A 72,089-nucleotide genomic window follows, 5' to 3' on the forward strand; every position below is an offset into this window, starting at 1 on the left:
AATTGCAATTAAATATAAAACTGATTAGTAAATATGAGGAATATTAATTCATACACAAGCTATAGGAACAAGCGAAACTGCAATATTCGTAAATAAACAAAGAATATTCTCTTTGCTTACAGCATTCTCTCTCTCTCTCTCTCTCTCTCTCTCTCTCTCTCTCTCTCTCTCTCGCTTCTAAACCGATATGTTACTCTTGGATTACATGATTGGGATCAGTTTAGTACAGTGCTGGTAAAATAATAGATGTGAGACAAGTTAGACTCTATGTAAACAAGTAAAACGTATGCCGAAGTTTCTTCGGCGCAATCGAGTTTTCTGTACAGCCGCTACGGCGTATAATCAAGTCCACCGAAAATAGATCTATCTTTCGATGGTCTCGGTATAATGATGCTCCATGACTCGTGACCCGTGAAACTTTACCACGTCCCGGTGGTGGCCTATTCTATATCGTTGCCTGAAGCACGATTATGGCTAATTTCAACCTCAAGTAAAATAAAAACTACTGAGGCTAGAGGGCTGCAATTTGGTATGTTTGATGACTGGAGGATGGATGATCAACACACCCATTTGCAGCCCTCTAGCCTCAGTAGTTTTTAAGATCTGAAGGCGGACAAAAAAAAAAGTGCGGACAGAATACAGTGCGGACGAACAGGCAAAGCCGGCACAATAGTTTTCTTTTACAGGAAACTAAAACTTTGCGTTTAAATAAAGTACTTTTTCTTGAATTCATAAGAAATAGATTAAAAACAAAAAATATCCAGTTTTCGATTACAAAACCGATTAGTAAAGGATTAAATATATTTCAGACTCCCACAGAACAAATGTCAGTCTACTTAGATAAAAAAAAATGTTGTACAAGTAGTCAGTATTTTTTTAACAAAAATATTTTTTCCTCGTTTAGAATTCAGGAAAACAGCTATTTTTCCTAAATCAAATTCAGAAAAAGAGCTACAGACCAATAAGCGCTGAACACAACATGTAAATAGTTCCAGGTAAATCATTTGATTTTAAATTAATGAAAAAAAAGATTAAGCTAAATCAGGATTTGAAATATTAATAAGGATGTCAAGTTACTTGCAGGAAATGTTATCTAATTCCCCTATAGGTTTATTTGTTATTTTTTGTTATTTGTAAGTAATTATATTCAAAGCGTTTTGTTAATGCTTTGTTACTCTCTTCAAGCAAACTTGTCATGATTAATACTTTGCTAACATTAACATCTGTAAATTATGATTTTTTCAATTAGCAAAATTATTGTATAACAAACTAAAAACACACGGCGCACTTCCTTTTAAATTCATAATTGACAGAAGCCTTACTTTAGAATTTTAACTAACTAATCTGTACAAAAATTACATTAAAGGTAGAATGCACTTAAGATTATTTATACAAATATAACAGGACTCTGTCACATTCACTTATCTAAAATGCTTTTGAATATGTCATACACTTTAAATATTAAACCATATTTCCATATTTTCGTCTGTAAAAACAATACAAATACTTTGAAACAGATGAGACTATTGCAACAATGGAAAGTGATATATATATATATATATATATATATATATATATATATATATATATATATATATATATATATATATAACAACATTAGTACACATCCATAATTAATACAAATACAGAATTACAAAGTGATATGGCATATATATATATATATATATATATATATATATATATATATATATATATATATATATATATATAGGTATATAACATACATACGCTCTTTCATGATAACGTTATATAGCCTACCGTACCTAATTGCGTAATTAAGTAACTTCACACACTTGAGCGAGAAGCTAAGCAAAATACAGGATTTAATCATTACCATTTGTTCCCCTCTGATGTATAGAATGAGTTTAAGTGACCTTGCCTACGATAACATATCGTTTTGATTTGCAGCAAGCATATTTATCATTATAGTACTATCAAGATACAATTTGTACTGTACATACCTTAATAATTACATATGTAACTCGTAATGCCTCTTTATATGATACAACATTGTTTTCATCCACACACAAATACGCAAGGGCATAAACAATGTAAGCATACAAGCGTTTAGTACCACTCACTGATGTAAACAAATTCCCTCCCTACTCTTCTTCTTCTTCTTGTTTTCAACTTCTCGCCTTTAGCCACCCATCACACAGGAAAACATAAGCCTACACTTCCCTCTGACGTACGTGTGACATCTCCTCCTGCAAGGGGCGATGATAACCACGGAGTGCGTCGTAGGGTCGTCCTCGTCACACCAGAAGCGCCTTCGGCAGATCCCAAGCCGATCCCGGCGGTAACACTTGCCCGAGCAGTCGCCAACGGTCCCCTGAAGACAGAATAACCCCGGTGACGCATAATGTTAGAGGACTTCACAAAAGGTTTATATAGGTCTATAGGAATATGGGCTTGGTTGGGACTGAGCAATGTTCATTTAGCTGCTAATTCTCTCGTTGGTCTACATCTGTTAAATCATGTTTTCAACATTTGCACCTCTTGATCAGTCTAGCATTCCAAGATGCAACATCGACAGAATTATCTCGAATCTAACTCAAACCCCCAAATCCCACCTCCCCCCCCAACCACCACAGCAATAAAACACAAACACACACACAACACACACCCCTGTCGCCCCCGACAATTAACATCACTTCATTGACTTCACAATCCTTGCATATCCCCAGTAAGAGAGATTCCAAGCAACGTTCTATGTCATTTGTTTTGGGTAGTGTTAAAGTGCAATTTTCAGTAGCGTCTGTTTCATAGCCCAGTCCTTGTAAAAAGTTTCAAGTGCTTTGTGGAATGGATATACCACAAACTGATTTGTTATATGAAAAAGTTCAATGTTTGTTCTAGGACTGGTTTATCTGGATTGATGATGTAATCACTTTGCCAAATTCCAAATTTAGTAACAGTACGGCTAAATAAAAAAATGGTATTTGATTTTTCATTTGCTTTTGCAGACGATTCAGTAGTGCAATACCGATACGATTAAGTGATATTGTTAATTTTACGGGCGCTTTCTTATCCATAAAGTTGTTTACCCTGTTAATTTGTTCAGATAAATATGAAATTTGGGTTTAAAGCATAAGGGCAGAAGTGGTGAAGAATTTTGTTTTTACAAAAGTTAAACCTGTTTCCTAACCTACTAATCTTGTTCGCTGAGTTAATAATCACCCTATTGTCGTGCTAATTCAAAACAATTATATATAAGGCCATTCTCCGGCTTTCGACCGCCAGACTTACACCAACAACCCCGGTAAAGCTTATTTGATTACAAATTCAAATTAAATACGATTGTGTGTGTTATCAAACGTGCGAACTACTTTGTAACGCGCCTGAAAACAGTCTGCAGTCTAGCAGTTCGTTGGCCCGAACCCGCCAGTTTCTATCGTCGAGATAAGAGCATGACTTTGTTTTTAACTTCCAGTTTTAGTATTTTAAGGATTCGTAACTATACTCCGACAACCCAAACACGAAGAAAATACCGGTGCGGTGGTGTGCTAAGGAAAAGAAAAACAATCATGGCTGAAACGGAAATAGAAAAAAAGTGATTGAAAAATGGCGATGGCTTATCGGTTACTGAACAAGTTTGAAGGAGGGAGAATGAACCTTCCGGTTGGCAAGACATTGATGGAACGAAGGTCAGTGTTAACCTGAAATCATTACTCTGATCTTATTTTTATGTGTGCATAATGATGTATTTTAATATTTAACTTGAAAAAGCTTATTTTAAATTTGAGTCTAAAATTTTTACACATGATTTAGTCAAAACCTGTCTCATGCACTTATGGTGAAAGTTTGATTTTATATAAACCATCACTACGAAGAGAGTGCTAGACGTAGTCGAATGATGAGATTTGAGTTTCAATAAAATGCGTTCATTGCCCATCACTACTTATTTATAACTTTTTCTGTTGTTGATTTTGAATTGCATATACAGTACGTTGTTATAGCCAGTCTTGGTATTTTTACATTAAATTACTGTTAAGTTTCAGCAGCTGACTTTATCGCTCCTCTGTGACCACCCACTACCTTACTATCCCTCGGACAATGTGCACAGCGTATTTATACATAAAAAGGCTTTGTGAAAAGGGTATTGCATAAAAAATACAAAAATATTTTACATGTAGTTTATTCAAAACACCTATCTTATACTGTATATTAAAAAGTATTTTTACACTGACAGTCACTTTGAAGAATGTGTGAGTCTAATGTTCTGATATTGTTTTTGAATGAATTACTAGGCCTAACGTATTTGTTGTTTATCAGTGCTTTTGTTTATATCTTTCTTGTACTGATTTTCAACATTACAAGTGCTTATAGAGGATGCTGTACACGGCCTGTCATATTACTGCCATTTGTGATGCTGAAACTCTATATTTAACAACTTTTATGCGCTTAGTACGTGTTACCTATATACCACAACAAACATTAGACTAATTGAGGCACTGTACACAACTGTCCAGACTACCATATAAGTTAGACTTAAAGGCATAGACCTACTAGAGAATGGATTTCGTTTGTAAACCAGGGGATATATATACATATATATATATATATATATATATATATATATATATATATATATATATATATATATATATATATATATAATATGGGTTAAAACGCTTGTCTCACTTGCTCGAGAAAGATTTCGATTCCTGACTGAAGATGAACAAAAGCTGTAATGCCTCCGCTGAAATGAATTAATTATTTGGTATCTATTCTACTATGTGGGGTCGCAACCATGACTATAGAGCAAGACTCCGTCCTCCCTCCCTTTTTCCAATTATCGCCAAAGCTATTCTCTCTATCATTCATACATATTTTTGTCTATATCAAATACAACCTTTTCTTGTGAGATATGAAACATGCACAAATAGACCTAGGGGTAGGCGCACGTAGCTTAAACTAGAATCATGTTCTCAGTTTCTCACTCTGGCTGAAAATTTTCATCACTTGTTTTTATTTTTCAGTTTTTCACTGATTTCTGGATAGCCATTCCTCAGGTTCTCAATAAAGCTTAAGTCACAATTATCAGTATATTATATACATGAGTTGTCAAAGAAAATAACCTTACGGTCATATGGTAAGGTTGTACATCTTTTAGCATACCGGTAATTCATTTGGGAATGTGACATATCTTTTGGTATACGGGCAATTTGACATTGTCAAGTCTTCACAGAGCCGTTACAGAGGCGAGAATATTTTAGACCGATATCAGTTTTGCGATTCCATTCAGGCACCTCCGATGAGGCAGGAGTAAACCAGCCTACATTTCCCGCGCACTCTCGAGTGGCAGCGTTCGTTGCAGCCTGAGAAAGAGTCGATGATGGCCGCCCCCAAGCTTGGAGCTTCCAAGCAACCGAATATCCGCCTGCAAATATTGGCAGGGTCCCTTCGCCAGCATCCTCCGTCGCAGCCTCTGTCAGTGGCGTCGTCGGGTAGCTGGGAAGAGAGGAAACAGCCGCTTTTAGTTGCTTGGTCTTAATGAGTACCTTACCCGGGGAATTATCGTTAAGCACTGGCTGTAACTTTCCATAAGGTACTGCCTTAGATTACTTTGTCTTTGCAATATATAAATATGATTATTGGTGTATCTGTGGCTTCGATTTGCAAAAAAAAAAAATCTATTTCTCGTAGTCCATTGTTTAATGTATGAATATATAAATAAACGCTGACTATACCCAAACGTAAAATCTTAACACTTAAATCCAAGCTATTAATATTGCTGGCCGTATTTCAGAATGTCTTTTTGATGAAAACTGAGTCATGGTAGGATTATCATCATTTACTAATATATATATATATATATATATATATATATATATATATATATATATATATATATATATATATATATTGCTAAATGTAAAGAACATTTTAGACACAATGAACTTCTTTAAATATTTGTTTTACTGAATGAACACTAAATGTCTGACGGATTATACAAATGAAATAGCAGAGTGTTCATACTCACGAATCACACAACAGATTTTACAGACGCACTAAATACTACAAATTTTCATTGCATTAGACTATATTAACAACTAAATGAGGTGCAAACTACGCCTTTTTAATACGCAGTTGTCTCGAAGTCCTTCCTAGTCGACCGAACGGTCCACGAAGAGCGCAGGTGTTTCAAAACTAACATGAGCTGTTCGACAAATATACGAAGGGGCTGATTCATCGAACTCTTAACTTGACTCTTGACTTGCTAAGTCTTTGATTGTTGGTGCAAGGGTATTGCAGAGTGACAGCTCCTTGGACAAATCAAATATGTCTTTATTTATTTGATTTGGGAAGCAATACGGTACTGTTATCATGAAATATTAGTGTTTATCTCGATCATTTTTACGACTATACACACATACAACACTATATATATATATATACACATATATATATATATATATATATATATATATATATATATATATATATATATATATATATATATATATATATATATATATATTGCCTAGATAGGAGGACAGCAATTTGAAGGAAAGTAGACCATTTGTGCCTGTTAGCTAAACGAAATGTAACACCACTAACGAAGGCCAAGTTCTTTCCCAAATTCATCAGATCATCGTAAACTGTATTTCTGACACTTCTCTCGGAAGAAAAATCTCGGTAAATGTAATTCATTTTTGTCTAAATTTATCTCTTATATCTTGCGAAAGAGTTTATTTTGATATTCGCTATATTTACATAACAAATCCTTCGGCGTCATTTCCTTTTCGCCTTATCCTCAAGGATTCTCCTGAAGATATGGGAGTATTGTAAGATAAACAAGAAACGTCTGTTGCCTTCAGATATTCCTTTAAGTATAAGCATATGTCTCTCTCTCTCTCTCTCTCTCTCTCTCTCTCTCTCTCTCTCTCTCTCTCTCTCTCTCTATATATATATATATATATATATATATATATATATATATCAAGCAGTTAGGAATATATAGCCTATCCTCTCTCCCAGTCATTGATAAAAATTGGTTTAATTGTGGAGTAAACATTTCATGGAATACAAAACTGGACATTTGGAAATAAATCGTAACTTACTTAGCACCACTTGAAACTAAACTAAATTACAATTAGTCTGTAACTCAGGCTTCCTGTAGTCTTAGTGAGGTTACATGGCGTAAAATAGAAGCCTAGTCGAGAACATCCTTTCATCCCAACTCAAAAAACATGCTTAAAATAAATGTAATATAGTCAAGTATTTTTACTTCTCACGCTATGCTATCATTACATGGTACTGCAAGGCAAAATAAGACACCATAATCCATATCTTTTTATAAGTTATTGTTTATGTAATAATTATTCATTTAAGTTTATTTAATGGTAGCCATTTATGCCCAATAACTCTACCTCTCAAAGTGGATTAGTTTATACTTCCCAGCTGATCTCATACCTCTGCATACTTACGGCAAGCAAAGATATTCTTTTGATATTCAAATATAAGCCTAGTATAGCAGTCATGAAAACTCGCCAGTAGTTTGAGCTATCAGTGAACTATAATAGGCAGAATAGAGTTATATGAATGACAGCTTTCCGTTCATAAATTTAGACGGATCTTTCCTAGATAATGACCCCCCTTTGCGGCGTGTTTAGTACAAGCTCGTTGGGGATTACCGTAAAAACACAAACTAAAGACTGTAAATATCTTAAAGATAATGACCCCCAGGAAATATTAGTTCTAGATAACGATCCCGACAACCCTTGGGGGTCACTATCTAGGAAAGATCCATTTAGACCTACCGGTAAATTGCGCGCCTCGACGCTGCATATGTAGACAAGAAGTGACGTAACCAGCATCAGTAAGAACAGTTTTCTGTCCATATTTGCGTCCTGTTGTCCTGTCCTTCTCTGAAGAAGTCTAACAACTCTTCAAGTTAGGCCCGATCCCAGCGATAGGATGTTTAGAATCTGCGGTGGAAAAGCAAATGGTTATAATATCTTACTGAATTCTACCAAGTCATCTAAAACATAGGCCTAGACCGAAGTGGATTCATTGACAATAATCATGTGTAAAAGTACGTTACAGCTTAATAATTTCAAAATAATGCAGCGCAATGTTTTAACACTTGAAAATATTCATAATTACTCATGTGAATTGTTGCTGAATCATGATTACATTCAAGGCAAGAGTTGATTAATCTTTATATGGTCTAGTGTCAAGCTCTGTTGTTTATCAAGAAAATCAAACTATACTCCTTCTCGGAATGCTCCGAAAAACGGCTGAATATGCGCCTTGGTTTTAATGTAGCGTAATTTATTTTTTCTCAAATACTTCTTCTGTGATATTAAAAGGTATCTTTCTGAATTGTCGTTACTTCTGCTGAGGGACATTTTTGAATAATCTTGCCTAAAGCAGCACTAAACACTAAGATGACTGAAAATTTCGCTGAATGAAATTGCCAAGCCATAATACACAAACACACATATGTATGTATGTTTGTGTGTACGTGTGTATGTGTTTGTTTGTTTATATCAGTGCATGATACATTAATAAATTTATGAAACTGATTTATGCATGCATTATGACTGAATGACACGGCAGTTTATAAAACTGATGTCACTGATCCGCTGTATGGCAGACAGTCAGGTAGGCAGTTTGAAATATTAATGAAATTAAAATGAAAAAACAAACCTGTTGGAGGTTTTCTGTAAATTCTTAACCTTTTTCATTAAGACTATCAGTTTTCACCCGGTATTTGATGAAACGGCGGTTAGCTAGCCCTAGGAGTTATAGGCGATTAAGTTTACGAACCAGGTTTCAATAGAGACAGTTACATAATAGCGCATTCTATTTAAAATCATCTCTCAGAACGGACTGTGACGGCCATATTGTCAGTTCAGCGTGAGGTTGACTGATGCAAAGAATTTTCTCGGTCGTTTTACTTCCGCGTCTAAAATGTCCTGTTTTGAATTTAGACCACTGCATGATAACAATGGCGACCCGGTTTATGAGAGGCGGAAACAAAGTCCGGAAAAAACATCCTGCAAATTCTTGCTTCTTTCCGCGGCACTTATTTGCGCAGTTACGAAACATTGCAGTTAGCGTGAACAACTTAATTTCCTGAGTTTGTTTTACTTTTCGATATAATTGTCTTTATCTGTAAACAAGCGAGATCCTTCATCCCCTGACACCAATTTAAAACGACTGACGAGCGCTTACTCACGTAGTACTAAGTGTTGTCTTCGGGCAGTGGAACTTCCCACTGGCACTGTTTCTGACTGAGTAAGTGGAGTTGTGCCACGGCTAGACGATCCTTCTATATATCTTACTGCCAGGCTGCCGCCACCCTGAAGGAGTTTGGGGCCTCTGGCAATGTCTTATACGTAGGATGCCCAGTTGCCAAGTGGGCCCGACAGCTGAATGTAGTTTTTGACTGCACATTTTCTAACTGTATCCTGCAAGGGATTTTCCCTCTGTAAATATTTATTATAAACCACCAGAAAACCCTTCAGGATACCAGCGTCCTTTCCGACAAAGATTCGTGAAGTGTCCGGGAGCAGAATGTCGAGATTGATAATAATCTACACAGAACTGGCCAAGAAGCGATGCAGTTGGGTGGGGGTTTGTGGGAATGGGTAACCATCTCATACCCCGTGGGCAAAGATGCCGTGTCACTATTCCCCTCAATGCGTTCATTGTTGACCTAAAGTAATTTCACGGTCACGCACGCGCGCATAAACGCTCTCAGCTGGAGAATTATGAATAAGTCAAATGGCGGAAGAGGAGAAAAAAAAAGTATAAACACAAGCCTCTTATTTTCATTATTACTCAACGATTTTCTCGGAACTCATTCATTGCAAGATAAACACTTGGATTTATGGATGTAACTGTGATAGCAATTTGGTTAATGATCGATGCCTTTGAAAGCCGAACCTCATATACTTGAAAATTGTCGTACCTTTAATTTATTAGTTAGGACTTCATTACCAGAAATTTATGAGGGGCTTTCAAGGATACACAAATTTTTTATTATAAAGACTACAAAACGCAAGCATATATATATATATATATATATATATATATATATATATATATATATATATATATAGACAGATAGATAATATAGAAATACAGTATATATATTTTATGCATGTGTAGCATTTTCACGATTAAAACTTCAGTCACTTGCGTCAGTAACCTACACCGCATATTTTTTTATGTTCCAGTTTAATGGCACGAGTCATTCTATCACGACTATTTAGGAGTCTGACTACTCTCCTCCGCAATAGGGAGAATTCCAAATCACGTGAGGGGGAAATGGGCCCTAAATATTCCGTTAAAATTATGTCGTCTAGCTTCTAGAACACTTTCTACTACATGATCTCTCTGCATGACATATCATATATCGTTCAAGTGAATGTGGTGCCGATAAACACTTTAAAGCTGATTACTTTTATATCAAATATTCCCAGAAGCGTGCATCATGCACTAATGCTTGTACCCTGCTTGAACGACTTTTGCTGTTACAAGGAGCTGATGATAATAAACAGACTGCGAGTTCAAATTTCACCTTTCGAGTTCTCACGGGTACTTGTTGTCCTTTCTAGGGAGATTTCTGCTTGACAGACTTTCTTCTCTCTTTCATTTTGATGGTGCAGTTGTCTGAAGGAACCAGATACCTCCTACGATCGCTTAAAAGAATCGTATAGAATATAATATAGAACTTAGGCCTAAGGCCAAGCGCTGGGACTTGTGTCATTCAGCGCTGAAACTGACATTGACAATAAAAAAGGTTTGAAAGGTGTAACAGGAGGAAAACGTCGCACTTGCACTATGATCAGTTGTTAGGAGGGGGGGAAGGTAAGATAGAAGAAAGAGATTATGAACGGGGGTACAGTAAAACGAATAAAAAATGCTTACAGCTAGCGGCCGAAAGGACGCTGCAAAGAACCTCAAGCAATGCCTACAGTGCACCGCCTGAGGTGCACCGACGGCACCACACCCCTATGGGGAAAGGATCGTATAGCATTGTGCGTTGCCCTAGACTTATTTATAGTTATTTTCTTTAGAGACATATAAAGAAAATAACTAAAAATTAGTTATTTTAGGAGTTATTTTCCTTAAGAGTGCCTCCCAGTATAATTAGATCAGCGAATGTTAAATGTTTTCAAAACCATTTACATTCCCATTTCCTTATTTTTGTTAAGTATTACATAATTTTTTTACGTGTATGCCCCTGTTTACTGTACTTTATGCATTTTAGAGGTTTTGGCACTTAGCCCTCGATTTTGACCCAGAAATTGTGATATTCAGAGGAAGATTCTTTCCTTTTAAATTCAATCTTTGTCTCTTATATTAATATTACTTTATTTTTCTTGCTATAGATGTCGTAATACTGTAAGTTATACCTTCTTTGGAGCCTAGTATGGTCTTTCAGTTTATTAATTTTTCATTCCTCTCTGGTAACGTTACAGCATCCTGCCCACTGTTTTTGTGTAGTGTTTAGCTAATTCAGCATTGTTAGTGTCTATGGCTTTAAACATTAGAAAATGACATCAGATCAACCATTTGGTTTTCTTTAATTTGTCTAAATAGCATTTCCTTTGTTGGAGGCCTATTTAACAAAAGAAATATCGTTGTACAGTACCTGTTTCAAATGACATAGTTAAAAACTTGAAAACCTACAGTACTTCAGAGGTTGGTATCTTGATTTTTAAATCCTTTTGTTTATCACAAAAACGAGACTTCAAGGAAATGTGCTCCTTTAGTCTTCAGTTCGACATCTGGGATATTGAGATTATCTTACAAAAGTTTTGGTAATATCTTCCTCTTTGAAGATCTGAAGTGTCGACTACTCAAGTAGCAAGGAAACACTTGAACTGCTTAATCACAGAAGGCCCTTTGTTTTGGGTGGATAAAACTTTGGACTCTTGCTTTGGTGGTTGGCCTTCATTTTTAGCAATTATTTCCAAATGATGTTTCATGCTTATTTTCTGTTTTTGAATCAATGACCTTGCATCCCCTTTCATCAGTTTTTGGGTTTCTTCTGGAGGCCTCGCGCTCTGTACATTTGTCGTTTAGTTAGCATTTTCCATTTTTTTTTTTTTGTCTTGCAACTACCATGTTGAGTTCCTTGATATTTGTTAATTTTTATTTTTTGTCTTTTAGGGCAAAAAGCTTTCTGGCTATTTTTCATGAGTATTTTCATATTGATAGAATAGAATAGAATATAGAAGTTGGGCCAAAAGCCAAGCGCTGGGGCCTTTAAGATCATTCAGCACTGAAATAGAAATTGACAGTAAAAAGGTTTGAAAGGTGTAACAGGAGGAAAGCATTGCATTTGCACTGTCAGAAAATTGTTGGGAGAAGGTGGAAATTAAGATGGAAGAAAAAGAATATGAAAGGAGGTACAGTAAAAGGAATAAAAGGGGTTGCAGCTAGGGGCCGAAGGGATGCTGCAAAGAACCTTAAGCAATGCCTACAGTGCACTGATGGTAATGCCCTCCTTCTGGGAGTATTTTCATTATTCCATTTTGGATTCAATTTGTCCTAGACGTCAACCTCTTAATGTCAATTAGTACAACCAAACCAGTGAGCTAAAATAGTCGACTCCTGCCGGGACGACCAGTTTTCACCAATGACATTTATATTTTAATGAATTGCATTCTTCGAAAATTTAATCTTTATATGTACCATAAATGAAGATTCTGACAAAACTTTCCTAATGTCTCCAAAACTTGACATTCATTGTCAGTTTTAGTACGGACACAAACTAGTTTACTTCTTACCTTGCATTCTCTGCATACAACAACAGGGTCATGTGGGCTACTCATAGAACATTCATGGGTGTTAAGGATGCCAAAGTCCATTGTTAGGTTTGATGTGTTTTCCTTTGTTATCAGTGTCATTATTCCGGTTTGCCAATCATTGAAGATTAATCACTGCCAGGAATGGCTACCTGTGATCTGGCCATATTAGTTGCAGCTTGGACTCCTTCAACAGCATCTTAATGACCCTGCACAGTATGAACACATAAGCAGGGATCTAAAATATTTCCCCCTACAATTCAAAGTAGTACATCCAGCATTTTCGACCAAATTACTTCTTTTCTGTAATGTACCACACACACTAGTAGCAAAAGCACAGCATAAGGCTCCATAACAAAACATTTCAAAAAGAACAGCTTTATTATTCAAAAGACCAGATTACCAAATTGACAGTATAATAAGACATATACATTCAACATGGTACAATAAAACTGAATAATGCCATGAATAATCTTTTAATATATATAAAAAGTAAAGCTTTAGTATGTTTAAACGAGCATTCAACGAATTTGTCAGTACGATAAACATAAAACACAAAGAAGCCTTGGAGAGATAAGCTGGTCCCTCAGTTGATAACTCAGTCTTTTATTGTAATCCCAGATTTTTAAAAAATAATACCACTGTGAATCTTCTCCAGTGTCTATGTAAACACCTCAAGCTCTGCTGCCTCATTCATCAGCTCCTAAACTTCCAAAGTCCTCGCTATCCATTCCTACTTCCAAATCCAGAATGTGATTCCATTTTAAAAGCTCTACAACCATTTTACAGAGTTCAAGTAAAGTGTGGCTCGACTCAACTTCACTCTCATATCACTGAGGTTTACTGCCTTAGGAAATCTACCCTCTAAACTTAAAGCATCTTGTGTAGATGGATATATTTACGTGGCGAAGATGAGTAAGTGGGGAAGCGATCAATATGATCTATAACTCTGTTGCTCCCTTCATGCTTTTAAACAATGCGAAACCAGAATTACTAACCATAACAGTAAGTCACGGAAGCTGTCACACAGACGAGATAACTCGGCAAGAATAAATTCACGCTACATGAGAATTCTACCAGAAAAACATACAAATACTGAAATATAAAAATTTTGGTGGCAAAAATTAAATCAACTTTTAAAAACAGAAAATGGAATATCAAAATTAAGTCATATACAGTGACATTTTCTGTAAGCCACAAGATCAAAGATAATGTAAAATATATCAGCATTTGTTTGGGAGCTTTCAGTTTGCACCGTAACTGTTATTGGCTGATGGCAGTTCCAGCAAGACACAAAAGGTATTTTATTCATTTCCTCATACTTTGTTTCTAATTAAACATAATCCTAAGTTGGTGCTGGGTGCTTAACAATATTTCCTTCCCTACGCAAGATTTATTAAGAAACACAACTTCATTTGAACACTTTCTACTTCAACACCTCCAGCACATCTGTTCCCGAGTATCAAAAGCAAGACAAAACAAACATAAACACGAATGGAAATGAAAAACAAAGCTGTTAGAAACTTAAAAGATGATGCTGAGTCTTTGTTCTGGATATTTAAGACTATAGGAATCATAGCGCAGAGCCATCACCAAAAGCAAACATCGTAAAGGAATGTTCCGATATCAACGAACGCAAATATTAGCTTGAGGGAAAATACACAAACAGAACCCAGACTGAATACATATGAGCTATAAATGATTTCTGCTTTCATTCTGCAATGAAAAGCTGTTAAACACCTAAAGAACTGTTCTTTAGTTTCTGGAAACTTATCCTGAATGCCAGCTATATAAGTTATTCAGCAATATAACACAACAAATACATAAAAGCATTTCAGTTTAACTAGGAAGCATGTAATATGTGGAAATACAATACTACTGAGTTTTTAACTGTATTTTGACTGCACATTCAAATTATAGCAATTAATTAATAAAAGAAAAGTAGGGCCATTCCAAATATGACTGGTGAAACAAATAAAGAAAAAAGTACATCATAAGTAGCATATGTATACGGACATTCATCAACGTTTGAAATATACACACAACGATTTCTTCAAATAACATTTACCAGAAATATCAGACTTCTACCCTTCTGCTTTACCAACTCATATCACTTAACCCATAGATTGCAATTAGCCACTCATGATGATTAGCAGTGCATTGTGACTTGCAGACTACGCTGCACTGACTTCATGCGTTGCATTTTTTTTTTGCATACCAGGCGATGGAATTGCAAAGGACTATTTAGCACTCCATGGGTTACGAGTTAATGTTCATCTTGCCTTAGACAAAATAAATCTAAACTTATCCCCTATCCTCTTTTTTTTTTTTATTTTTTACAATAATAGACTCTGACATCAATTCTTTTAAAACCTATGTAAATGAAAAGATTTTCTTTTAATATAAACTTTGCAATGAACAACTCTACCCACAAATCGTGTACAGTACTATCTTAATTTACAAGAATGGTCTGAGAGATAACAACTATTAAAAGGTGTAAGGCCCATTTGATGTTGTAGGTAATATCAATAACAATGGTAAAACGAATACAATATTGATGAAAACACTGCTATAAGCAAGAGAGTATCTCGTGTCACTGGTAGCTTTAGTAATGTACTTTCCACCAAACGATAAAATTATATCAAGTCCAAAGAGATACACTGAATTGAATGTCAATAAAATGGTGCTATCTTGTTGAGATTAAAGTATCTGCAAAGGCTATTTTCTTATTCAAGCAAAATTTGCAGAAGCCTTACTCAATGTTGCTTGTGTTTCAAAGTCACAAATACCGTTATTTCACATATGCCACCCTTTGCTTTTGCAGCTTGAAATTTAACAGAATTCTTAACTATAATGCAAGACAAAAGATGAACTCATTCCATATTAATGCTCTAGAAAGCTTCAAATAAAGTAAGCAGCAACATAAAGCACCTGTTAGTTGCCAACTACTAACATTAATAACAGCTGTCCATCAGTTACATACTAGTGTAGATCAACATACATTCACTGTTATACAATGTTGAGTTTCAATGAATAAATGCATTGCCCATTTATAAGTCTGTTCTCACATGTCAGAGTAGTTTCATTAGTAATAAGAAAAATAGTAAATTTCTATACTCTCAACTTTGGTAAAACATTGCTCTAATGCCTAAATGAAAGACAAGTGCCTCTTTTATATAGATATAGATATATATATAAATACTTTGGTTCCAGTATAATCTGTCATCACTGAAAAATGAGAGTTCCATGTCATGATATGTCAACGATCTTTCTCCTGATAACAAATTCCTTCTCTCATTGCTTATCACTAGAAACTATTATCACATACATCCTACAAGAGGATAAAAGCCTCTACCTTTTGCTCTTGTCTAAAAGGAATTGGATACAATCTCGCCTTCTTATGGCATTTGGTACATCGACAGGGGGTTTTCTAGATTAACTCTGGATGAGCAACAAGCTATACTGCAGATTCTAAATCCAATACGTCTACCCCCGGTGGAATTTAACTCAAGTGTGGTGCACATCCTTAGACATCTAACACGTACAAGTACGGCTGCTAGTAAAACTTAACGTACTCCGTCATTTTCATTCTGTCTGACTTGGCTAACAATACAAAACTTTGGACAGCCTAAAAGTAAAAGAAATACTTACAATACTTTACATTGTTAGAATGTAGCATGCTCATTTCAATACATAGAAATAAAGATGAAATGAAATAACATAAATCATTACAATACCAATAATGGGTTCATAACCCACAAAAAACCAGCATTCTGCTGTATAAACACAATCGCAGCATTTTGCTAATACACATACATCCACTTAAAAAAAATCTTATAAAACTGTGCAAGAGCCAATCTAATCAAATTAAAGCATTACCTCCTCCTCCAGTGAGGCTGGATGAAGGTTATCTTGTCACCAGAGTCTGTGTTACCAGGATGTCTGAAGTACAGATTTCAATGCTTGTGTGTGAAAAGACTCATTGAGTTTCCTGATACTCAACTCCCGATGGATACCTTTGTTGCAGAAACCATCTTGCCCATTACTGTTCAACTGGAGATCTGCTAGTCTTTAAAAATGGAGGAGTGCTGGAGAAAACAAATTTATTGTGGTGCAACACCTGTATATTATTTACTGATTTTTTTAACAAAGAGGCTTGGCAAAAGTATGTCCATGGGCAAGGACTCTTGTTTAATCTAGGTATTGAATATGTCAGCTCATTTTTCTGGCTGTGAACAATTCTGCAATGCTGATGAATTCTCAGGCACTGTATTTGAAAGGTTGGTGTTTTAAATCTGCTCAAAATTATAAATCCCCAGGTGTTTTGACCAGGTTGTTTACTGAAGCCAATCAGCTCCTCTAAAGTATTACAACTGTCCAGTATTTTCATTATTTACACTCCAGTTGAATGCACCTAAGTCTTCACTATTCTGATAGGATGTTTCAAATACTGCAGCGAATTATAGAGATTCAAGTACAATGAAGAAAGGAATGTCTTTTACAAAAGTAGAATTACCTAATCTGAAACAAAACAAAAGTCACAGAAGAAAGCGACTGTGATCAATCGCGCCAATATATCAGTGCTACCTGAAAGCAATCTACCATGCTGAATCTATCCCAAAGACATGTCAACTAGAACAGCAACATACAATTATGCACTTTAATAAAATTTTAAATAACTTCTGGAAGATTGTCACTGGAAGAATGTTGTGGCAATTACATAGAAAGAAACAATCTTTTAACCTAATACGTAATCATACCTTAAGAGCCTCATAAATCATTTGAGGATAGTCACGCATTTTTGAGGCTGAATAACCTTCACCGGGATTTGACAAAGAATAAAAAATCACTGCCAGAAGATACACCTAAACTACTTTCTGCAGATATGAAAAACTTAATAACATTAGAGCAAATTAGTGGATAACATTAAAATGAACTGCAACATCATTTCTATGTCGCACAATAATATACTGGAGACAACTGGAAGGATGAAATAAGCACAATTATCCAAAACTGCCATGTCAGCATGAGAACAAAATTTTCATACAAGAATAAAGGAAGGTACCAGTTTCATCCACTGACTCTTAATAGCTACCAAGCACCCATCTGCAAACGACGAAAAGATTTGAATGATAAAAGCTACCAATGTGCTGTACCCTGTTGTAACCAGGTGCAAATCATGATAAATCTTAATAATTCAGATTTTGTTATTCTTTATTCTAGTAACTGCCACATGCAGAAGCACTGAAAACATGCAAGAATATATCCAAATATCGCATTAAGCATGTGTTGGACAAATAAAATTAAGGTAAGTACAGTAATAGGCTTACATGCATACCTAATCCTATAATATCTACTCAAGTGAAATCTTAAAGAAACTGGGTTTTAGGGAGATCCAGGCACTCGCATACACCTACATCCCCCCAACGCAAAAAAAAAAAAAAAAAAAATCCCTAAAAGAAAACAAACTAAGAGATTATATGGTTTACTCTTTATCAAAAGAAAATAAACTGGAAGAGATTATATGGTTTATACTTTATCAAAAGATATGTATAAAAATAGAGTAACAACCTAAGAAGAAACCACTGCTAACTTTAAATAAAATGACCAAGACTCAAATTCTAATACTTCTACCAAAGCCTACGTGACCCAGAAGGCTATTGTGAAAACTAATCTGAACCTACTTCAATTCTGTTGATAAAGTTAAGAAAAGACTTGTCAAGGCACCCGATACCTGTTAATAATTTTCAAAAGCTTTCACAATAAAATCAAACTAATTATGCACTCAGAACCGACATAACGGAGCCTGTTTAAAATACGAATATATTAAGATGAAAGCATCATATGCATGCCCACAGGTACAACAACAGCTTTCTTTAACAAAAATAATTTTTAAAGAAAAACAAAGACAATCCAGTAAAAAAATGGAACCCTTCATTACCAAAATAATAAGACAACCATTTAAAATAAACTTAATGCCTGAATAACTAAGACAGTATATAAATCAACATCAAATGCACTGAGCAATTTATGCCCCCAAAACAAGAAACAAATAAAAGGTACAGATTATTATTTTTAGCCTCCCTATGCCAAAACACAACAGAGTAGTACAGTATTAGTAAAGGATATGGCAAAACTACTTATAAGACATATATCAGCATCTTATAATTAAAAGAATGCAAGGCATTATGCAAAGTAAAAGTTCTGAAGTTAACTTCCAATAAGAGTGTCTCAAAAATAAACAAATATTTCATTATGTTAACATTTCTAATCTGGCATTATATATTAACTTGAATTTACCAACTAATAATAACAATATCTGTATCAAAATTCAATGCCCTCCTTGTGGGCAATTGCAACTTCAGGCACAACTAATAACAGAGAAGTGTTCCTTAAATCCAATTAGTGTATCTAATGGATGACAAAAAATTTCAACAGCTACACCACAAACCCTGTCCGTCCCAAGAGACGAGTTACATTAAATGCAAAAAAAACAAAAAAAAAAAAACTTTAGACAACCAATTGTTTACTTGAGACTTAACTGAAAAGATCTGGAGAAACTGCTGAAATGTTACAAGACTGCCAAGGACATCAGTCGAAATGCAATAGAGTACCACTTCCTTAAGTCCATACCACACCAGCCGTAGGTCACAGGCACACATACATAAACTGAAGAAGCCTTAACCTTTCTTCTGGATTTATGGAAAGAAAATCATTTTGAACCAAAACAACTCCTAAGGCTAAATTATCACAATTGTCAGTGCTCATTCGATAAGCTTTGATTAAAACTGTAAGATTTCTGAATACACAATCTCTAATTAAATCAAGAAACATCTGTGTGAATGCAACATAAAATACTTTGCATATAGATCTTTGCATATTAATCAAATGTATACAGTACACTGTATTTGTCTTTTACACACACTGTACATATACAAAATTGTATACATACAATCAATGAATATTTTGATTAAATTTAACACCTAAAATTTTTATAATTTTCACTAGGCCAATAACAACACACAGACGCTGACATAACATTATATCACAATTGAAAGAAACAGCAACAAGGTGTCGCTGTTATAGGTAAGGAGGTACAAACCAGGATTTAGATCCTGTACGTGATTATTTGAACTACATCACTGCCAAGGGTCTATATATAAATATTTAATTTGCTATCTCAATATTCATTATCGATGTATTACTATGTAATCTATGGAAAACGTCGTAAGATTACTTGCATCGTTTATTAAGTACGTGATGTGGGCAAACGAATCCTTCCACCTCAATTCATGTGCTTCAGAAACTACAGTATACCAAGTAATCAGTGATGGGTATGTACAAGCAAAGTGTTTACAGTAATACAAGTAAGAATACTTTCTTAGAAAATATATATATATCACTTATAGTAAAAGGGAATAAACATATCAAATATGATCAGTGCACTCCAATGAATTTTACCTGCTACCCAACTTTTTATCAATTACTATGGAATGCAACAGAAGCCAATGACAACAACTCCCCTAATCTACAGCTAGATTTGGCTTATTAGTCCACAAACATCATTCTCATAAGAAGCTGTGTGAAAAATGGAAACGATAGAAACTATATAAAAAAAATTAAGCATTTGCTAAAGCCCTTCAACTGCTTTACATTGCCAAAAGCCAGAAGTAGAAAACATGCTCATGTGCAGGCTTAGGGAAATAAGCGACTGTGTGTATTTACAGACTCTCATTAAGCTTTGCATTTTAGCTCGTTAACTAGCATTTAACTTTCAATGGATATGCACAATTCCGATGTGTGTAATAAAACCAAAGTCCAATGAATAAACTTGGGTGACATTTACAACCTCAATATTATATTATATTTGGCTACTGTAGTCATTTTACGTTCCTGCTGTTATTTCATTGTTTGTTAACTTACACTGATTTTATTGGTCACATATGAACTTCATGAAGAGGAAGGTACACAAGCCTGTTTAAGAAGAGGACTGGCCCATCCTGTGGAATAAGTCGGAAGCCACAGGATGACTCAATCAAGTGGTACCACTCGCACAGTGGACTTCAGCTTGGTTCGTATGGCCCTTAGAGAGTGGTAGGTGGTCTGGGGGCTCTTTTCACAGATCATCTAAAACTGGTACTTTGAAGGTTGCAATGCTGTTCTTGAATTTTGATTACTCCAGGGCTTTCACTGCCTTTTCCAAGAACACATGACTACCACTCTCTTTACCCCCAACATAAAGAGCAAGGCACAAACTTTCACAGAGCTTCTGTCACATAGTCCTCTGCAGGAATGTCAAACCAACCAAAAAATGCTCCTCTTCACAACAACTACATCTTTTCCTTCAGAGCCGTAGCCAAGCTCTTTATTTGCTCATTCTCATGCTCTGAATACTTCTCCACGGCTTCCTTTAGTTGTTCTGTCTTCAGAAGTTCAAAAGTAGGTTCTGGAATGAAAAGCTCCATGTTAAATGACATTCTCTCAGTAATATAAAATAAAGTCTATGACAACTGGAATGAAAAGCTCCATGTTAAATGACATTCTCTCAGTAATATAAAATAAAGTCTACGACAACTGACTGATTGATTACTTGTAACAAAATAACCAGTCCTTCTTGGTTTGTTTAACCGAGAATGGATAGACTGTTGAAAGTTAATAATCTATTAATTGGTGTACTGCCAACACAATACTTAGTTTCCAAATAGCATGTCACATACTTTACAATATATAACAACTAAAGACTGAACATACCAGTTGGTATTTCTGCCTCCAGAAATAGAAATATAGGGATGCACTGTTGATGCAAAGGCCCCAAGGCAAATAACTTTAAAATATTATGTTCAAAACAAAGGGAAATTTAATTATCAAAAATTATTTGTGTACTATGTAGTTCAACATAACCACTGACAAAAATTCTACCCTAAAATTTGCACTTGAGAATAAAAATTAGATTTTATTTAATTGCTCATTAAAAATTAAATGATTAGTTATACAGAACATTACTCAAATGACGTGTCTCCCAAACTTGGCATTTACTAATATACTGGAATTTTACTGCTGACCTACATCCTTTGTATATGTGGGTCATACAAGAGTGAACATTTTAAAGGCGAGAGAAGATTATTTCAAGGTGGTACTCTTTTTGGTATAAAGAAGACCGCAGGCCAGCTAGATATGTTAATTGTTCCATCTGATTTTAAGATATTAATTATCCCATAAAGCCTGCCTTTTATTTAATAATGGGTTCAAGAAATGTTGAATAATCGCTAATGGGAATGCCTGTGGTAGATGCAACTTTAGGGGGCTAAACTGGAATCTTCCTTCTCTTTAACACCCACATTCACAAGAGCTGAAATTTAATAATCTGAACTGCTGATGTTATAGCATACAGTTCTACTTTTTCTACAGTTTTCCTTCAGCATTTTCTCTTTAACAAGGACTAAAGTACATGGGATCTTATTGCCATAAAATTGGGCTAATTGTCAGTACACTAATGGGTTTCTGGTAAAGAAAATATTCATAATTTAAAGGTCTTTTATACAGGTAATAAACTTCATATTGCTTTTATGCTGCCTGGAAAACACGAAAATAATAACAACAGTTGCTCTACTTACCATCTGCTGACAAGGCAGTCATCATTGACAAGATATTGACTACAATCTCCACTGGAAGATATGGACTGGGGTTACCCAGAACAAATGTAAGGACTTCAACTAATTTTGTATTTTCAACCATCTCTTTCTGGACATCTTTGGCAAACGCTAGCACAAGAGCCAAAGCAGCTTCGTTCACCATCACTGCATGCTCTGAGCCCAGCATCAGCACTAGAGGAGCAACGCATCCAGATGATACCAGACTCTTGATGACTTCTTCATCCCCCTCACAGTTTTTGATTGTCCAGGCCAGTAAACGACTCGACTCGCCCTGCACTCCTGGATGATCCTTAGTGTAACACCAATTGACAAGTCGGGTCACTACTTTGCTGTCCTTGCCAACCTAGACAAAAGGTATATCTTTTTATTATCCATTTTACATTCGCAATATGATGCAAATTAATAAAAAAAAACTGCTACTTAAAAATGTGTTTTCACAAATTAAAACAACTTTTTCATACAGTCCATGTAAAAGCTCTCCTAGCTGCACCAACTTGCTAAATCCTGAGAAGAAAAGCCTTATGTGTATACCAAGACCATGCCCTGCCATCTGAACCATGAATAGAGCAGGGAAGGGAGGAGAGCATTATGTTATGAATAATGAAACTAGCTAATACCAACAGTAATAATCTGGTTTGATTTGACTTATGTAATTCCAGCTGTCGAGCCAAGCACTGAGGCACATTCAGCACTGTATGTAATTCCAGCTGTCGAGCCAAGCACTGAGGCACATTCAGCACTCAGGACAGTGAAAAGAAAATGAATTATAAAATATACCATTTACATCACTTTACTCATCATTTTCAACATTCAGACAATTCCAGATGTTTAGTTTCTTCCTATGATGCTGACTATAAATAACTGCTGTCTGACATATAATGTATATTACTTCTGTACTCTATCTATGGTGAGCTCAAACATAAAAATTTCCAGCCACAGCAAGGAATACCACTAGCCGACAGGAAACACACTTGGTGGTAGCAACAAGTCTGTTGACAATGGCACTATCTGTCCATGAGAAATAACACGAGGCCACAGTGAAAAGACTGCTGCTTGTTCTACCTAGCAACACCTTTGTTGTTGACAGCTCCACGAATGGGTGACACAAACGCAGAAGCAGCCGGTGCAGCAAACATGTAGGTATGATGATGCCTACAAGGGAGACTCAGGAGAGGTAAACATTTGTAGAGGCAAGAAATACCATGGGAAAAAGAAAATCAGTGCTCAGAATGGAGTAGGCCAACTTCAAGGGAGTGTAGCCCTTAAGGTGGGGAGGTGGAACCTTCACTGAAGGAAACTTGATTAAGGTGCAACGAGACAAATCTGATGACTTGCCAGCAGGCATGCCACTGAGCAAACATGCACCACTGAATGAGGTGCCAATACTTGCACAAATCACTTTAATTCAAGCCAACAATGCTGCCTCTACACGAAGAGCACTGTAAAAAGGGATTCTCCTCTAATGATGACATAAACATACTACAGGACTTGCTGTCATTAACCACACGTGTACTGAGGCATAATGAACGCATAATGAATCACTTACCAGGAAGTGCAATAACTCTAAATTTTGAGTACAAAAACACATAATTAGCCAAAGGGAACCTTTACTGAGGTTGAGGCAAACAGGAAGTAAATGTAACTGAGCAAACATTAAACCCTTAGAACACCACACGGTTAAAAGTTACACTCGCAACCCATAACAATCGGTAAGAGCAAAACACTAAGCTAGAACTACGTAACATATGGCAAAGTGAGGAAAAACTGCAGAGCGCAAGGAACAGAGGGGGCAGCAGACTATTCATCACGAAAATGCCAGCTGCTAGCCATACAAAAACAAAAGGCAAATGACTCAAAATTCCAGGTCTCACATTAAATTACTGAGAAGTAAGAACAAAATGTACTAACAATGATAATCCATGAAGGGCATAGAACATTGCAGGTATGAACTGTACTTTGTTTCTTTAGGTCTGTAACCTTTGAATAAGTGTACTGGATTTATGAAATCAACAGGTTTGTACAGTAGTACCTCAGACTTCGAACTTAATCCATTCAAGAAGGCTGGTCAAAATGTACTGTTCAATATACGAAACAGATTTCCCCATAAGAAATAAAGGCACTCAGGATAATTCGTTCCAGCCCACCCAAAAAGTCCCCATTTTAAAATTTTTCTATTATTAATGTGTTTATTAAAAGCTAAATTAAGAGAGTATATGAAGTGAAATTTTAGAAAAATTTTGTTTCTGTGTACTAGCTAAAAATCTGATTTACAAACTGTTTGGTGAAAATGGCGCGCGGCTGGCCGGGATTGAGGGAGGAGAGACAGCAAAGGTTGGTAACAAAATAAATTTCATTCACATTTTGCAAGGTTAATCAAAGGAATCAATAGTGTGTGTGTGTGTGTGTCTGATTGTGTGTCTGTGTAAGTGTATGAGAGAGAGAGAGAGAGAGAGAGAGAGAGAGAGAGAGAGAGAGAGAGAGAGAGAGAGAGAGAGAGAGAGAGAGAGAGAGATAAGCATCCAGCAATGTGAAAACAATCCCTCACGTGTGTATGAAATCCAATACACATGAGGATTTTGCAAACAAGTAAGTAATAAGTAAAGAATGCAAGTAAGAAAAGGAAAGAGATCAAATAACTTTCACAAGGAAGTCATTTAGACAAACAATCCAAGGTGCACATAAGCACGTGTTTCATGATGCGGGGACGAGTTGTTATTAGTGCTAAAAAATCGTAAAATGCTAGTGTCACTCGATAGGTGTTTTACCGTAAGAAAGAAGTGATTCAGGCGAATCGAGTATAAATGAAAGCAAACGGGCAAAACATAGTACTAGAGCTGGGAAGTCTCCCACCCAATAACTCGCCACCGTTTCCTCCCTCTCCTTTCTACTGTCTCACTCAGCACAGTCACAAACACTCAAGTAAGAGCCTTTCGATTTTTTATTGTTATGTTATTGCATTTGATTGTTTTTATATTGTAAAGTTATGTTAAATTTATTGTGAAATTCCCTTCTTTCATTTTTTGATGTGAATTGCTAGTGCTTTTACGTACATACAGTAATATTTTTACTGTCTCTTCTCCTTCTCTCCTCAACAGTATAAACGCTCCCTCCTATCTCAAGTCAACTGTGTGTCATTGTGGTGACATGATTTTGTTCATGTTTTAGGTTAAAATTTATTGTGAAATGCTTTATTCTTTTATTTATTTTGTTGAATATGTTATCATTAAACTATAATACTGTATGTATTATACTTGTGCTTTATGTACATACCTGTAAAGGAAAAAACATGCGGGTTATTGCCTTTGTCTTGTAGGATGTCGAGTACAAGTATAACTAAGACAATCGGTCAGGTCGAAGTACAAGTATTTGTTTTACAAATGACAGAAAATTTCTTCGAAAATTTCGGTCGAAAAATGGAATGTTCGATGTAAGAAACGTTCAAAAAGTGAGGTACCACTGTATTCAATATGACCATGTCAGCATATATTTTTCAATCCTAGCAATATTTCTCTAGTTCCCCTTTGAAGCCAAATTCTTAGCTGAAATAAATTTTGAAAGCAAATATGATTCAGAGATGTACACATTACAGACGGATACCCTTAAAAGAAATATTTCCTTAAAATCTAATGATAAATCTATATGGTCCTCTAGCTTATATTGCCTCTTAAAACTTAAGGCTAAAAATAATCTCAAAATTGAACCACTTGGAGTTTCAAGGATTTGAAGTCTTACCTTGACTGCTGCTTCACTTTGCCCATCGATGATCATACGAAGAGTTGCCAGAAGCTTAAACACCACAGGGAAAGTCTCTATTGCAGTTGCCATGGGAAGCAGTACTTCCAGGACACCCTTTGAAGAAAAAATTTGCACTGAGCAAAAATGTAGTAAATGGATAAATGTAAACAAACATGCACGACTACAGAAACTACATTTATGATAGAAGTTGTAAAGGAACTAATAAACTGTTCCACGGAAAATATAAAAGTATGAAGCAAAGACTTTATAAACGTTTAATGGTGGTTCATAATTCAATAACAACAAAATGAAAATTCAAAAACTAGTATATTTACAAAGAATGCACTGAAGTACTAAGCCTTCCGTTACAGGGAGGATTGGTTGAATGTTTATAATTGTTTGGATTAGCTACACCAAAGAGAGAGAGAGAGTTCTATAAAAGCAAAGTCCTAACTGAAGCGACAGAGGATGCACCTCAGTCCACAGTTTTTAATACAAGATTCAGTGCATCTGTAAGAAATGCTAAATCATTTATATCCATCAATTACTCGCACCTACATCCATACACATTCAATAGCTTCACTAATGTAACCATCAACCAGTGATAAGCAACAAAGGTAAACTCACCTGCTTCACCAGTTCAGGTTTGTTCTGTCTGGCAATGCTGAGATTCCGAAGGGCAGACAGCAGAGCATGCTGTAGTCGAATGTCCCCTTCCCCAGAGTTATGGCTTGAAAGAACCTTGAGCAATTTTTCTGCGATTCCGCTTTCAACCATCTGAATACAGTGAGCATCTGAAATAGGTTATTACCGTTATAAGTATAAAAAGGCTGAACATTTAATATGGTAGATGAAACTAGACTTGTGGAGACAAGAATCCAGTGTGGACTGCCTGAATGATTAGAATTGATTTAGTACATGTAAAAATAGGATGAGAAAATATTGCTAATAAAATTATCATAATTTTTTTACATACCATGAAAACTTTTTTTACACCCCTAACTGCCCTGGATATATGAGGACCTGTGTTAATGTATATAAGGGGAGCTATTGTTCCCAACAGTATTCAAGCATAAACTACACTCACATGTTTACAGTAAACATTAGTGCAGACTCACCAACAACAATCTGTAATATACTATTTCTCAGTTCAGTACAGCAATACACAATGTATACTGTATGAACACAGGAAATAATAACAATGGAATATATGGATTCATAATAAAATGACTAAAGACAGTGATTTATCCAAAATCCATAATATACTGAGCTGATTGAATGGACGTAAATATATTTCTACTTACTAACTCATTACAGTATATTTATTTTATCATTATGTAATACAGTATAATGATTAATTACTTATATTCATGTACTGTACTTACATTAAATTAAGATTTTATAAAATGTAATATTAACCATGGTTACTGATTGTTTTGTTACTCCATATTGTCCCTGATTTTCCTTTACTCCTATCTGATGTTGTTACTATTAAAACCTGTCAAGGTTGAACATTCAGAAAAGCTTTTAGCCCAATTATTGGTCCCCAGCCCAGGTGCACATAATTCACATACTTCTTGTTATTTTGCTCTTTCGTATGTACATAAATACTTACTGTATGTCAGATAATTTTAAGAAATTTGACAATTATATTCTTGTTCCTTTCATTCTTTACTTTAAAAATACTGTCCTTTTTCTCTAAGTATTGTCTCGTTTTCCTCCAAACTGCAGCACATATGTCTACATTTAGAGCATGATAGCGAATGAAGCTTTGCTATCTGATAAGTGTTCAAAAATGTATATATGCTTCCTCATTTTTACCACTGGTGAATGAAGATAGCACCTTAGGAAACACTCCTTCCTTATTTTCACCAAAGTTGAATGAAAAATAAACACCTTTTGAAACTTAATTTCCAAGTCAACTTACCACTTCTAGCAAAGTTTCCCATAGCAAGAGCACCAGCTATCTGCAAGTCCTCTAAATCAGATGTGAGCCATTCCACTAACTCTTTGTACACGGGGCCATTGCCGCTGTCATAGATGATGTTCATACTCTCATCTGTTGAAAAAAAAGAAAGAATAATGATGAGAAGTCAATTATTATGAAAGTAACATCTAATCCCATATTCATAAACGTGTATAACATTTAGATTACTGTACTTGTTATATCTACAGCATTAGCTTGTGGAAGCATTTACATGACCATATATTTCTCATATTTATGCCACTTATGAAACAGTAGCTAAGGAACAGATCATTTCATTTGCTAGTTTACATCAATGAATAAATCTCATTAGTTATGAAGCTTCATCAGGTTTGACTGTGGCTCAAACCTTTAACTATGTTAATGCCACACATATGGGAATCTTCCCCTACCTGACAGAAACTATCAAACGTGTCGGTACTCACAGGCTAAAAAAAAAAAAAAAAAAAAAAAGTGGAAATGCTATTTAAACCAATAATCACAGCCAAAAATATCTGCATAAAAAAATACTTACCTCCAACAAGAATGAGGACAATAAGATCAGTGGCAGTCTTTATAATTGGTGGGGACAAGTCAGAGCTCGGACTGTTACGATGACGCCTCACTACGTCCACAACAGCCTCACAGATTCCTCCTTTAGCTACCTGAGTCTTGACACATTCTGAAAATAACAAACAGTTGGCTGTCTAATCCACTTTATAAAAATAACTGGTTGGATAAACCTCTGCTTACTAATACAGTATATTAGAATGTTGTCTAGTCAGAATAAGATGAAATCAACTGATAAGCAATCTTGCAAACCAACACAACTGTGTGTCAGAGTACAAATATCATTGACAAATGATGAAAAACTGAACACAAGTGCTCATAATCACCTGTTTCTGCAATATTAGTAATAAGCTCTAAAGCAGTCTCTGTAACCTCAGCAGACTCATTTATCTTCAGGACGCGTACCAACTGTGGTGTAATATCTCGTGACACCACTAATCCTCGCCCAACCTCTAAAATAAAAAAAAAAAAATGTATGAATTAAAGACATGAATTAGCTCTTATTAAACAACTATGACTATCATAACTGAGAATTGCTAAAATGTACTAATTAAGGACAGGAATTAGCTATTATTAAAGAACTATTACTATCACCATTGTGAATTGCTTTAAGCAATCCCATTTTGAAACTTTCCTGACTCATAAAAAAATGCATTCTTACGCATGGCAATAATTGGAAAATGTAAGGGTTAAGGCTGACCATGTAAGGAGAAAGTGAGTACAGGGATCAATTATAGTTAGGGGTTAATGGCACACTGCATAAAACCCCAGTACAGTACTCTCTATAGTGTAATATACAGACAATGCTACAGCCACAACCCTGTCCTGGGAAAGACACTGCTTACAAACAGCACAATGTGGCACACCTCAAAGCATTCTTTGCAGCAACCCTTCAACCAACAATGATGCTTCCTGAGATATGTCTCAGGTTCCTTTTCCTCTCATTTCAACTCAGCCATCCAAAGCTGTCTTAATTTTTTCCTTCTCCAACTTTTGCGGATCATTTACTACAAAATTCTTCAAATGAATGGAGTGATCAAAATACTTTATATAAAAGTAGTAATCTGCATATCAGCAGTAAACAAACCCACCATGTAAATCAAAACAAAATGATGATATCACTAAGCTCACAGAGACAAAAGATGTCTCAACTTATTGAAAAACCAAAGTAACAAGTCATTACTTTTAAGAAAGTATCATCTATTCATTCACATTTCATAAAAATGTAATGATGCCAAATGTGAATGGGTAATCAAAACATTTTGCTCTATGCATATGCAAATAAAACCAGGGCAGCACAAAGAAACATTATACATAAGCTATACACTATCATAAAATGTAACATATGAGACACTATATTCTGTAAACAGCTCCTTGCTTATTTATTTCCTAAAACCTGAAGACTGATTTATTGGTCTACCCAACTGGCTTCACAACATGCATCACTGCCAAACCGAAAATGGGTTAATCAATGCCCTAACTTGGATATCACTTTCACTGAACCGAAATTGGGTTAATCAATGTCCCAACTTAGATATCACTTTCACTACATCAAGAGACCCATGCCTCCTTCTCTGCCCTAAAGAAGGTTGTCTTATCAAGCAAATTGTAAAAGAGCATCGCCTACAGTGCCTTAAAAGTTGCTTTGTAGTCAATCCTTCAAGATCTTTGCAGCATCCCTTCAGGCCCTGGATGCAATACTCTCCAACTTTCACTTTCCATCAATTCCTTTTGATCTCTTCAACTTGTTCATCAAAGGATACTCAAGTTGTCTCTCCAATAAAACACTCACCTGTATCAGCCATGCAGGTGAGGGATAGAAGGACATGAGTTGGAATGTCTTCATCTTCAGCAAACTTGTCCAGATATTGGCACAAGACATCAACCAGTTCAGCTTCCATTGACTGATCCTGAAAAACAAAATGTGCCACTTAAAATACAAGATTCAGACAGGTTACGGAACAATTCTCCATAAGAAGGAAGTAATACATTATTCTGAGATTATTCTAGTAGTAAGTAAACTACTTACATTATGGTTTACAAGGTATCCTTTGAACAATCAAAGGCTATAAAAGGAAAAATGAAACAATCAAAATATCATAACTGCCTTTAAGACACCCAAGACTTCTGTTACACTTCTTACATACCTGGATAGTGTCATACGAGTTTAGGAGATTCAGTAGAAATCCTGTGGAGACAAGACGCAACTGGTGGTCGTCAGGTGAGTTTGGAAGATTTGCAGCCCTCTGCAGAAGACCAAGGAGCTGTGCAGCCCCACCAGACTCCATCACACTCACACGACCACCATCTGGAAGATAAACTGTAGTCAAGAAAACATTTAAAAATTTTAACAAAAGAAGGAGCACTGCCCAACAAAAGGCTATAAAAAATGCACAATCTTACTATGCTAATACAGCAACTAGAAATGCAAGGCTGAATGTTCAAAATACTAATGACAAATCAGAGAGCGAATGAGGGTATCCAGCATAGCTTGTGATAAGGTGCACTATACAATACCAACTACCTTGAGGCACTGTAACTCTCAGTAGTATAATGTCAACAATTTCAATTTTTCACTAGTACCTCCTCCATTCTTTTGAGGACCACTGGTGTCTCTCTCTCCAATTTACAATGTAACTGGCAAAACTGTGAAACTGAACCCCAACTAAAGTTTCATAACATTACATACTACAATATCAAAATACAACAGATACCTCCTTTCAAATATGCTACACCGCCTTATAATTTTGAAGGAATTTTGCACATAAATCAATGTTTTCCGTAAGCCTAAACAAACTGTTTGGTTGGGGTAGAGCAACTTGATTTCAACAGGTCATTCAGTGATTAAACACCTTACACTGAATGTTCAAAAGTATGACAACATGTTCAGTGAACAGATCATTCTCTACTGCTTGAAAAAAGGAAAAATAACTTGTTCAAAAGAACCACAAATCCAATGTATATTCAACGTCCCTTGATATGTCAAAAAACCAATTTTTCCCTGTTGCCTAGGAATTTTTAATGTCAACTGATAGAAGACAATGGTACTAACGATCACTATGATTTCTTATCAGTCACTGGAATTCTTGTTAATGCCTTTCATCTGCTACTGACATGAGCTATCCCAGCTGGACCTTAAAAGCAACCTCACGCGATGCATTTTCTCTATGATTATCTAGCTGCTGTTAACATTTCAATACTGAAAGCTGCATTTCCTATTTGTCCAAAACACACTGTAACAAAACAACCTTTTTTTTTCCCCTGTAACCAGAGACAACGACACAAGTCTGCATCTAAAAGTATGATTACTAGTGGACCAGACCTACATTGCCAATGTACAGAAACATCAACTCTATCTTACACAACATCATAAGAAAAGGGTTCCCACAGAACTGTTGTGCATGCAACTTGGTCACTTCAGCATGATCAAATGGTCATGAATGAATAAATGAAGCAGGGAATTTGGGCTACAAAGCTAAGCACTGGGGCACTTCCTGCCATTCGGGGCTTGAAAAAAAGGAATTAGCATGGCTGGACAGTATGATCAAGCAATCCAGAAAAGTAGAGATAAAGTACTTAGATGTAGAGGTGAAACTAGGACAAAATCCCACAATTGCACTAAGAATTAGTAGTTAAGAGAGGTTGGATAGCAAACTATGAAGCAAGAATGGCAGTAAAGTAAAAGGCTAAAGAGTGGGTGCAGCCAGGGGTCAAAGGGACACTGCAAACACCCTCAAATAATGTTGAGGATGCCCTAATGGCAATGTCCCTCTACTAAACCATCACACTGAGACCTACAGTGACTGCACAAGTAGCATCCATGGCCAACCCAGTCTCCCTTAGGTGGAACCTAATTAACAAGATATAAACTCATGATGTTAAGGATTCCATTACCTTTTAGGTGATAGAGACAGTCCAAAGTGAAGAAGGTTCCTCACATCCCTACTGTCATGGTTCAAAAAAGAACTACATTTTAATCAGTCAGCAGTCTTATTCAACTTTCAACCACGAACCTCCACACTCAAAGAACTGCATTAAGTTTGTCTATCTTGTCGGTAGCATTACCTTCAATATCTAATGTTCTCAAAACTACTGAGCCTTTCCTTCTCTGACTGAAAAGCATTTTATAGTCGAGTTCCCACCAAGCTATATGCAGCATATTTACATAAAATGAAAAAGGTGAAATGTGGATAGTAACCACAATATTACCAGAAACTGAAAGACTAAAGAATACTCTACAGTAGCCCACAATGAAATAGTTCACCTGCCAATCAGTAATCCTAGCTACCACCTACCTGGTGTTAATCACTTTAGAATGACCTGTTTGCTATCAAGTGACCTCCAACCACAGTTGGTAATTCATGGGTCTGCAGTTGTTTAGAAACTTATCTATTTAAAGTCTAATGTTATTTTCATTCAGAGCCTGTTAGCTGAAGTGAGTTTACTTTGCATTCTAGTGCAGCAGCGTCAATACATTCTACAGTAGTCATCATATATCTAGAATGAGAGAATGAGCGCAATCAGACAAGAAAAAGCAGGTAAATAACATAAAAAAAACTTGGGTATGTCAAGATAAGAATACCAAGCTGGGAAGAACTACCATGGTATATTTTACAGTGCCAAAAGTATTAAGCATAAAAAAAGGAAAATACTTGAGGAATATTGGCAAGGTCAACACGGCACAGAATGATAAGGCAGACAGTCCATAAGTAACCTGTAAGAAATAGAAGAGAAACTTACCATTAATGAGGAGGAACAATATTGAACAACACAGAGCAAATTAGCAGTTCCCATATTATATGTAACAAATGTCTATAACGCATTGTTCATGTAATATGTAACAACAAAAACGATGGGTATGTCAGCTAAGTACACTGTGAAATATGCTAGCACTCAAAGAAGTCTAACAAAAAAACACATATTTAAAGAAGCCTTTCGAAACTTTCTGTATCTCATCCAAACTATGATCAAATATTGTGATCTAAGGTGCCTCTAAGCATCAGATAGTGATAGAAGTTTATCTAGCACATACAGCACCTGTCCACAGCAAAACATTCACATTTATCACAACCCAAGTTCTCTACTCGCATAACTTCTCCAAGTGCTCTGGTAATACTTTTCAAGCATCAACACCCGATTCATGTAAATACAGTAAAGGAATAAATCCAACAAACAAACCAGACATGACAGTTATTCAGCATCAATGTGGGTGATTTATTCAAATAATCCCAAAAACTCATTAAGCAATGACTAATACGACACAAAATGATCCAATTTTTTCTCTGAATAAGGAACACTCCACCTGATAATAATCTAAAATTAAATGCAGTGTAGTGAAAATAACTTATTTACAATTGAAGCTTTATCCAGTAACAAACTTTGAATGAAAAATGTTGTCAAAGAGTTACATTTATGATTCTAATCTCAAATAAATGAGGACCTTGTTGCTATGCTCTTCGACAAACCTAAAAACTAACAGGTACATGATTAACAACAAACATTAAAAAATTTGCATTGCTGTGTATCACTTTTGCCCATTAAATCTTTAAAAATACTTTGGTCACTTGAGAAATACGACCGGAACTACCAAAACATTTCACAAGCTGAAGCCGTAAAGCAGTATTTATTTATGAAATACTTCTGTTTCCCCACATACCAATTGCTTACGAGCCCACAGTCCCAGACTTTGGGTGCATCAGACACTGTCTTTTTTAACATACAGATCAAGGACAGAGGTGCCCCGCTCATGTGCAATGGATCCCTGGGTTACATGTAGTTAATGTGTCTTTTCAAAAGTCAATTATCTGACCGCAGTGAACTACTTAACTACTTCATCAGTTCATATTTAGTTCTTTGTATAATACAGTGGGTGTATTTGCTTTCCCAGTGTTCACAAACAGGGGTCATTATTTTGTATTTTTGCCTCTCAAATAATTTCAGAGTCAATTTGTCTTCTATTTTTCAAGTTTACTCCATTTTTCTAGTGTTCTGTATTTCTGTTTTGAGCTTTCTCACTTCATCATTTTTTAAGGGATTGTCTATTGAACCATGGCATATTTACACTAGGTTTGTTAGGGACCTACATTTGTTGTGTAGCAAATACAAAGAATAGGATAGTATGTCCAAGCTCAGGTGTTCTACCTACCTCAGCCACCAGTACCTGCTTGCATCCCTACTAGAGCAGATGTTAGCCGCCCTTCAGCATACATTATTACCCAACCCCAACCCTGCTAGGCTAAGTTCAACAATCCTTCCCCAGCTCCAACAATAATGCTCACCTTCCCTGGAGGGGACTTCTGTTACCCTAACTATAAAACAGGTGAAGATTCTGTGGTGGAGCCATATTTGTAGTCTCACCCAGAACCACTTTAAGGTATCCTGAAGGCAAATTTGGAGAAGCCACAGAGAAATGGAAAGATGGTTTTAATGGCAGACCCCAAGTTGGAACCTTCTCTTGTGATGTCTCTTCATCCTTTTCTTTTCCCCAGAAGACTACTTCTATTTATCTTTTCTGTCTGTTAGACACTCACAGTGTCTGGGCACGCAGAGACCAAGGATGCAGGGTAGAATACAATGGGTTTGTGAGAATGAATTAATTTTGTTTAAAAAGAGGTTTTCATTTAAATATACTGTACAATACTGTATTATACACAGCATAGTCCTCATTCATTTGAAAAAAAAGCAACTGAAGATTTACTTCCTATAACAAACTCCAAGCTTTTGAAACTGCTACTAAATATGCCACCACCATAGACAAAAAGATGCCAGAGAAAAGAAAAATATTCCCAATAACATCAATACAAGGATTTAATGGATTGTTTCAGGAGTAAGCATAAACCAAGAAAGGGTGATAGAGAAGACATCTTTGATCCATGTTATCCACTAGTAGTCAAATTTATATACCATTCAAGTCCTAGCCTGTACTTTTGTTTTTCATAACACGACATCCTGTACAAAACACAAAACATACATTAAGCTGTTCTCTGATAAGTCATTAAAGACACAAAACCTGCAGCATAACTAGGACAACAATGTACTGTGTCTGGCTTCTTGGAAGCCTGCACCAGTCAATAATGAAATGATCTGTCCATGTCAAAAGGCAGTTATGACTGGAAGTCATTGCTATCTAATACTTTTAAGCCTTGTTTTACAGTGCTGACATTAAGCCATGAAGGAAGTATTTACATTTAACAAAGTAAAAACATTTAGAAAATAAAAAGACCCATCTTCTGTCATTTCGTCAATGCCTAAAATGTACAAGACACCAAAGATGACAGTAATAATGAAGACATGACTGCGGTTTGCATATTCAAACCAAAGTCCTTAATGGCCATTGTTATTCTCAGCACTTAATGAATAATATTTTGTTCTACTGAAAAATATCCAGTTGCTTTAAAAAACCTCTATTATAAAAACTGTAGTTATGGTAGTTAAACTAAACATTCATTGGAAACCCCGCCCTTTCACTAAAAAAACAGTTAGGCTGTCCTATACCATTACGGAGACCATACCTTGAAAGAAACTGAAACAGTACTCCATACAGCTATACTATGTTCAGAGCACTGAATTATAATTTAGGAAATCCTTGTGCAATCAAAAGCACTTCAAGAACAGCAATATGGTCAAATCCCTTCTGTGACAAACATGAAGCATAAAACTCAAAACTACACAGTGATTAGATATCATATCTGGGAAACTCAAATTCATGTTAAAAAGGGGTTACTCTAGTTAGTGAAACAATCTCATCCTCTGTCAGAAAAAACATCCTTCCGTAATTCCAGGAAGACCAGGAAAATGCAATGGTACAGGTTTTAACACCCAACAAAACAACTCAGCATTGAGGGGAAAGGCATGCAGTAGAATTGGACTCATTTTCAACTGAAATGCTCTCAAGTCTTACGAAAGGTGATATCAAACCACAGAAGAGGCCTTGCATGTTAATGTGATCGTGCGCCAAAGCACAGCTTTTCAGTGAAGCTGAAATTTGGCCACCCACCGTGTTCATAACAAATGTTGCCGAGAGCTCGGCACGCTTGCAGCGCCACACCAGTTGTAGTGCTGGCCATTTTCTCTACTAGTATTGGAACAAGGCCACTTGTAACACACCCTACGCGGCAACTTTCAACCTAAAATGAAAGGGTACAGTTTTAACTCTACTGAACGAACAGACATGTTCCAGTAATATAGACAGAGGATTTAAAGGGCAAGCACATGTACCTAGGGTACTCTATACATTTTTAGGATTGTTATATGCTAAGAAATATACTGTGATACTAATTATAACTGACACACAACCATCTACTGTAAGCTGCAAATTGCATATGAGCACCATCTTTCCAATGTGATGTCAGAACATTAACGTAAACAAAAAACACAAAGCATTTAATGTGCTTTGCTATCCATACATGGAACTTCTACTTAATTATATGGACTATAGTATTTTCTTGCATTTACAAACGCTGTAATGTAAACTCAAAATGTATTGAAAAACCTACTAATCTAAACCTCTATTTGAGGGATTTGTTCAATATATTTTTCAGCTGTAACAAGTAACGAAAGATATTACACTCAACCACATATACACCATCTACACAAAAATAAAATGAAATACAGTATATTCAATTTAAAAATACTTATTTTTTTTACAAAAACATTTCTGATTCTAAACAAATTTCTTTCAGTTGTTTGTATAGATGAAGCAAGGGGAAAAAGCTGTTTTAAATCAAGTTATCAGACACCAAAAAAGCACTTTACTGTTGAAAATTAGCACAATTGTTAAAAATGCAGTAGCATTTTCATACATTCAGAACTCAACAATCCCCTGATATAAAGCAAAAATTTTCTGTTGCAGACAACACCATCAGGCTGTTATGTTTTATCTAAAAGTTAAAAGAATATCTATTCAAACCACGTTGCATTTCACTGAATTCTACTTCCTAGTATATTTCCATAATTGTTTTAACCTACACTTTCATAAAAGTTATGTGCTTACCCTTTAACAACTTTAACTTTATCTATGGCAGTGGTTCTCAACTTGTTTCGGGTCATGGACCACCAGCCCAATAAAAAAATATTGTGGACCAATTCTGTTTTGAGTAACGATAAGTAAAGTACAGATAATTAACATTCTGGATTGAAATATGCTTCTTACACTAGAATTACAACCTGTTGATTTCCATTATATTTTTTTTAATGAGAATAATAACAACAAAATGAAGGGTCACTTCTTTATCTGGATAAAATTTACCTCACTACATATACAGGTGTGTGCCAATCTCCAGTTTATTACCAACAACATCATGTGGACCCCTTAAAATGCCAGTATTGACCATTAGTGGTCCATGGACCACCAGCTGAGAACCACTGGTCTACAGAATAAAAGTAAGAGAATAAACTTAGGATAAATTTTATATGCTCATGGTATAGGCGCTATCATATTAAACAACAGATTCATTACCAACACACATGAAACCATTTTGGGCCTTAGAGATAAGAGAGAAATTTGTATTCATGTAAATACCTTCGCGAGTTCTGCCACAAGTTCTGCACCCTTGGCTTGAGCCTCCTCTGACGAGCTTTGGATGGCGCTAGCCAATAATGGCAGCACCCCACCATTGACAAGTCCTTCACAAACCTCTGTTGTATCATCTGGAGGATAAAATCATTATTTAAATTCAGATTTTAAAATACACTGACAAAATATCTGTCCATTCAGCACAGGACTAACAGATGTGATTAACAAGATGTATTCCCTGAAGTATTTCTTTTACTAATTTAACCTAGAGACAAAGTGCAGGTACTTTCAATTTTAAGCATTTCTCCAAAGTATCATATACATGAAGATGCCAGCACGGATTTTGCTTCCAGTGAATCACTGAATTAATGGCTAAAACTGAGACTTGATTGTAGGCTCACTGACATCCACTCATTTCATAAATTGTGACTTTTTCATGGAATAATCACAAAACAAAAAGCATATACACTGTATCCACTGAACAGTACACAAAATAAAAAGGACTTAACAGTTCTTATCCTTGTAAATATCTACACGTTAGGAAAATCGTAACAATATTGTGGGAGCTGTACCTTCAGCACAAATTCTGTAACTTCAAAACATGAGTTATCAAGTGCATTTCCAAAAAAAAAAGAAGTTTTTAATGCTAAAATGAAAAACCCTATCAGACCTTTAAGGTTTACACTCAAGAATAATCATATGACAGTTCAGAACAGGAAAATCTAGCAATAGGAGAAAAAGTAGGATGTGTACCATAGTAACATCACCAGTACCTTCACTCCAATGCAAGGTCTAACTGCACATAATTTAATGCTTGGGCACAACACACGGCCTTATTAAATTTATGAATGCCACATGGCATCATCTGGAATACTGAGGTGAAATTTTATAATATACTTTGTACAGTAATCAATATAAAAAAATTAGCAAATAGTCATCCACATAAATATTACCTCTATTAAACTCTTTGAAGAAACTACCTACTGAAAAGTTACAATCATAACACCTTTCCTGTCAACATGTAAGACTAGAAAACTTACCTTGTTGATGTATGTGATCCAGAAGCTCGTCCAATGGCTCAGGGGTAGGGTTTTCCGAGGACACGCGCAACTTCTCCAAGCTCGCGGTAATTTCCTCTGTAATTTACATTTCATGTTAGTGTCATGTTAACTACTGGCACTAATAATATAAAAATAACGATATCTATCTGTACATATGCAAATGCATCTGTACATATGCAAATGCATCAAGAAAAATTGGCTGATAACTTTTTAAATTAGCTTCAAACAAAAAGAATATTAACAAACTGAACAGAAGAAACAGTGAACCATATATAACATTGGTATACATATGCTGTCACATGCTCTCGTATTAGTCTTTTAGTTCTATTAACAGTTATCTTCGTTATCACAGACCAGTGACGAATGTTTCTCAGACTAAACCACTTATAAGATTCCTTTAGTGTTCTTTCAGCTAGGTGGGTTTATAGTTTTATCATTTTTTCATAATTAAGACATTTATAATTAACCAATGATGAAGCTCTTACATATTTTTTAATTCAACCAAAGATATGATTGCTTCCGTTCTTTTGCTAGCCTAAATGATTTCAGTTTTGTGAAATTTTTGATTGGTTAAGTCATGTACACAGAATCTTTAATCAGAGTTTTGTTTTCCAGAGCAATACAAAGGGAACGTTCTGTGATTTCAGAAAGACCGTTCTGGACCAGTGTTGCTATATTGCAATACTTTAAACATGGTGTCTAGGAAGTAGGAATTATACAATTTTCAATATCAAATATGGTTTTACCTGACAGTTTCTGATGTGATTTTGATACATTTGACATTCATTTCTGTCATACATATTAGGTTAGCCTGTTGCAATCCTGTGGCTAACAATAATGGACAACCATACTTTTAGGGTAGAGGTTGGGGGTTCAGGGGCTAGCCCATACCTTATTGAGGCACTGACACAGGGTATGACTATTAACCAAAGTAGCCCCAGCAAGCAATTATAGTTTCTCTATGATTAAAGTAATCCCATGTCTCATGTTGTGGCCCCTCTACCCGCCCCCACCCACCATGAAGTAGGACTCAACACCATAGGTTAGGGAGTTCTGTTGGCATGCATCCTCTATATCTCCCTACAATCTATGGTGACCTGCATCAGGTTAAGTTGGGAGGGGCCAGCTCCCTCAATCACAGAGGGTGTGGTGCACTAGGTTAGGTTAGGTTGTGATGCATTCACGCATTCCACAAGTTTTTGCCACCACCAAAAGCCTTGATATCCCACCGGGGTCGCAGTTATTTTAGGCATGGCTGGGCGTGTCAAGGATTAACCAAGCATTCTGATGGAAATATCACTTTCATAAAAAATCACATATAAAACTATCCAGAAATGAATGATCTACATTGAAACACTTCAAAGTAACTTTTAACCAACCCACCCAAGTTGCTCTGGGCTAGCATCTAGCAATGTCACTGTCTAGGGTAAGATAAATCGAAAACTAGTGAAAATTTGCTGTTCTATTTTTACCAAAGGTAACCATTGCCTAGGCCAAGGTCACACCCAAATACAGCATCACTCAAACCTAATTAGTATGTCCAGGCTAGTTTAGGCTTTAGCTAACCTACATTCTGAAAGTTGCCATGCCCTAGGCTACCCTCTAGAACTAAACTAAGCTGTCCTATATAGGCTATGCCTCCCCAAAAAATTCATCATCTGTTAGCCTAGTGAGGCTATAATTATCATTCATTATTAAAATTACCTCTCTCGACAAGAAAACCTAACAAACAAACAAGCAAAGCCTACGGCCATCCTAGCCTGGCCTTAACTCAGCTCGCCGGTTCAAAATTCAAGGTTAATGTAAACCTTCAAGATAAAGCTTAATAAATTCCAACCTGCACATAAAGATATCACACCTAATCAGCCTTTGCCTCAGCTATTCAGCCAGCAACGCCTACGCACCCACACCCAGACCATCGAAACCCAAGGCCTAAAAACCAGCCTGCATTAACCAGTAGCATCAATTCCCGGCGGGAAAAACAGGCCAGAACCGAGGCCTAAAAAATCACCCTGCAATAACCAGAAACATCAATTTCCGGTGGAAAAACGGTAAAAGCCAGGGGCTGAAATCCCGCCTTCATTAACCACAAGCATCAATTCAAAAGCGGAAAAACTACGTCAGTTCTACACGACAAATCCAAACCGAGGCCTAAAAAACCCAGCCTGCAATAACCAGAAGCACCAATTCCCGGGCAGCAAAACAGGTCAGAGTCTTACGTTACATGACAACAAATGACACTCGAAAAAATCCTAGGAGCCCTATATGTCAACACCCTACTGAGCGAGGCCAGACCTATCGGGCCTAGAAGGAGAGGCCAGCAAATGCAACAAACAGGACCATTATGCCCCGGGAGAAGAGGCCTAATTTAATAGGCATAAGAGTCTAAACCTAAACAACTCACCCATCGTAGCTGTAGCTGTTTAGGCGTGACTAATCTACCGTGGAATGCGTTGTTAAGGTTTAGGGGCGGCCGGCGGCAGCAGCAGGGGCGTTCAATGACAACCCCCACCAACTGTTCTTTGTCTCTTGCCACAGACGAACCGAGAGACAGAGACACACACCAAAGGGGAGAGTGAGTGAGAGAGAGAGAGTGAGCGAGAGAGACAGAGAGGGAGTGCGAGACAGCAGATTCCCAGGTCCCCGAGGCTCTGTTGTGTATGTGTCTGTGTGTGAGAGAGGGAGGAGAGAGAGAGAGAGAGAGAGATCTTGGGATGCTTCCTTCCTCCAAAGACACGCCTTTACTCGGCCTCGTCCTTCTCGGGCCTCCTCGCCTCTCCTCCTCCTATTCCTCCTCAGTCCCCTCCTACCCTTCCACCTCCTCCTCATCCTCATCCTGCAATCCTCCCTCCCTCCCTCCCCGCCCACGCACATACAAACACACTCCCTGCTTCATCTCGCTTTATTGAAACAATTTCGTCTAATCTCCCTCCAAAATGGTGCTTATATTCTAACGTTCGGGTATTATCATAAACGAATATAAAAGTCAATGACGGGTAAAACTTGACGTGTTGTCAATGTTGTCAATTGTTGACAGAGTCAGTCTTGCCAGCCGGATGGATCTGACAGACAATTCGCCTCAACTTCAAAACGGGAACAGATTCAGTCTCGCCTGAGCGATTATGATGATGACTAATTTTATTTTCTTTTGGGCGAGGCCAAGCATTAGTTAAGAGTTGATGAGTAATAGTTTTTTCGGGGGAGGGGGCGGCGATTGGGGATGGGACCGTGCTTTAGTTAAGGCGTCAATTTCGTCTCTAATCAGTTCAGTATTTGTGACTCTATTACTTTTTTCTTCCTTTGACAGACACTTTTGGAGAATGCGGTTAGAAAAATGTATTAGATTATGAATGAGTGTAGCCTAGGAAGTGTGACAAATACTACACAAAACTGTGAATCAACTAAACACTTTATATATATATATATATATATATATATATATATATATATATATATATATATATATATATATATATATATATATATATACATATATATATATAATGCGTGTGTGTGTGTATTCTGGACAAACAGTTGACAAAAACACAGACACGCGTGGCAACATAATTTCCTTCCAACTTCGTTATAGAATATAATAAAACGCTAAAAATGCTAGCAAAAATCCATAAATACATGACAGAACTTATAAATTTAACTGATACCGCCTTTAATATTCAAGAATGGAATCCAACTCTGAGTACGTTCTACAGAGAAAGTATAAATCGATATCTTACATGTAACTAATCCCTCTGTCACTGTCTCTCAAACACGTGCATGCGCGCGCATGGTAGGTACTGTAAAGTGATGAGAATGAGTGTTTGTGAGTGCATGCGTTTGTTAAATCAGGCTGACTTTGATGACGTCTCACAGTAGGATTAGTAGTATTCTGGTTATTATTATTTATTATTATTATTATTATTATTATTATTATTATTATTATTATTATTATTATTATTATTACTGTATAAAAATAACTTTAAACGACTCAATTCAAATGTTACGTTCATAAGCTTAAAGTATCGAAATATCCAAATGCAGATTGAAACAAAACCTATGCTCGCAAAAACACTTGATCTAAATGAATACCTTAATTTCATTTTAGTTTTATTTGCAAAAAATTTGGATTATTATCGACAATCGTAGTGATTACTGATAACACACGCTTTTAATTTGACATTACAGAGGACCGTGTTGAATTCTGTATAAGGTTTCCCTCACGCTTGGTTATTAGTCATTTTCTTTAACTTAAAGCTCGTTAAGAAAATGTCAAATATTACCGTATACTAAAGTATTTTTACATTTTGTGCGGTTGGGGACTATACGAAAATGCAATAGACTTTTTCTCATTTCGGGAAAGTTCTACCTTATAAATTACACACATTTAAACTCGCTTTGTGTTAATTTTAAATATATTTGTATTGGTAGAAATGGCAAAATAACACACATTTCCTACAGTAAGGTCAAAATTGATAAAAATACACAGGCATAAAAAATTTCCACGATCCTTAACAACTTATTCTATCTAGCCTGGGGCTACCATGGGCGAGATGTACCTACATACAAAGCTAAGAAAACTGAGAGAGGAAATTATGTGTAAAAATAACGAAGATAATCAATGGCTAATTTCCGTTGGTCAGTCACTAAGGCTATGAAAACTCAGATCGTTATAACTGGATAAAGGAAGATAAGAACACATATATACTTACAAAACGCACATAATGTTACCGTGTAAACACATTAGCACTTGCAGTGCACGCTGCCAAGTGCCACGACCCTCGGCTATTACTGTATGACATGATTCTTCGTAAAGGAGGAATAGAATAGGTCTAAGAATAGAATAGGTGGAAGAATGTGTTCAACTGACAGCCTTGTGGTTTTTTGTTTACGGAACCTTCGACTACGGAAAAAACTAATGCTCTGAGCCACACACACACACACACACACACACACACACACACACACACACACATATATATATATATATATATATATATATATATATATATATATATATATATATATATATATATACGCTACATATTACACCTTTCCTGTCTATTTGTAGTCTTTCTAATACCATTTTCCATCCAGTGAAAAGAACTAAACCCAATTTTGGGTGTTAATCATAGTATGCTGTGTATGAATTATTTTTTTACACCGAACAATTGTCTGGTCAAATAAAGACTATCCTTGAATATCCTTGACACGTCTCTTTGCCTTACCCATTCATGGCCAGCCAAGAAGTCGTTTACGTTTGATTAAGAAAAAAAAAAAACACAAGTCTGAGGACGCCGGTGTAATCTGTAGAGGCAAAAGCGTATCGTTTGCCAAGAATTTCCTCGTGATCTGCCTGTGGTGTTTACGAACATGCAGCCTGACATGTGGGTATCTGTGTGACAAGTTCTCTCTCTAAGGTGACACTTCGAAATAACGTATTTCACGCTGAATAAATGTTGAATGTTTTATGCCAGCAGAGGACGAAAGGATTTATAGGTGTTGCGTCTGGACAGGTACTCTATTTCTCTTTACAAGAAGCGGGGATGTCATCAGTCAGAGGGAGAAGTTCGTTATCCCAGTTTTCCTTCCTCTGAGAAAGGTGCTTTATCGTGACAGACGTGACTATCTCGGTCTCTTCGTCATGAGAGACATGTCTGGCGTAGACAGTTCCTCCTGTACTGTTCCTGAAGTCTGCGCGTTTCAGCAATTCGATAAAAGCAGTGATCAAGTCCTTTTCTGTCCTTTCTCCTCGTCATGCAAGATATGTCTGGTGTAGACAGTTCCCTCTGCACTGTTTTTCAGTGCAGATTTAAGATTTCGTTTTAAGTAGTAATCTATTCTTGCCTTGACTCTTTTTCAAAATTCTTCTTGCGCAGCGCGGACTCTTGCTCCCGGATGGCTGTGGCCAGTTGACTTAGGCAATGTGATCAAATAGCTCATACTGCTTTCTTGGTCATTAATGACCTTGTTTTAAACTCGCCTAATGCCAGGAATGCTTCTTGGTCTATGAGCAACAAGTACGTGACGTCAGGATGTTTCAGAGTAAATGAAAAGCGGCACGTGGGATAAACAACGCCAGTGGACCTTCTGGTGCCTTAAAAAAAAAAAAAAATGTATAGAAATAAGTCTTGGGTGACCTGAAGAATATCACGTAGAAAACTAAAAAAGTAAAAGCGGAGATACAGATTTCTCGTCTTTGTGCACAGACATGGTTACTACCGCGCGGAATTTGATAAACTCTAAATATTCCTGAAAGAGTCGAAACAATTTATTATACACGGGAGCTTTTTTTTTTTCTAGACAAATAAGTCTACTGCTCTTCAAATCACGGAGGTCACATTGCCCAACTAAGAACTTAATTGATCCAAAAAAACTTATCTCCTTTGTTGTTGTTTACAAGTACACACTCAGGTCCTTGTGGACAGAATGTGTTTATACAAGCGAGGGTGTGGATGTGGGTATGTGTGTGTGTGTGTATGTGTGTGCACGCGCACACACGCCAAAGTGACGATCGTTCTGGATGAGTTCCAAGTTTCCTCCTCGGCATCTTTAGTTACTAGGTTTAAGTCTGATTACAGAAAGAGGTTTACTGCAGACCTTGACGTACCGCGCATGCCACAAAAAAAAAAAATGTTGCTAGACAGTGGTGCCATCTAGGAGTTTGTTTATGCATGTATGTATGTATGTATTTAAGTATGTTTGTATATGTATATACAGTATGTATGTATGTATATATTATATACTGTATATAAATACTGTATATATATTATATATATATAAATATATATATATATATATATATATATATATATATATATATATATATATATATATATATATATATATATATATATATATATATATATATATATATATATTATTATTATTTGCTAACACGTTCATCCTAAACATTTCCGAATTACAATTAACACGAATACTCGTATTTTCACCTTCATTCAAAATATGGCACTTGCTCTAACATAGACTCCACACTAAAATACCCGTCAAAAACGTTTCCATTTCTTAATTTTCTTGATATTACCTATTACAGAACACGAACCCTATTCATACGGAACAAGCCCACCAAAGGGGTCATTGACTTGAAATTCAAGCTTCCAAAGAATATTATGGTGTTCATTTGAAAAAAGGCAAAAGAAGGTAACGGAAAATGCAGAAAGAAGATAACTGTTATTAGAAAAGAAAGAAAAAAATAACAAATCAATACGTAAATAGATGAAAAAGGACAATTGAAGGCTTCTTTCGTGTCAAACGATAACACGTGAACACAGGAATAGCAGAACTTTTAAAGACAGCTCCTGGGAATCGATTTTTGGATCAAGGATATACACGTCACGTTTTGTTTTAATTCTGTCCGCGTTTTTCTCTGTCATGAAATAATGAGTAGCAGTTTTTCTTTGTTTAAGTTTTGTCTTCGCTAATGAGTGTTGGTGTGGTATACGTTTTCAGAACAGAAATGATCTTGTATGTTTGACAAATGAAAATAGAATGAGTACCTTGTGGGAAGAACATCATTTACATACAATTCATTTCCATTAATTATTAATATTTTTTTATATTTATTGCATTTAGTGAACACGTAAAGTGCATCGTTGTATTCTTATGAAAGTCAATGAGAATCAGTTCTTACCGTCCACAATTATGATGGCATGTATGGATTTCAAGGGGAAAATTTTCCTATTTTTTATGAAGGAAATTTGCTCTCAAATTTGTCTCTTGTGTACAGAATAAGATTAATCTTCTATATTTGGTTAGAATGAGTACTTGTGGTAAAAATATAATTTACAATTTATTTCCCTTTTTCAATATTTTTTGACATTTATTGCATTTAGTGAACACGGCAAGTGCACTGTTGCATTCTTATGAAAGTCAGTGAGAATAAGTTCTGATCATCCACAAGTATGATGGCATGTATGGATCTCAAGAGGAAAATTTTCCAATTTTTATGAAGAGAATTTCGCTCTCAAATCTGTCTGCAGCTGTGAAAAGCAATTCGTCGGGTCGTAACAGCCACGCCGGTCACACTTTCCCCATTAACGGCAAACACCTGTCCTGCCACACACGCATGGGATAGCGGGAGACACACACAGAGAGAGAGAGAGAGAGAGAGAGAGAGAGAGAGAGAGAGAGCATAAATGTCCATCAAGAACAAATTGCACTGGTTATCCTGATCTCAGAAAGGTGCCCGATTGGTTCAAACTTTTGGATATACTGTTTTTAAGTCTCCATATTAGAACCATATAGATTTATAGGCTATCATTCCCTATAAAATCATCAAACTTCTTTGCAGTTCCTTTCATATTTATCAGTTCTTAACTAATGACAAGTTCCTCATGTACTTCCGTTTAACTTCATGGCTTCTAAATCAATAAAACTTTCTATTATACTTTTTTTTTTTTACTTTGGTCCTAAGTATGTGGGACTTCCTCAGGTACTTCCGTTCAACTTCATTTCTAAATCAATAAAACTTCCTCTTATACAGTTTTGTAATTTCATCAGGTCTAATTAGTAAAGCTCCCTCGTGTACTTCCGTTCAACTTCACCAGTTCTATATCAATAAAACTTCCTTTTATGTATCAGTCCTTATTGAGCATAACTCCCTCAAGTACTTCCGTTCAACTTCTTGGGTTCTAAATTAATAAAACTTTCTCTTATTTTACCTCCTTACAACTTTATCAGTCCTAATTAAGTAGAACTTCATGTACTCCTTTCAACTTCACCAGTTCTGCATCAATAAAACTTCCTCTTATACCTTTATAAAGTAGGATAAACATTTTCCACTGAAATTCACTTACGCAGTAATTAACCAGCATCTTTGTATTGCTGTGTAATAACATAAAGCAATCTTGAATCACGGGAAGGTTGTGCATTATCAAGTTTACGACCTCAAGAACCGATAAATAATGAAAAAGTCACGTGTTAGCAAAAACGTTTTGACATTACAATTGTCTTTGCAAACTCGTACTTTCCGTTGAAATATATTTAAACAGTCCATTGACTGGATTAATTTACCTCTGCAATATATATATAATATATTAATGAATTACCGGAAACTCACCTATTCACATGTATCGGCTTCAAACGCATGAAAAACAATTCAAAATCCGTCACACGCTCATCTATCCGCCACCCGGCCGTAAGATTTACTTCTTACCACGTCTTTGAAAACCATAACAGAAGCTGATGCTTTGATTGGCTGTTATTTAGCGAGGTGGAATCTGTCAGCCAATAGCGAGGCAGTATTCTGGTGACGCAGGCAGGCCACCAAGGGTTTCTCAAATATATGGCAGCGCACCAATTTTGAAAAAGTTAAGATCTTGGTCTTGGGAGACAAAAGGGCTAGAGAAGAGCAGTGGATACCACCTAATTAGCTTAAGTTGTTTGTTTAGGGTAAATATTTCTCCCGATTTCTGTATAGGGTAATTTTTTGCCAGTGTTACCCTGCCGATTATAATTAGTTACTAATATTAGTAATCAATTTCTATAGCATTACTAGAGAGTATTTAGAAATGGATGAAAATCTTTGATCCCTTCTCAAGGACAAAGGCCACGGTGTAACGGCATTTGGTTTGGTGGGCGACAATATCAATCATTCAATGCTGCTGCTGGGGTGACCAGGGGGTTGGGCAAAGGCTAAGTAGATGAGATCAAATTGACAGCAATCTATTTTTTGCTTTTATTTGGACTGCAGAACAAATCTTTATAAGTTTATAATTCTTCCTTGACTTAGGTTGCACCCTGGAACTTTTCTTCTCCCCCCATCACGGTGCTATTGTGTTGTCAGCTTCGAGGATATATTTCGAAACAGCCGAATGTTCATGGGTCAATACCTAGATGATAATAATAATAATAATAATAATAATAATAATAATAATAATAATAATAATAATAATAACTAAAATCTCTAAGTCCTTCTCGGGTGGCAGGGAATCTTCGCAGAAGTTTTATATAATAATAATAATAATAATAATGATAATAACTAAAATCTCTAAGTCGTTCTCGGGTGACAGGGAATCTTCGCAGAAGTTTTCTAATAATGATAATAATATATATAATAATATTAATAATAACTCTGCAGTGAATGTAGAGTTACAATAATGAAGAAAACAGAGTACAAGTTTTCTAATAATAATAATAATAATGAAGAAACGGACACGTTTTCACCTTCTTTCGATTATGCCGGCTCTGCAGCCCGCCATAAACAATGAGCAGAGACGGAAATCACACGCCACCAAATATAAAACAAAAGTATTAGAACTCACGAGAGAAGGAACCTCACATGCAGCCACTTTTATTTCAAGCTTGCACGAGACAATCTTTGCCAGCTGTTGGACAAGCAATGTCGGAGGAGAATCAAGAGTTCCTCGGGAGCTTCTTCTTGTTTGTGTTTAGTTCACAGAATCAGGAAGAACAACAACAACAACAACAAGGAAAAGAAGAAGAAGGAGTAGGAGACGAAGAAGGAGAAGACGAAGCAGGAGAATGGGAAGAAGAAGAAGAAGGTTTTAAAATGTCTTTGCATAAAGTGCAACTGGGAAGCTGGACCTAAATTCTGTAGAGACATTCAGCGAAAAGTGACACATTGTGCTTTTCAATTTTTAAACTAAATCGTTCTAGACAGTTTAAGAATCGCGTAGATACAATGGAAGGGAAGTGAAACCGCTTGTGAATGAATACAACTTATATTTAATGCTTTCGTAAAGATTGCTCCACAAATAGTAAGGTTTGGGTGACTGGTTAGCTATGAATTTGTATTTCAAAAGAAATCTCTCATGCAAAACACTTTAGAATAACTATAAAACTATAATGCATGAAGGGATAAATTGTAGATAGAATTATATAACCACGTTGAGGTAATTCATTTCCTTAAGTGGGATTCACATTGATAGTTATGGTGCTTTCATCAAACAAAACTGCAACATTTCCTTGATTTAACAACCAGTTTCTATTGATATACAATTAAGCGCGGTTTTATGATATTGCATCAGTTATATGAAATCGATGCCCAGTGCCTTTCATCTTTTATTTTGTACTGTTTTGCACTATTTCAATAGTTGATTATTTATGTTAGTTTACGGCATATTTGATGCTATTTTTAGTTCGTTTTTTTTTAAATAATAGTTTTACACGTCAGCTTTTACAGTTGCATAAGCTTTCTGAGTCATGAATTTGAAAGTCAGCCAATCTGATCAGTCATGTCATGTGTATCCTCAGGCATTTCGTCTGATTAATCTTTTAGCCTCATGTACCCTTCCCCGTAAGGGATACCTGGCGTGCTGTCAGTGCACCTCATTCTGTGCAATGTAGATCTTAGTAGGTTCTTTGCAGCGTGCACCTCATCGTGCAATGTAGCTGCAACTTCTTTCATTCCTTTTCCTGTACCTCTGTTCATATTCTCTTTCTCCCATCTTACTGTCCACCTCCTAACTATTGATTCATGGTGCAACTGCTTTGAGGTTTTCCTCCTGTTACACCTTTCAAACCTTCTTACTGTCAATTTCCGATTTAGCGCTAAATGGCCTTAGTTGCCCCAGTGCTTGGCATGCATTCCTGAAACCTTTAAATCGGTCAATCAATTTATTGTACCCTCAACCTTACATAGTGGTTGATCTAATCACCACTGTATCCTAGACCATTCAGCTTGGTTAAATAAATGGCCTAGTGTGTTCTGTCTTTCAACCTGATTCGCCTGACAGTCTTTGGTCTCAGTCACTTAACCTGACTAATTTTATAGCCTATTGCATCCTCAGCTATTCAACCTGATTATTTTAATTTAATAAAATCTTGTATATCGGTGTATAGGTTGCAAAATTGACACTAAACAGAATATTTGAAAGTCTCTCTACTTTCAGACTAGACAAAATTAATGATTTAGACATTAAGTGGGTCCTGGATTTAACAGAGGGAAGATAATTGGGAAAAGGTGATATAAAAGGTGAGTTAAAACGTTTTGCCATTTAAAGAGAACACAAGTAAAACATACGCCGAAGTTTCTTCGGCTCAATCGAATTTTCTGTAAGGTGTACAATGCTGTATGAAACTCTCAGCCACGGCGCGTGAAACTCTCAGTCTCGACCCATGAAATTTTCATCCAAGGCCCGGTGATGGCCTGTGTTGTTGCCACTTATAGCGGGGCGCTGGGCCAGAAGCGCGAACGTGGCTAACTTTAACCCTCAATAAAATAAAAACTACAGAGACTAGAGGGTTACAATTTGGTATGTTTGATGACTGGAGGGTGGATGATCAACATACCAATTTGCATCCCTCTAGCCTCAGTAGTTTTTAAGATCTGAGGCTAGGGTGGACAGAAAAAGTGCGGACGGACGGACAGATAGCCAGCTCGATAGTTTTCTTTTACAGAAAACTAAAAATTACTGGATCTAGTATGCGTACAGAATTGTGTACTACACTCAACTCTCTGCCCTGTAATAATACACCTGTGATACTGGTTTCGCATTATTTATGTACCCAATTATTGCAATGCAGTGACCTGTAGACACCTGAAAAAAACAACGATTTAGTTCAGGGTCAATTAGAATCCCTGGTGGAAATAATCAGTTATGAAAAGATTAAAAATAAAGAGAGAGAGAGACTGTTCTCGGAAATAAATCTTGTATTGACTGACCAAGTCACGTATCTCTCCATCTACTTTTTCTTGAACGGAAGAAAACAAGAGAGATTCAGACAGGTGGCACTTTACCACAAGAGAACCGTTTATGCTTTCTGTCACGTAAAAGGAAGAAATTTGATACAGGTCAAAAACACGTCCGGTTTAATTTAAACGCTAGCATGGTGGCCAAGGTTCATAATTTGAGATATTATGTCAACCTTGATAGTAACAATGGGAGTATGGAATTACGAATGCGTCCTGTTGAAAGATGACGGATATTTCGGTTTCTGTACGAAATCGTGTCTGGTTTTTGTTGGTACGTTTGGGTTTCGCTCTTTCAAAATTGAAAGTCCCGTCCAGCCAGTGACGTAGCTGGCATTCCATCAGTGGGGGGTGCCTAGATGGGACCAAGATAATTTGGGGGCGGGGTGCCAAAGAAAATTACACAAAACTAATATGCCAATTCTGTAACTGGTAAAATATACTATTCTCGAATGTATATATCCATGTGAATGAAGGAAAATAATAGTATTAGTAATTAGTAAACCTGTATTTGAAATTATAGAGCTCAGATTTCAATTAATTTTCAACTCTTACTATATGTAAATATATCAAATACTATAAAGGTTAAAGTTTAGCTACAAAGGGAATTTCAACTGGGGGCGCCGAGCATCTGACTGGGGGCCCCGGCTTCCCCACAGCGACGCCACTGCGTCTAACACTAAATCTGTCAAGATACGGCTAGTCAAATAAGCATTGTTTGGGGAAACTGACAAGTAAATAAGTAAATTTCCCATTATTATTCTATCAGCTTCGTCACCTTAGCAAGATCGAATGGCATTTATTGTCCCCATTCGACCAGAAATACGACTGCCATACTGATGCCTTTGACCCGCACCCTTGAGCAACGTCCATGGAGAACGGCATTTGCGAGGGTCTGTCCAAAAAAAAAGTATATCTTAGTTTTACCAGACCACTGAGCTGATTAACAACGGGACCTCCAGCTTACTGTGGAATCCGAACCACATTATAGCGAGAAATGAATGTCTATCACCAGAAATGAATTCCTCTAACTCTTCATTAGCCGGCCGGGGAGTCGAACTCGGGCCTAACGAGTGGAAGGCCAAGACTTACCCCTTCAGGAGTAAGTCCACTACAGCTTCTAACATGAATGTTTTTGCACCCTTTTCCAGGCCATGAAGACGCCCTCAACTGCTCCTTAAAACGTTCCAGAAAATGTGATGATTCAGCATTTGAATCAGCCTTCCTCAGCGCAGTGATTCTGCACCCTTGAAACAAAAGCGTGTACGTTAGGTGCCTTGCCCAAGGATGACCTGAGAATACCTGCACTTCAAGGTGACATTCTGTCCGCTGGCGAAAGGAACCTTGAAACCAGAGGTTGCTTATCCCGACTAGGAAAACAGATTCTTGAAATCTATATCCCGTCAGTCGAGAAACTGCATCTTCCTGGAAAACAAAATTCACATTTCGCTCTTTGTTTGCGCCCTCCAAGCACGTCTTCCTCGCGTGCCTTCTCATATGATAGAAATCGTTATAGCTTACGTCCGTGTGACTCAGAGGGACAAAGTTTATTATCCTCTCCCAGTTGTGGGCTAAAGGAAATTCCTCATTGACACGGTCGTCCGCTTCGCTCCGAGGTTGCCTGACTGCTGACATGGCCAAAGCGTTGCTAATGTCAGCAAACGAAAAATAAGCATATGCAAGCATGCGTGTATACATTCATACATACGTTACATATATGTATGTATGTATATATATATATATATATATATATATATATATATATATATATATATATATATATATATATATATATATATATATATGTGTGTGTGTGTGTATGACAAGGAAAATAAGCAACTACATACAAACATTATAAACATATACTGTATATATATATATATATATATATATATATATATATATATATATATATATATATATATATATATATATGTATGTGTGTATGTGTGTGTGTGTGTGTGTGTATGCATGTATGTATGTATGTACGTATCTGTTTTCACCCAACAGTACAAATATAATAAAAAAAATAAATGTTGCAGTGGGGTATGTATAACAGGTATAAAAACTTTCACATTAACTAAAGACATGAACGAAACTCGAAATACGCAATTAAATTGTCGCTCAAAAGTTTGGCTCTTCAGTCATTAGGGAATAATAAATAAAAATAGTTTTCATTATCTATATTCTTTCGTTAAAACCACTGCTCGGGCTTTGCTCTCCGTAGTGCTATTAATATATTTTCACGTAATTTCGCACGAGAATAAACAAAGCTTCTTAAATAAGTATAAGCTTTAAAAACGCTGATAAAGGAAAAAATTCTTCATAAAACGGTTTTCTTATGAATTAAGTGGAGCAATCTGAATTGGGTAATCCCTACCCCACACAAACTTCATTAGACGTTCATCTGATTTATTGTTAAAATACTGGAAGAAAATGCCGAGAAACTCATGAACTAAATGATTGATGTTATCCAATGCAGGCCTGACGGTTGAAGAAAGAGTATATTATTTTATCAAAATGGCTCCAGTGAGCCTTGCTGCTCACGGTATGCGCGCAACTGCGTTGCCTCGGTAGGATCAGATGGTTGTTGATGTCCTTCTACCAAACCATCGACTACCAACAGTAGCGGTTGGGTGGAGCCGCTCCTATCTGTTTAATGCATCAGCAGCTTTCTGTTTCAGAGCAAATTCCTGCGCCTTTGACTGATTATTGTTTCTTAGAGCAGTGGAGCTTCTCCTTACATGATGATTGTGATGAGTGTATTGTACACTACAACTGTAGGTTATTGTGTATTTATGTTATGACTATATAATTAATCAATGTTATGTTATATGTTATGTATTACCCATTACACAGTGAATATCAAGGATTCCCTCCAGTTAAACAGTTTCCCAAGACAGCGGAGCTTCTCCCTACATGCTGATTATAATGAATATACTATATGCTATAGATGTAGCCTAATATGAATTGTATGTTATGACTAGATTATAATCAAGATCATGTTATATATTAAATATTAGTTATTACACACTAATTCTGATGGATATCCTTCAGTTCTGGAGTCTTTTACAAGGGAGGGGACCTTCTCCCTACATTAACATCATATGCCATTGCTGTAGCCTAGTATATATATTGTATGTTATGACTGCACCATACATCAAGATCATGTTATACATTATATATAATTTACTATGAAATAAAGCTCATGGATTTAGTTAAACAGTCTTTCACAAGGCAGTGGAACTTCTCCCTACATGACGGTGTTAATGAATATATGATATATTATAAATGTAGCCTGTTATATATTGTATGTTATGTACACATCATACATCAAGATCATGTTATACATTATATATAATTTATTATACAATAATTTTCATGGATTCCCTTCAACTATATAGTCTTTCACAAGGCAGTGGAACGTCTTCCCACATGGTGAATATATGGTGACATTTTTTGACTGCAGTCTATTATATAAATGATATTGCATGTCATGATCATATCATATACCTAAATCATATTATGTACTGCCCATTACACAATGACTCTCATGAATTCCTTTCAATTCTCAACCATTCCATAATTATCCCCCTTATGACGAATTCATTCCCACGCAGCTACTCATCCCCCCCTCGCCCCCTTCATCTATTTCTGGAAAGCAAACAGTATCGTCCATTCCTCCATTCCTGGATGGAAAAATGATACGGAATTCAAAGAGAGGAAGGGAATTGGTGACGGTGTCTTCCAATGAACGACTGAGAGGTGGTGGGAAGGGCTGTCCAATCTATTCCCGGTATCTGAGGAAATATCCCATTTCCCTGTAAAGCTGCGACGACGTGGGACTGCCAAATGGAATTCCTCTCTCTCTTTCTCTCTCTCATACACAAGGAAGGGAGCTCTCTTTCTCTCTCTCCCTTTCACTTACACAAGTAAGAGAGCTTTGTCTCTCTCTCTCTCTCTCTCTCTCTCTCTCTCTCTCTCTCTCTCTCTCATACACACACACACGCACAAATAAGAGAGCTTGTCTCTCTCTCTCTCTCTCTCTCTCTCTCTCTCTCTCTCTCTCTCTCTCTTTTTCACATACACAAGTAAGAGAGCTGTTCTCTCTCTCTCTCTCTCTCTCTCTCTCTCTCTCTCTCTCTCTCTCTCTCTCTCTCTCTCACACACACAAGGAAGGAGCTCTCTTTCTCTCTCTCCCTTTCACACACAAGTAAGAGAGCTTGTCTCTCTCTCTCTCTCTCTCTCTCTCTCTCTCTCTCTCTCTCTCTACACACACACGCACAAATAAGAGAGCTTCTCTCTCTCTCTCTCTCTCTCTCTCTCTCTTCACATACACAAGTAAGAGAGCTGTTCTCTCTCTCTCTCTCTCTCTCTCTCTCTCTCTCTCTCTCTCTCTCTCACACACACACACAAACGCACAAGTAAGGAGCTTGTCTCTCTCTCTCTCTCTCTCTCTCTCTCTCTCTCTCTCTCTCTCTCTCTCGCACACACAAGTAAGAGAGCTTGTATCTCTCTCTCTCTCTCTCTCTCTCTCTCTCTCTCTCACACAAGTAAGAGAGAGCCTGTCAGTCCATTTATTATACCTGTTTTTGTCAGATCTTAAACATTTCCTTTGCATTACATTCGTTTCCATAATCGGTAGGTATCATAAAGCGCTATCGCAGATTTAGGGAAAGGCGTGACGGAATGTCCGTTCGCTTCCCCCAACTTCCAGTCAGCAGAGGTGGAAAATGTATCGTTAAAAAAAAGAAAGCTTCGTTTTGTAAATGATTCACGAGTTCCGTTTTTTTTTTTTTTGAGTTACCTGACCGGAATGACAAGATACGGTCCCGCTGGAAACAAAGTCTTCTCTGTCTGTCTGTCTGTCTGTCTGTCTGTCTGTCTGTCTGTCTCTCTCTCTCTCTCTCTCTCTCTCTCTCTCTCTCTCTCTCTCTCTCTCTCTCTCTATATATATATATATATATATATATATATATATATATATATATATATATATATATATATATATATATATATATATATATATATATATGTATACATACATATATATATGTACTGTATATATATATATATATATATATATATATATATATATATATATATATATATATATATACATACATATATATATGTACTGTATGTATATATATATATATATATATATATATATATATATATACATACATATATATATGTACTATATATATATATATATATATATATATATATATATATATATATATATTATCTTGGCAGTTGACGTATACAATGGAAAGTAATCTTGCATTTACTTGCATCCGCCATTGCACGAGTGATAGCCAACGTGGCTAATTGATATATGGGGATTAAAGAGAAACTGCCCATTGCTGTTTGTACAGTTAACCCCTAAGTAAATCCCTCGAACGCATTTCATTTTCAATAAATATTCGCGTCGTTACGCCACGTTTCCCCGTCGCGTGCTTAACATAAAATTGCGTTATTCTCTTTTTATCTTATTTTATCTTATCTTGGTCGTTATTCGAGCTTGTTCGTTCATTCAGTTATCTCTTTACTTAAGCCAATTCTTCGACTTGGTTCTGAGAACTCTAAGCTCTACGTTATACCGAAAAAGAAATAAGTCTGTAATTTTACTTCAAAAGGACATTAAGGCTGCACCCATTATTTAGCCCTTTACTTTACCGCCATTCCTGCTTCCTTCCATCTTGCTGTCCAACCACCCTAACTATTAGTTTTCTTCCACTTCCAACTTTAGATCTTTGTACTTCATCTCCTCAATCTTCTGGAAATCTTTATCTTGCTGTCCAACCACTCCAGCTCCGTATCAGGACAATTACCCCGGTGGACAATTACCCCCATGGACAATTACCGAGGACAACTACCCCTAGGACAACTACCCCTAGGACAATTACCCCCGAAGACACTAAGTCAGTTTGAAACCATTTAGGAAAAAATTTATAAAAAAAATTTTCAAAATTATTTAATTGCACTTAAGAAGTGCAATTAAGCGAGTAAGTAATGAATGAATTGTATTATGGTTTACATATTCGTGTTAAGAGAGGTTGAAAAATGAAGAACTACCATTGTATGAATATTTATTAAAATTTTTTTTAAAAGTTGAAAAATTCTTAAAAGAAAATAAAATGAAAAGCAAAAAAAAAAAAATAGTTAAAATCATACAAAAAGCTAAACTGGAAAGTAAAAGAAAAATTTTTTTTTTAAATGCAAATTATACGCAATAGATCGTAAATATTCAACCAGATCTCTGTTTCCATAATTTTCAGTAACTGAAATAATACGGGCTGAAACATATAAATATTTTTACTTTAGCTTTGCAACTGGCTTTGTTTCTTCTTTCTTCGCACTCAAACGACACTACACCATTAGCCAAATCTTTCTGCTTAACATATAAATATCCATCAAGCACTAGTCTGTCTTTTCCTCTTGAACTTTTGATAAATTCCATGTTGCTTAAGGGATCTCAGCGGTTTCACTAATGCAAAGAAAATAGAGAGAGTCAGCTTAAAAACATTTAGGAAAAAAATTATCTCAAACAATAGCGGAAATTATTTAAATGCACTTAAGAACAATTAAGAGAGTAAGTAATGACAGAAACTATTTAATTGCACTTTAAGCAAATGAGAGAGTAAGTAACGACAGAAACTATTTAATTGTACTTAAAAGCAATTAAGAGAGTAGGTAACGACAGAAAATATTTAATTGCATTTACTGAGATTAACGTCAATTTAATTAAGGGGGTGGTTGTCCTAGGGGGTAGTTGTCCTAGGGGTAGTTGTCCCAGGGGTAATTGTCCATGGGGGTAATTGTCCATGGGGGGTAATTGTCCTAGACTCCTCCAGCTCCCTCCTTTCACTGTCTTAAGCGCTGAAAGTGCCCCAGTGCTTGTCTTTCTAGCCTAATTTTCATAAATCAGCTCTGTAATTACTTAGTTATCTTAGGCGTCAATGACCTTCATGTCTGTGACGCCTCGTTTAAAGAAGCTCCTAACTTACTGTGTAGTCCATATAGTTTTTGCGTGTTTTTAAGAGCAAAAAATCATTATATTTCGCAACGATTTCTGAGGAGAGGTATTGTTATCACAACACTCTTATGTTAAATAAATTTTGTTAAAATGCTTTTGTCGCCTTTTAACATGATTATTGTTTTTATAAACCTTAATGTTATGGATGCCGTAATAAGAAATTCTCCAAATCTGAATTACTTGTAAATACTGTGATAGAAAATATAATGGATAAACCGGAAGATCCGTAGCATGACGAATCGGAGAGCATCAGTATTCTGCAAGAGCTGGCCAGGTATCAATTTCTTTATTTGTAAGTCTGAGAAATTTACATCATTCTTTGAACTGGGGTTAAAAGGAATATCATTCTTTGAACTGGGGTTAAAAGGAATATCATTTACTTTTGTTTATTTCAAGTCAAACTTTGGTATTATTTCAAACTTACTCATTGAACTGGAGTTAAAAGGAATATCATTTACCCTTGTTTATTTCAAGTTGAACTTTGGTATTATTTCAAACTTAATTAAATCTCAGACTCTGATGAATTATCAAAAGGTATGAAGGAGATACATAATCTAAGAAAGTGGTAACCATACTAACTCTCATAAAAAAACATTCACGGAGCTAAATACTAAAATTTCTGTGCTTATAATTTTCACGAACACTTTTAATTATAAACGCATCATGTGGTCTATGCTCCTTTAGTTTGTTTCTTGAAAGCGCTTAGCACTGGACTTCTGCCAGTTATATTCCTGTGGTGCTTGATTATACTAAAATCGTATGCATTTTCAGTATTTTTCAAATATATATATATATATATATATATATATATATATATATATATATATATATATATATATATATATATATATATCTATATGTGTGTGTGTATTTCGACATATATAAATATATATACATATCTATATGTATATATATGTTATGTATGTATATATATGGTATGTGGGTAGCAACCTCATCTCCCTTTTCTAGACGTGACATCAGTTTGGAAAAACGAACCATTCAATCAATTCTAATCGATCAAGCTCGGATTACATCGTACTTACCTACATAATTACCTATCTACCTACCTACTTACCTACCTACCAAATTACCTGCCTACCTACCTAATTACCTACCTACCTACTTACCTACTGTATCTACCTATCTAATTACCTACTTACTTACCTATCTAATTACCTACCTACTCACCTATCTACCTACTTAATTACCTACCTACCTACCTGCCTAATTACCTACCTACCTACCTACCTAATTACCTACTTGTCTCTCATAGCGACCACCCAAAATCATCGATGACCCTACTAGAAAGTGACCAGAAAAAAAGACAACGTAATTTCTCTTCCCTCGAGCTTTCAGGCACCCGTGGGGCGTCATCGACATCAGCGAGAATCGATTCGACGGCAATAATTAATAGCTGAACTTTCGGGATGTCCTCAGCGAAGTCACGTGTCCGATATCGTCTTGGCGCGCATTCTCGCCTCTTTCGTTCCGTTCTCGTATTTGGACACTTTCAGAGGGACACACGTAGGTAATTGTCTCCTTCATGCTGAGGTACCTGTACATACAACATGTATATACATATACATATACATACATACATACATACATATATATATATACATTATCTATATACATAATATATATATATATATATATATATATATATATATATATATATATATATATATATATATATTTATATATATATATATATATATATATATATATATATATATATATATATATATATATTTTATATATATATATATATATATATATATATATATATATATATATATATTTATATATATATATATATATATATATATATATATATATATATATATATATATATATATATCCTATACATGCAACATGCATATATACTTATTTATATACATTGTATTTATGCAGGTTGTGTCACAGGGAAAACGAAACACTGGGTACATATCCAGACCGGTTTCGACTTTTAGTTTTCGAAGACATCTTCAAGAGGATTTATACGCAGTGTTTCTCTTTCCCAGTGTTCCATCAGCATATGAATTCCACAGACGCAGGTACTTTTCTGTGAATACGTATACATGCGTACGCGTACCCAGTACCGTTCGCACGCAGGTACTTTCAAGTGTACTCCTCAATGATTCGATTATCAACGGAGGAAATGAGTGCTGTCTTTACGTTAATATTTATACATATATAATCGCACACTGCCTTCTTCATCAATGACTTGATAACAATATCAGAACGGAGGACAGAGATTCTTCCCAGTGATGCAAGATTTGACCATCTCATTGTTGTAGGAGATGCGTCATATTATTTCTACTCATTGAAAATGCATTCCATTTACCAGACACTTTGCGTGCAAGGATATAAACTTGCATATGGCAGCAGATCAACCAAGAGCAACAACTGACAGGAATAACAAGAACAAAATCGTAGAGAGAGAGAGAGAGAGAGAGAGAGAGAGAGATCGTCTTAGATTAACAATCTATACCTCTCCGTCCTGTGTCCTACTAGTAGACACTTATTACGCTCCGAATCATACACTCCTTTCACCGAGCTGTAATCCTCCATTCTTCCCACATGGCCAAACCATCTCAAAATATGGATTAACCCTTTCACCTGTGATAATTTTTTTTTATCCTTTCCATTCTCATTGCACCACATAAACTATGCAGACAATATTATCCATCCTTTTCCCTTCCATTGGATTTCATCATCAGCACTTTGTTTCTGTAAAGCAAAGTTGGCTCAACAAGCCTGTTATGTATCCACAATATATATATATATATATATATATATATATATATATATATATATATATATATATATATATATATGGGTGTGTGTGTATATTTATGTGTACGTCTGTATACTTTAGTATTGTGTAGTAAAGCACTATCAGACATATATATAGATATATTACATTCCTGCAGGTGCACCGAAAAAAACTTTCACTTCAGCAAATACCAAATGGAATGATCTCGATGTAGATTTTTTTCTTTAGCGCATGAATACTTGATAGGGAACTTTTTCTGGAAAAGAGCATGGCTGTAGCACAGCTCGAGAGATGAACTTTAGCCTTTCAGACTAAAATAACTCTACTTCACTGAGGGCTATATTTGTCGCTGATACTTCCATTTTGTGCCTGATGAAACTGCTATGAACAGCTTCGTTCAGAAGAGGGTACTGCACTGGAGAGAGAGAGAGAGAGAGAGAGAGAGAGAGAGAGAGAGAGGGAATAGTCTGTTCGTGAAATACTGAATTAGTAACAATCGGATGATTGAGAAATGAAACAATAATTCATTCTCTCTCTCTCTCTCTCTCTCTCTCTCTCTCTCTCTCTCTCTCTCTATATATATATATATATATATATATATATATATATATATTGTTTTTATGGACTTTTAATAGAATTTTACTATGGTTGCATTTTAGGCCTAGGTATGAAATTCACACTAGCCTATTTTGGGCGAAATAGAGCATATATTGACATATTTCTCTCTGCTACCACAACATTCTGTACAAAATGTAGATAAGAATTATATATATATATAGATATATATATATATATATATATATATATATATATATATATATATATATATATATATATAATTCTTATCTACATTTTACACAGAATGTTGTATAAGAGATATATATATATATATATATATATATATATATATATATATATATATATATATATATATATATATATATATATATATATATATATATATATATATATATATATATATATATATATATATATATATATATATATATATATATATATATATAATTCCTATCTACTTTTTGTACAGAATATTGTAGTAGCAGAGAGAAATAAGTCAAATACATTAAACATACCATTGCTCAATAATTTTTTCACGTTCATAACAAACTGTACACAACGCAGAAGGGAGAGACGAACATTACCTTACAACAACCGCTATCCCAGTCATTATAAATCACCGGATGCCTGACGGTGCAAGGCAAGTTTACTACTGATAAAGTAAGAATGATAAGAAAAAGTTAATGTGAGAAAATTGAAATAGAATGTAGACTCACGCGTCTGCTGTGGTGAAAGTGAAAAGGCAACGAGTGCAGAATTAATTGATACTGATTATTCACACGAGAGAGAGAGAGAGAGAGAGAGAGAGAGAGAGAGAGAGAGAGAGAGAGAGAGAGAGAGAGAGCAAGCACTATTCGATTTAATTTTAAGTTGCTCTGGCGAACTGCCCGAGATTCACAGAGTGGATTTTGACATCCGTGAATTATGACATATATCCTTTTATTGCGTAACGAATATTATTATTTTTCCTTTTACTTGAGGTTGTTCTGTTTTTAAACACTGCATGCTTCGAGTGTCATTTTGATTTTACATGAAGGCGTTGTCGTGGCGATCTGTTTGACGTCTTTAAGATAAATCAAATGTCCATTTTCATATACGTGAGGTTTTTGTAGTATGCTGTATATATATATATATATATATATATATATATATATATATATATATATATATATATATATATGTGTGTGTGTGTGTGTGTGTGTGTGTGTGTGTTTGTGTGTGTGCGTGTGTGTGTGTACATGTCTGCATACTGTCATATACGTGAGGTTTTGTGATATGTTGTACATGTATATATATATATATATATATATATATATATATATATATATATATATATATATATATATATATATATATATATATATATATATACGCATTAGGCCTAATATGGTTCTATCTAAAACCGACTTTTTTTAAGACATGGCATAGTCTATATTTTAAGCTGATTATTAAGAAAGAGAGAGACTTAGCTTAGATATCCACGGTTTTAGGCCTATTCTGTATGGTTGGCCTACATCCAGGAGCAGTTGGCACTCATCAATGACCTCGTCTTAATACAGCTTTTTTTTTTTTAATCATATATCACGTGGAGCGTCTTCAATGCCCTCAGAAGGGATTGTGTTGTTTAAAAAACTTCTTTTGTCTTAAAAAAATTCAGGAATGCAATAATATTATCCGTGATGGTATCTTACATTATAAAAATCAACCTGTTATTGTATTTCCGTCATTTAAATTCACTTTCATTTCGGTTTCATTGACCCTGGTGGATGTCACGCCAGATAACTTACAATCAATCATTCGATCACCTTGTTTCTGTTTACTGTCATGATCTTACTCATGTCAACATTCACTTCTAACTTTCTCCTCTAATAGTATTTATTAGTATTTTTTCAGTAGATGAAACCTATTCACACGGAACATGCACACCAAAGGGACCACTGACTTGAAATTCAAGCTTCCAGAGAATGTTTGTTTCAACCTCCCACCGCAGACCCCACACTGCAGCAGTAACTGATCATGATGCAGAGGCCTCCGGGAGACGCGAACCCGCGACATCTGAGTGACATTCCACGACACTAACCGCTATACCAGCGGGCCAGCTAATAAAAGCTTCCGAAGTCTTTTACTGGTTTATGCACCTTTTCTTCGCAGTTTGTTTCAAAGAAGGAACTTGCACTTACAGGATGAAATGTTATGGAATAAAAAGGATGGATTATTAGATCTGTACTCTTCAATTTTACGTAGAAATCACAATAAAACACTTAAGAATATTTATTTAAAATCTTCATTAAAAAGTTAAGTATACCTTAGTTTTACCAGACCACTGAGCTGATTAACAGCTCTCCTAGGGCTGGCCCGAAGGATTAGACTTATTATTTAACGTGGCTAAGAACCAATTGGTTACTTAGCAACGGGACCTACAGCTTATTGTGGAATCCGAACCACATTACAGCGAGAAATGAATTTCTACCACCAGAAATAAATTCCTCTACCTCTTCATTAACCGGCCGGAGAGTCGAACTCATACGTTTCACGTACAAAGGGCTTTCAGTCGTCACAACAAATGCTTATTTGTCATAGAAAATGGCTTCAGTTGTCAATTGAAAAACTGAAAAATTGAATGATTAAAAGCCATATTATCTCATTAAATGAACATTTTAATAAATAAGGTATAAAAATCGATCCCTCTAGCTTAGGTCTTAATAAATTGGAAAATCAACTCCAGGTTACAATAACTATTTTTTTCTGGTTCGCAAACTTGCAACAATGCAACCAGTACAGTTGACATGGCAAGCACGACTTTACAATAATATGACAATATCCAGCCACGTGATGTGGCATTTAAGAAGAGGAAAATATTGCCATGCTGGAAATAACACGCATATATCTTCATCCTGTGTGTCAATTCAACTTCGTCATTCAATAAGGCAGGGTCTTACAATGGTGTAACCTCAACACTGCGTAATGTACGTGGCAGAATGAGGTCACATCCCATTGTCACATGCAGTATACTAATTCAAATGAAAGTACAGATATGTAGGCTTTAAATGAATGTTTTCTTAGCCTTCATGTAAAATCAATAGATTGCGACGTAGAAGATGAGAGAGAGAGAGAGAGAGAGAGAGAGAGAGAGAGAGAGAGAGAGAGAGAGAGAGAGAGAAGGAATCATTCCCCCTTAATTTGTCTTTATAATGCTCGTTACCAGCTTTCGGAATAAATGCTATCTGATATAAGTGTGTGTGTGTGTGTGTGTGTGTGTGTGTGTGTGTGTGTGTGTGTGTGTAAGAGTGAGAGAGAGAGAAAGAGAGATCACTCCCTCATTCGTCTTTATAATGCTCGTTGCCAGCGCTATCGTAAAATTATTATTATTATTATTATTATTATTATTATTATTATTATTATTATTATTATTATTATTATTATTATTCTGAGCCGTCGTCCATTGAACGAAACATGGAGATGTCATCCCGTAGACTTTTGTGAAAACGATAATCTATCGGAATTCTACCCAACGTGCTATCAAGTCCCTAGATATATACAAGGTCCTTGGACCTTGGATGTGCAGTATCTGGTTCGCGTCAGTTTCCCCTGCAAGGCGAATCGCCGACGAAAGAAAACTGGCGTCTCAGAAGTGACGACACACCTTGTAAAAAAACAAAATAAAATAAAAACTTGGTCTCTATATTTTCTGGGAATGAAGTAGCTACCTTGCACCTTGCCATGAATATAAATAAATGAGGTTTTATTTGGGATAAAATGGGATTAAATTCTTATATTCTCTCTCTCTCAAGAAATAGAATTAAATTTTTTAGATTTCTCTCTCTCTCTCTCTCTCTCTCTCTCTCTCTCTCTCTCTCTCTCTCAAGAAATAGATTTAAATTCTTAATATTTCTCTCTCTCTCTCGTCAGCATTCTTCTTACAATATGTTTGAAAAAAGAAGAAATAACAATGAATAAACAATAGTTAAGGTAAATTAATTGCCAAACAGGTAACTATATACACCAAACATAAACAAATATAAAAAAGAACAGAAAGACGCACAAACCAATAAATCAGGAGGCAAAACAGTCAGAAAGAAGAGTGTATTGTTTTAGGTACATCTTTATTCTTCACTTAAATTGTCCAACTCCGTCTTTTGAAGTGTGAGAAAAGTTGGGAAATGGAACAAGAGTTACAAAGACTTCACCTACGACATTTATTATTATTATTATTATTATTATTATTATTATTATTATTATTATTATTATTATTATTATTATTATTATTATTCCCTAGAACAATTCACCTTGTATTTTAATAAGTTGTTTATATATTTTCTATTTATTCATGAAATTTATTAATTAATATTTTTTTTTCTTTTCTAAGAACTGTTCTCTTCTTTCTGTATTTTCTATTATCATCTGTTAATTCTTTGACACCATATTCTTTGGAGGCCTAAATTTGAAGTCAATGGCCCCTTTGGGCTTGTTCCAAATGATTAGGGTAATGTAATAATAATAATTATAATTATATTCTTTGGAAGCTTAAATTTGAAGTCACTGGCCCCTATGGACTTGTTCCATATGATTAGAGTTCATCATCTGGATAATAATAATAATAATAATAATAATAATAATAATAATAATAATAATATTCTTTGGAAGCTTAAATTTTAAGTCAGTGGCCCTTGGGCTTGTTCCATATGATTATGGTTCATCATCTGAATAATAATAATAATAATAATAATAATAATAATAATAATAATAATAATAATAATAATAATAATATTCTTTGGAAGCTTAAATTTGAAGTCAATGGACCCTGTGGGCTTGTTCCATATGATCAGGGTTCATCATCTGAATAATAATAATAATAATAATAATAATATTCTTTGGAGGCTTAAATTTTAGGTCAGTGGCCCCTGTGGGCTTGTTCCACATGATTGGGGTTCATCATCTGGATAATGATAATAATAATATTTTTATTATGACTATTTGCGATTTTGAGTAATATTACTCATACGTTCTAAAGGTGAAATGATAGCATCTCCTAAGCTCAGTTCGACGTATCATTGTAAGACTCATCGGTCAAGTGGGTTTTATATATTTCATAGCCCTTTTTTTAGCCGACTGTAAATATCCGTAACATGGAACTTTTTATTTTTGTTTTTCAAGAATGTTATCTTTCCAACGGACGGGGTTTATAGTCCACCATCAAAACGATAACAGAGATATCGTACTTCATTACGATAATTACTGACATTTTTTCAAAGGGGGATTTCATCAACATCAAAGTCCAAGTTATTTTCTAGTGCCTCCACGCTTGCGAGTTCCGATGTGGTATCATTATTCACAAAGATACCCATTGATTACCTGTTAGAGGCCTTACCTGATACCTTAGAGAGTTGGATATATCAAATTCCTAAGAACAGTGTAACAGTACTCGTCAAAATATGTGTAAAACAAGTGTTAATTTGAATTCTACGGGAAATTTTACTCTCAAAATTTTGGTATGGTTATGGTTAACTCGTTTGTACTGTCATTCTAGTATATACCATATATATTGTAAATTTCTACCACTATGTATCAGTCTTCTCGAAGATGTCTTAGAAAACTAAAGACGAAACCGGTCAGAAAGCATTCCCACTGTTTCATCTTTCCCTGTGGTGTAACTGCACATACACACCACGTATTATGGTCTTCCAAGCATCAATACACACGTACAAATGACAGGTAGATTCAGTCGGATTATCAACACCCATAGAATCTGGGATCTCAGAATCCCGTGTCCTGGTCGCATCCTATTTTCCTCAGCCAATGACCTCTGGAACTCCTCTCCTTGAAACTCTTCAGCTATCTTAAGTGGTCAGTCTCTCATTAGCAGAGGGCAGAAGTCCGCTGTTCAACGGAAGATCTCTGACAAGACTGTCATTGTTATAAGTTTTTTACAGGGCAATTTTATCTTTTGTCCAGTCATATGAACTGAATATAGAATTTAGGCCAAAAGCCAAGCGCTGGGACCTATGAGGTCACTCGGCTTTGAAACGGAAATTGACAGTAAAAGGTTTGAAAGGTGTAACAGGAGGAAAACCTCAAAGCAGTTGCACTATGAATCAATTGTTAGGAGAGGGTGGAAAGTAAGATAGAAGAAAGAGATTATGAACGGAGGTACAGTAAAAGGAACGAAAAGTGTTGCAGCTAGGGGCAAAGAACCTTAATTAATGCCTACAGTGCACCGAGTGAGGTGCACTGACGGCACTAGCCCCCTACGGGATCTAGCCATATGGAAAACGAGAATTTGGGAAGGGGCGTGGGATCATGGTACGGGGAAATGGGAGAAGGAATAAGAGAGGAGAATAAGAAATGGCAGAAGAAGAAGAAAACAGAAAATGCATGTCACCTACAGGACATTAATATACAGCAAATATGAGAAAGGACTTATCATACAATATGATTATTGCAATGAGCATGAATCATTGCTTTCAGCTGGTGTATTTTACTCATTCATTCATCAAATATCGTTCGTAAACAGGCACCAGCTGAAAGCAATGATTCATGCTCATTGCAATAATCATATTGTATGATAAGTCCCTTCTCTTATTTGCTGCATATCACTGTCCTATCGCTGACCTATATTTTCTGTTTTCTTCTTCCTCTGTCATTTCCTATTCTCCTCTCTTACGTCATTTCTCCTCTCCGTCATTTCTTATTCTCCTCTGCTTATGGCTTGCGCACAAAACATGCCCTCTAATGCGCCACTCAACCTCACATCTGCACCAACACCGTCCCATCCCCTGACGATCTGTCTTCGTGGTGAATTGATAAGATTCAAGTCAGGAAAAACATTTAAATGATATCAGGCAGAGTAAACAGACAAAATAAAGACGCAAACAGGAATAACCAGTCAATTAAAATGGGATAAGGCCAGCTGGTGTGCAAGTGACATTCCAGTATTTGCAAACGTTGCATAAACACGATTAGAAAAAGCTGCGTAGTTACCAAAACTAGATGTTCTTGCAGAGTTACTGGGCGCGTTCCATGATTATCACATAATTAAAGCAAAAATTATGTTTCATTTATAAGAACTGGCTGGCTATTCATCGACGTTTATCACTGAATAAGAAATCCATTGAAAAATCCAGGTTAAATGATCCGTGAACGAGCATTTTGCAAAAGCTAGGTTTGCATTTAAGAATTAAAATGTCTGAAATTGTTCCCATAAAATACTACTTATGAAACCGAACTTTTGAGAGGTGATAAATTATATTTCTGATATTCTTCCCCCTAATTGATTCTATTTAGGAAACTGAACTTATGACACATGATAAATTCCACTCACGTTTAGTTGATTGGTGTGAGTAATCTGGTGTTGCAGCACATATTGTTATCGAAATTGAATTTTTGATTGTACAGAAAGTGAGATTGGCAGTTATCAGGGAATACTGAGGAAGATAGAGAATTCCATATTCCTGGTGTTCTTGAGAGCAATATTCAAAGCGATGGCAATCCCTGCACTGCGATGATGATTATTATTAATCGTTGCCGTTCACTCTTCCTTTTTAGCAAACTGTACATGAATTCTATATGGGCATAAGGTCTCTAGCTGAAAAATCATGTATTATTATTATGAAACGATCAAAGGGCCACGACCTTATACTTGAGCTGAAGAGAATAAAATTGATAATAACGGCCAGAGTATGTAACAAGAAAAAGAGATAAGAAAAAAATTACTGTTGGAAACATTACAAGGCTCAGTTCAGAAATACTATTGCACATAGCTACAAAACGTCTTAGTACGCATTTAACAAATACAGGAAAAAGACGTGCCTATTCTTTAAAAAAAAAAATAAATAAAAAAAGATGGAAAAGGGGCAAACATTGACTGAAACTAGAACCTTTAAACCTAGACAACTCTGTTTCTAGATTGTCATAAACAAATCACAATGTAAAAATTAACTGATTCATCTGTTCAAAGCAAGCCAGAGTATGTACATCGTATGCTGTTTAAGTATCTTCTTGAAAACCATTTTCCTATTTCGAGAACATTTCAAGGAAAAATGGTCGGGCTTCTTCTTCCGAGACACGTTTGGCGATGTTGACTCACCTTTCTAGTCACGTACGTTAGGGCAGTAGAGGTCAAAGCTGTCATAACACTTATCTAAAAATCTCACTCATGTGACTACGGCGTTATTTGGCCTTCCCTTCATAAACAAGAGTCGCATTCATTTGTAATACGACGTGTATGACGTCTGGATTTTATGTTTTTGTCTATCATGTGTATAGGTGTATGGGAGAGAGTTCCCAGCTGATTTAACGGGGATTTTCCATGCTCGTGCAATGATGGTTCACCGAACTCTTCTAAAAGAACCAAAATATTGTTATTAATTTCGTGAAAAAATGCGTTTGGCAGAAAGATAAGCAATTAAATTAAATATTTTATGTAAACGAATGTCGTAATAACTGAGACGATGAAACTAGGAAAAACAAATTTATATATTAAACACCTAACCATTACAGTTCTATTAAATGGCGTTTCCATAAAGAATATAAATATAACATGGCTTGGAATGAGATTGACAACATAGAATTTACATCATAAGTTACCATAACACTGCGCACCGTTTCTTCGAGAGTGCCTACGCCACGCTATGCAATATATTATATTTGAGTCCGTTGCATTACGCTCTGGGTGATATTATTGGAACGGAGGGATGGCTGCGCGGAGATGCTGCGCAGTGACGTCAGCTGTGTGCAGCCGCCAGCCAGACTTTGGTCGTAGGAGCAAACGTGTGGATGTGTCGTCGGCGCTCTGTGTCAGTTCTCTTCCTCAGCAAGCACCGTAAACACCACACTTCCATATATCCACCATGAGGATTCACAGGAGTTTATTTCGGCCGGCCAGGGCACTAATTGACCAGAAGCTCGATTTTTACTCGCAATTCAACCCGTCGCCACTTTCGATGAAGCAATTTACGGATTTCGGTGAGTACATTGTTTATTTTTTATTGTTTTCATAATTTTTAAAGCTGACAGTAGCAACATGGTGTTGACATACCCCTAATTTTATATAACCAACGTGTTTATGTTTTTAAATGTGGTTGATGTTGATGGTTACTGCACCAACGTTTTCCCTTATGGAAACTTTCTACTCGACCAGCTTACTCCATCGGAAACGTTATGATGCTCACGTAGCCCGCGATGCCGTTGTCGTGGCCACTAACGTTTGTAAATACAATATTGAATATTTTACCATCTGCGTGTAATCACGCCTTTATATAATAGATTATTACGGTTGCTGTTTAAATACGAGACGCCATACGTTGGCATAAACGTGGTTGTTCATTGTAATGTGATTGACGGATTGATTCTGGTGTTGCAACGACGCTGGGTACCAATGCTGTGTACCGCCAACCCATGTGAATTTTTATTTAAAACTTCGTTATGACGACTTTTGGGAAGTCGTCTTTATTTGGCGAAATGCCTTCATCATTGCTTTCCTTTGAATTATACCTAATATTTTCAAACGTATGTAATACGTGACTACATTTTATTCCTGTTTTAAAGTGTTTTGGAATAGTAGTCAAGTAAACGCAATTTTAATGGCACAACTTAAATATAATTTTAGCCCAGAATTCCCTTAATTTTAAATAGAACTCGTTAAATATAATAATTTTAACCCGGAACTCATTATTTTAATTAGATATCGTTAAATATAATTTTAGCCCAGAATACCTATAATTTTATTAAGATCCG

General features: G+C 35.8%; 2 protein-coding genes and 1 long non-coding RNA gene across 5 annotated transcripts in view; 1 reads left to right on the forward strand and 2 right to left on the reverse strand.

Moving 5' to 3' along the window:
• Nucleotides 1-1,747: 1,747 nt before the first annotated feature.
• Nucleotides 1,748-9,367, reverse strand: LOC136847312 (uncharacterized). Of its 2 annotated transcripts, none has more exons than XR_010855706.1 (3): nucleotides 9,212-9,367; nucleotides 7,788-7,955; nucleotides 1,748-2,353 (listed from the first exon to the last, which is right to left on the reverse strand). It is a non-coding gene; the product is annotated as an uncharacterized lncRNA (long non-coding RNA). The 2 variants fall into 2 exon arrangements; XR_010855705.1 differs by lacking the exon at nucleotides 1,748-2,353 and adding an exon at nucleotides 5,056-5,475.
• A 5,905-nt stretch (nucleotides 9,368-15,272) lies between these two features.
• vimar (visceral mesodermal armadillo-repeats) lies at nucleotides 15,273-42,102 on the reverse strand. The gene is made up of 13 exons (XM_067118866.1): nucleotides 41,695-42,102; nucleotides 39,270-39,365; nucleotides 38,236-38,363; nucleotides 36,712-36,841; nucleotides 30,863-31,023; nucleotides 30,508-30,625; nucleotides 29,042-29,167; nucleotides 28,681-28,827; nucleotides 28,110-28,241; nucleotides 26,810-26,976; nucleotides 26,180-26,296; nucleotides 22,409-22,790; nucleotides 15,273-21,240 (listed from the first exon to the last, which is right to left on the reverse strand). Exons 1-13 carry the CDS (start codon nucleotides 41,696-41,698, stop codon nucleotides 21,125-21,127), a joined length of 1,824 nt encoding a protein of 607 aa, XP_066974967.1. The 5' UTR covers nucleotides 41,699-42,102; the 3' UTR covers nucleotides 15,273-21,124.
• A 28,467-nt stretch (nucleotides 42,103-70,569) lies between these two features.
• Pdk (pyruvate dehydrogenase kinase) overlaps nucleotides 70,570-72,089 on the forward strand; it is a 50,776-nt gene continuing 49,256 nt past the window's right edge. Inside the window, exon 1 of one of the 2 annotated variants that reach the window (XM_067118868.1) lies at nucleotides 70,570-71,318. In XM_067118868.1, the coding sequence (XP_066974969.1) occupies nucleotides 71,204-71,318 (115 nt within the window). In that variant the 5' untranslated portion in view covers nucleotides 70,570-71,203. The remainder of the gene's footprint in view (nucleotides 71,319-72,089) is intronic. The other variant, XM_067118867.1, reaches the window with a different exon arrangement.

This window comes from Macrobrachium rosenbergii, chromosome 16, assembly GCF_040412425.1.
Source record: "Macrobrachium rosenbergii isolate ZJJX-2024 chromosome 16, ASM4041242v1, whole genome shotgun sequence".
Lineage (NCBI taxonomy): Eukaryota > Metazoa > Arthropoda > Malacostraca > Decapoda > Palaemonidae > Macrobrachium > Macrobrachium rosenbergii.

What these genes read in the sequence shown, in the direction of transcription:
- vimar (XM_067118866.1), bottom strand. An exon ending in ACTCGTATGACACTATCCAG is followed by an intron (nt 30,626 to 30,862) that starts GTATGTAAGAAG and finishes TTTGTTTTTCAG; the next exon opens with GATCAGTCAATGGAAGCTGA. An exon ending in TGTCCTCATTCTTGTTGGAG is followed by an intron (nt 28,242 to 28,680) that starts GTAAGTATTTTT and finishes TTTTTTCAACAG; the next exon opens with ATGAGAGTATGAACATCATC.